Source organism: Drosophila navojoa, chromosome 4 (assembly GCF_054131105.1).
Source record: "Drosophila navojoa isolate 15081-1374.11 chromosome 4, UAZ_NAV_1.0, whole genome shotgun sequence".
In the NCBI taxonomy this organism is placed as follows: domain Eukaryota; kingdom Metazoa; phylum Arthropoda; class Insecta; order Diptera; family Drosophilidae; genus Drosophila; species Drosophila navojoa.
This window is the reverse complement of record NC_142892.1, coordinates 22,812,848-22,873,795: the sequence shown is the minus strand read 5'-3', so window position 1 is coordinate 22,873,795 and position 60,948 is coordinate 22,812,848. Positions and strand designations below refer to the sequence as shown.

Below are 60,948 nucleotides of genomic sequence, written 5' to 3'. Positions count from 1 at the left end.
CGAAATGCCTTTTAATGTTGTAGAAAATATTCATGCAGGCAAAGGCAACAACAGCAACAACAACAGTAACAGCAACAACAACAAGCTTGCTGCATTCACATAAAGAAAGGAAAAGAATCTTATAATAAATTCCACTACAGGCAACAAGATGCCAACGATGAGTGGCTCCTTGTATTCGTTTCCATATGTGCAACCGAGTCCTGCTGACTTGTGCCAGGAGTTGCCTGAAGTTGCCTCCATCTTTCTTGCTTTCTTTTGCCAAATTGTTGCATGCAAATGTTGCTAGGGGATCCGACTTTAGTGCAATACAAGTACGTAATATGTGTTGTAGTTTCATTAGGATTACAGTTGTTGCTGTTGCTGTTGTTGTTGCTGTTGCAGCTGCCTTTGCTGCCTGCTTATTGAGTTATGACGCATACGAATTGTGAGTAAAAGTATGAGATGGAAATATAAATTTGCTGCTTATAACAGTCGACAACAGTCGGCAAACAGTCCACAGCTCTATATATATGTACATATGTGTGTTAGTTAAAAAGTCTCTCTGTGTGTGTGTATGTGTGGTATTCGCATTCTTAACAAAAGCTCTGCCTTTGGCTTGGGCATGCGAACGAATCAGAATTGAAAGTTAAACCTACCCCTAGGCGGGTATTGCCTGCCATTGCAGCTGCAGCTGATCCATAAAACTATGTGCATGCAACACAACAACAACAACAGCAACACAAAAGCAATGCTTGAGTGCTACTCCTGAAGAGCAGTTGGCAGAGTGCCTCGGCAACGCAGGGCTTACATCAAATTGTGGCACAGCCGAGTGGATCGACTGACGATGTCAACTCAAGTCAGGCACTTCTGTTCCAGTTGCATTAGCCATGCAGTTCAAGATTTTAACCTCGCCAGTCGTGCTCAAGGTCAAAGATATTGTCACAAATTTGCATTACTTGGCTTAAATATGCAAAAAATAATAATTGCTGAGGCGTTCATTTAATTTATATCAATAGTGGAATATTATGAAACTAATTATTCTAGATTTCTGATACAAATAGTTGTAATTCCATTTACAGCTCAACCAATTGGTTTAAATTATGCTTTAATATAAACTCGTTTTGCGGTTGTTTAATTTTGGTCCTGGTCCAGCCTCCACATCGATTTGAGGCTTCCCTGTACAGCTACCGCTGCTTCTGCTGTTGGTGGCATGCTGAATACGGTTGTCGTTGTTGCTGCTGTTGCATTTTACATTTTTACTTCGTTAACTTGATTTCCGCTCGCAAACGAATGCAGCTATCGAAAAAGTTGACAGCTTGAAGCGGCTGAAAGGCCTCGCCACTCAGCGAGCTCAACTTTAAGTTTTAGTTTTTCTCTGCATTTATTTTTCGTTTGTGGATGGCGCTTTAAATATTTACGCTGTCTAAATATTTTTTGTGTTTGCCAAGGGGCGAGGGCGAGGGTGAGGGTGACAGCAGTCGCTTGTAAAGCGTAAAAAATATGCGAAATTCAATTTACGCCAAACAAAATCATAATCCATCTATCATTCATCAACTGCAGCGAACACTTGGCGCAAATGTCTGCGGCAAACGGAAGGAAATTCATAGATACGCGAGCTACACACACACACACACACACACACACACACACACACTCAAACTCGCGCACACACACAATTTACTGTCTGGGTATGTGTGCGCGCTCTCATGCCAGGGCTTTTCTTTATTTCTTTTTACATATTTTGTTACGCTTGTAAAGCTCAAATCCCCAGCGTATAAGCATTTCTACTTCAGCTGCTCAGTTTAGCGCCGCCTCATCCCGTATCCTACGCCTCGTACCGTACCCTCACACCCACTACCATACCCGTACCCATGCCCGCACCCGTGCCCTATTTCGGCCTCGCCGTGGCGCCTCTGTTTGCCTTTGTTGCGTGCGCAAAACCAAAAAATGACAAAATGCGTGGCCTGGCAGCTGCCTGATAAGGCGCCAGCTCTTCTAACTATTGATGGGCCTGACTGCTCCTTATAGCTGCGTCGGCTGCGCAACTTCAGCTTCAGCTCCACAGCAGAAGCGGCAACAACAGCGACTGTGGCAACGAATGGTCGCCAGCTTGGTTCCAAAACCGTGGTGGATTTCTGTCGGAGGGGTAGCGCATCCAACGCACCACGCAGCACGCACCACGCATCACGCACCACACACATACCACGCACTGCGCTTTCCATGGAGACGGTTGTGGCTTCAAAGCCTGGAAGCGTGCTGCAGTTTTTTGCTTAGCATCGCGCAGGAGAAATGCCCACCTGAGGGGGTTGCTGCCACTCGGCCAGAGAGCGCGCAGAGGCGGCAAGTGCGCCTGCGCAAAACTCAAACTCAAACTTCATGGCCGTCGCTGCCGGCAGCGCAGCACTTGACGGCCACTCGGGGGTGGCAGCTCGACTGCTTGGCTGCTTCCAGCGGCAACGACGTCGTCGTCGTCGTCCACGCTGAAAACAAATGGCAAGCAGCATTGCTGTGGGCAGTATTAGTTGGGCCTTGCGCCCGGCTGGTGCGTCCTATCCTGTCCTGGCTTGGTCCGGCTCAGGCAGCGATTGAGACTTGGTCTCGAAGCGAATTCAGTTACGGAACACTTGAAGACATTCGCTTGAAGTTTGGCGGCTTTGTGTCTGCGATGTGAATTGGTTCGAATCTCTTCTGTGGCGGCGACGTCGCTGCCGACGACGGCGTCTGCTCCATGAACGCCTGCTTCTTACGCGATTACTCCAATTCCAATCCGTGTGTGTGCGATAAGAAAGCGAAACGCGACGAGACGCCAACTGAACTCAACTGAACTGAGCGCCAAAGTGGTTTTTGGAGTCGAATTCGCAATCATTTCTTAATGCGACGCGTATCGGTTCGGTTGTGTGCGTTCTTAAGAAAGTTACTGCTGCTATCCTTAATAGTACATTAATGTCAAGAAACCAAAACTGTGATTCACCTGTGAGCCTTTACAGCATAAACAGTTTAGGAAATAGAAAAAAGTACAATTACAATTAAACAAATAATTTTCAAATTTTAGAAACCTTTCTGGTTTGAAATGAATCTAGTTGCGATCATGTTTGTTATTAAACACTTACTTCTTTATCAGGTAAGTGTATTTTGTGGTGAAAGAACAAAGTGAATAAACATTAATCCAAGCTGTCAATTACAGTTTTTCTGTACTAGTCAATAAATTATTTAAATTCTGTTGATATTTATTATTTTTAATACATAAATTATTTTCAAATCAGCTTGATAAGCAATTTTTCGATGTTTGTGCACATTTCGGTATCAAGAGCTTAAAAAGTTTATAAAACTTTCAACTTAGTGATTTTATAAAATAAAAGACCTATTTTTCTACAAAACTTAAACGAAATTTTGATATTTTATATATCTTGAAGAAAATAAAATAAATGCAAACATTTATTAATTTAAAAAATATGAAAGAGTACAACAACAAAATTTGTTTAATTATGCAATTAATATTATTATTTTCCACTAACACGATAAATCAGATCAAATTGAAATTTTTCAAAATGCTTATTTAGTATAAATAATTATCTGCTTTATAAAAAACCTTTCATTAAAAAGTGCATTCTATTTTTGAAGCTCTGAACTGCTTTTAGGTCCATATTAGACTCGATTCTTTACACAAATTTCTTTTTAAAATTGATAAATGAGCTTATATCACTTTCACAAACTTCACGCAACTCAAGCTTTTTAATTAAGTTACATTATGAGTTCATTATATGAGAAATTTTAATATTCAGTTAGTTAAGAGTTTAAGCGAAACTCAACCGCACCCATCGAAGGAACACAGCGAAATAACTTCACATCGAACACTTTCGAAAAAAAAACTGAGGAACACAACAAAAAAGCAAAACATGTTGAAGCATTTTGGCCTACATTTGAGCGGGCGAACGAGAGCAAAAAGGACTCTCGCAGCCGGTAAAATAATTGCATAAATTAAAATCTTAATTATGTGAAGCCAGCGCTCGGTGCTCCCAGCAGAGGCACAGGCAGAGCCAGAGTCAGTGGCAGCAGCAGAGGCCAAGCCTCTGAATGAGATGGCAGAACAAAGCACAAGAGAGACAGATAGAATGAGAGCTCTCTCTCGTGTGATGAGCTGTGACGTCACCAAATGAGCGCGGTACAGAATGAAAAATGAAACACGAAAATTAAACAAGAGGAGAAATTTGTTGCGGAAATGGAAGCAAAGCAAATTCATGAGAATACGCGACGGCAAAATTAATGAGCGCCGTCTGTAACAGGAGCAGCCAGGACCACAACGCAAAGCGAAGCGAAGGACGACGACGCGCGCTCATTAGGCAGCACGAAAAGCACAGAGGGCAAACGAAAAAAAAATGCGATAACGCTGCCGTCGTCCTTGGCCGTGATTTGGCTGCCGGCCTCGCTCGCTCTGCCCAGCCTCGCTCGGCGTTCATTAACATAATTTTAATTTGGGTTAGTGAGACAGTTCGTTGAACCTGGCGCTGGCAGCGGCAACAAGGATGCGCGCAGAGGCAAAGCCGGCTGCCAGAGAGCGTCAGAATTTCTCGTTTCAGCCTGGACATTTTTCGCATTCTATTATGTAGTTTTTATTTTCTCTACTGGCCGTGATTTGTTTAATTTTATGCTAATGAGCCACGGCTGGGTCACGGCTTACCCCTGGCTGTCTAACTACCCCTTTCACTTTCTATACACTCTCATTTTTTTCTTCTATTTTTTTTCGTGAGCTATTCTTATGCAAATGAGCTTTCTGTCTACCTGAGTGGAATAGGAGTCTGATTAATATATGTGCATATATGGCTCTCGGCTCGTTGTGCAGCTGCTGGCTTTGAGTTGGGTTTGCGATTTAATTGCAAAGAGTTGCAGCTAATTTGCATAAATTGTTTCGCATTTTTGGCAAACCCTATGCAAATTCAAGTGCGTTATTTGCAAATCGTGTTCTCCGAGCGACTCTGCTGTCAATTATCGATTCAGACTTTCGAGCAGTTGAGTGAGGTACTACACGTATCCGCTGGCAATTATGGACTTAGTAGCTGAGCATAGACGCACAGTTTGCCAACAAGTCCATAAGGATAGGGGGATTTATAATGGTAAATATAGCTCGTAAAAAGGGAAGTACATTGTGCTTGGGAGCTACGCAGGAAAAAATATTTATCTTTGAAAATTCGTAGTAAAGTGAAGTTTGCCGTACATAAATGTTCATATATTCTAACATTTTTCAGTTTATCTTCATATATTGTATTTTTCACTCGAATATATGAATATAATATGAATATGAGAGGAACGTGACTATAATAGATTATCAACGGCAAATAACATATACCTAGTTCTTCTTTAATTACAAGTTTGAAATCTAAATACAATTCAGCTAAAATGTAATCAAACAAATTTTTTTTTTAATCAGTACCTTAGCTTGATATTAAAATATAATAAAATGCAATCAATATATGAATACATACAATTAATTTTGTATTTATTCTGCAAATATAAGGAAAATCAATATAGTCTGATCCATATTTGTGAAATACATCTACCCTGTTTTTCTCGTTTCTCTGGTATTCCCTGATTCCCTCTTTGTGTATTGCCATCAATCTGCACTTAAGCCGTTTTAGATATGCGATGCAGAGCCATTTATGGCAGCCATAGTTCAATCTAAAACGTTTCAACCCGCTAACTAAAGGCGGAATTGCCGCCCACAAACTCCCCCTATCGACCATTTTCTTCTGGCTTTCGCAAATTTGTTGCTTACACCCGCACACACACGCAGATAAACAGATACACACACACGCACGCACGCACACGCTCACAATTTAACGTTTTTCTTGTAGAAGAGACATAAGCAAATGTTTGATGGTTGCTGTACAAATACAAACAGCAACCACACAAGCACATACGCACACGCACACTCGAAGACACACATGTCTATAGATACACACACACACATGGCGGGGGTGATTGCGTTGGCGAACAAAGCAAAAATCGACGACGACAACGACGGCAACAAAATATAAAAAGAGGAAAACTGCGACAAAAGCGTGGAGCACACATGAAAATCCGAGAGTGGTTCGTTTGAGCTGGGTGGCTGGGTGGTTGGATGGGTCTGCATTTCATATTGGCATGTGCAAAAATCCAAATATTCTATATACTTGCCACTCCCTCTCTATCGCTGAATCGCTCTATCACTCTGTCTGTCTCTGGCTGTGGCTGTCTCTATCTGGGTCTGTCCCAGCTCCTTTGCCATCTCTGTCTGCGCGACTGCTTTGTGTTAGCGTAATCCTTTTTAGCAGGCAAACGAAAAATACGACTACATATCAGAATGTAGAAAATGCCTGACAGGATTGCCAAATACTCCACTTGCCACACGCCCGCATCCTGTGCAGGATTCCGTATCTTCTTTGGGCTGTCGCGCATCTTGAAGTGAATTGAATTTATATCTATGCATACACGAGTTCCTCTCGTCTCTCCCTCCCCCTCTTACTCTCCCTCACACTCTCTCCATCTCTATGCCTGCCTGTCCTTGCAAAAGTCAAACAGCAGTTATGACTGCTCGGCTGTCTATGCTCCGACATCCAGCACGGAGAGCATTCGATATTCGGCTATCTGCATCTCTCGGTTGCTATCTGCTGCGTTTGTATTTGCATAGATTTCGTTGCTGTTTTCCTTTGTCAGGTGCGCCGCCAAAACCAATTTTCAAATATTTTCACTTCGGTTTTCTTGCCAACTGTCTGACTGCTGCTGTCAGTTGCTGTCAGGCTACTCAAAGGCGAAAGGCTGTTTACTCAAATATAGGTACACACACACACACACACACACACACACACATACACAGCCACGCACAGACACACACACACAGAAAGTCAACAATGCAATCAATTTGCTTATTAGAGAGAACGGTAGAAAGTAAAATTTTATTTTCGCAAATCCTTTAACAAGGCAGACTGGAAACAGGCTGCGCAATCCGTCGTCCTGCCGATTATGCAAATTAACAGGGTATCCTTTTTTGCATGCTGCACGCTACTCTCCTCAGTTCGATCGAGTTTTGTGCGCTCTCGCATGTGTTCGATCGCAAAAATTTGCATAAATTTTTGCTATCGTCAGTCAGCCTGTTCGACTGTCAGAGGACACCCTGGGCCACAGCTTTACTGTCACCTACGAACAAATTTTTATTAGTTTTGCACTCGACTCTGTGCGTGTTTCGCACTGCTCTCAAATATGCAAATTAGCTTCAAATTGTGTTTTGCGCTTTATTGAAAGGCAGCCAGCGAACGAGCACTCCACGAACCAATCCAAGCCAGACCAGCCCAGCCCAGCCCAGCCCAACCCCGCTTCAGGGTTTTTTTTCTGTAGGGTTGACGGCCGAGGGTTGCAGCGCCAGAGCTTGATAAGCAAATTGTGTTTGCGAAAAATTGTTATCGATTTTATTTTGAGGTTCGGGAGGAACATTTCACATTTTGCGAGTGCGTGAAGTAAAGTCAGTCCACATCAAATCGAAAGATATTTGACTGCTTTAAGGACCCGCCGTCATAAAATATATTTATAATCTGTGTAGCTGAGCATTTGGCAACTTTTAAATTGCATTCTTTGATGTTCGCCGCTGCGGCAGCCGCAGAACTCTTTGGGCGAAGAGTCTCGGCTGTAATTGGCTTTTATCTGCACGCTTTGCGTTTCATTTTGAAACTAAACACAACAATCAGTTGCTGTTGAGCAAATTTTCAATTTCCTAGTGAGCAAAGGAACTACAGCAGAAAGTTTCCATTTCTCTGGACGCCATAAAGGCACAGTCTCTGCCTCTGCCTTTGGGTTCTCCTTCACTCTCAGCTCTGCATTCGCGAATCAGCGAAATAAAATGTAAAATATTAAGCATAAAATATGTAACCCATTTCAAAGAGCGCGGCCAAGCAGCAATCAGAGGCGAGCAGGAAGGCAGACGGAGTTCGTGCAGGCACAACAAGATCCTTTGCTACTACTCCTGCTGCTGCTCCTGCTTCTGCTGTTGATGCCAAATCTAGAGGCACATTTTGGCAGATTTACTGCATATTGGCCCGGCGTCAAAAGCAGCCAAGTCTCGACAGTCTCGCCTGACCTCCCGACCCAAGCGCCATTCCCATGTCCATTGCCACGAGTTGCAAACCATTCAGTGTTCTTTATTCTTTCTTTTTGGCTCCTGCTCCTGGCAGTTGCCACTTGCCAGCTTCCAGTTGCCAGTTGGCAGCTGGCAGCTGAAAGTCAGCTACTGTCGCCCGCGAATGCGAGCGCCGTGAATTTATTTCCATCATTAGTTGCGGCACTTGAAGCCGAACATAAATGTGATTTATACAGCTCTTTGCGGCTACTGTCCAGCCATTAATATCCACGCACTGCAAATCGAAAAAATGAACAACTGCCAATGCTAGCTCTATATAGATGTATATCTATCTTGTATGTGTTTGCGTATACGCAAGACTCTTTCTTGTATATAGCTTGCGCATGCTGAATCGACGCTCCCACATCATCGAATATGCATTATTTAGACATTAGCATAATTTACTCTGCGCGCATCGCAACTTGGGAGCTCATCTCTCTCCATTTATAAGAATCCTCCCACCCAAGCAGCCCCAGCAACGCCAGCAGCGCCAGCAGCTCCGTCAGTCCCATCAAGTCTCGGCTGTCATTGGCACTGGCAGCTATTTTCGCTTTGCCATTTGCCTTGTAACAAATGGGATTCCATCATAATAATGTCTTCCTCGGCGGAGTCTACAATCTAAATACTAGTATACACTCCTATATATACATGTACATATACCACAATGTATGTGTGTCTATCTGTGCGTGTATCCTGTGACAAATACGTCGGGATTCGCAATTGCGAATATTTCAAACTCAAACTCAAACACACGATGTCAAAGTCTCTGCTTAAGCTTTAAGTGGGAGGTTTTCATTTTTTACCCAAGTTTTTTGTACAATTTGGTTGGGTTTTTCGGGGATTTGCCAGCCAGCCAGCATCGCAACGAACTCTGCCAAATTGATGACTATAGTGCGTGCTGCCATTTGCATGACAGTTGCCAAAAGCGACCACTGCAGCCAGTCCATCAATTCTGTCCCTCTGCCCTCTGTCCGTCCGTCGTTCTGTCTGTCTGTCTGTATCTAGCTGGACAAATGATTTTATATTAGATGCATGAATAAAGTGCGAATCCTAGTCGAGTGCACGGTAATTAAAACTAAAATATTAAGTATACGCCTCGTTGAGTCAACTAAATACATGCTTCGCTCGCTCTTCGAATCGCACATGCTAATTGACTCACGCCTTTGGGCTATTGTTCGGATCACGCCCACTCCTACCGCCACATCTAATTGTCAGTCACGCAAATGACGGAATTTCAATGCCACCATCAGTCGGAATCTCCGCCACAGAAAAAGTCGCAAAGCCGGTAAAGTTCTTGACCTAGAAACAATGGCAGGCAAGCAGGCAACTGATGACGACATAAACCACGGCAACCAGCAGCAGCAGCAGCAGCAGTAGCGGGGAAAACGGGGAGAGAACAAGGAAGAGAAAAAGCCATCGACGACGTCACCAAATTGCCAGCAGGAAAACCAGACGAAGGCAAAAAAAAAAAAAAAACGAACGAACCGTAGACCAGACAAAAATTTAAATTAAAACAAGGACACAAAAAATAAACACCACAGCCCGCATAAATGAGCGGCAGAGGGAGTCAGCAAGAGCGAGAGCCAAAGAGTGTGCGAAGGAGACAGAGCAAGGCATGGCCCGCAGCTGTGTGGCAACAGCAGCAGCCGAAACACTGAAACTGGGTTAATAAGCAAACGAGCCAAATGATAATGATGATGATAATGACGATGCTGACGTAGGCGGCGAGAAAGTGCATAATCAAGAAGAGCTGCTCTCCCGACTGCCGGCTGGCCTTCTCTTCGCTTGCTCCTGCTCCTGCTCCAGCTCCTGCTCTTGCTTGTGGGTGTGAAAAACGCAAACTTTACTCATTTTCATTTAGTCCTGTGGGCCGGCAAAGTTGAGAGTGCAGGCAGCCCAATGCTTGGTGTCATTGCTTCTCTCTCTATCACTATCTCGCTCTCTCAGTATCTCTCTCGGTTTCTCTGTGTGTGTGCTTGTGCAACGACTCCTTGCCGTTTTTAATTTCATTGCAAGAAAATGAACGAACAGCGCGCCAAGGACGAAGGAGCAGACTTGACTTGGCTTGCCACAGCGGCGAGTCAGCAAGATACTGCCTGGCACAGTCTGTGCGCCAAGTCAAGGCACACGCCCACCCATGCCTCGTGACCCGCGCCCCTGTGGCTGCCACAGCCCCTACGTCGAGCCACCCGCCACGCCGGCTAAATTAGCTGCAGCAGCCGCGCGACATTAAAAAGTTTGCCGGCTGCGTCGACGTCGTCGAGGTTGAGTAAAATAAAAGGAAAGCGCGAGGGAAAGCAATAGAAAAATTTGCTGCGAAAAGTGAAATTAAAATGCGGCAGGCAATGGCAAGAGCTGTTGAGGGAAAATAAAAGGAAAATCGCTGGAAAATAAAACGTTAAAATACTGAGAAATAGCAGTCGAATAAAAGGAGCAAAGCAAAGCAGGAAACATTGTAAATATGAAAACAAAAATTATTGTAAACTGATTTTATATTTTATTATTATTAGTATTAATATTATTATTATTATTTTTTTTTATTATTATTATCATTATTATTATTGTTATATATTTTGAATTCAGTGTGAAATGACAATCAATGAACTCTACTACATTATCTACTACTACATTATCTTCGCACAAATTTCAGCTGAACAATTAATCAATAATTTAATAATACACAATATTTATTTCCTTTTTGCAGCTAATTGGCTCAGACAACATGGCAAGTCGCTCGTCCAGTTGGCAGTGCCTCGATGACGCGAGCGGACAGCTTTTTCCTGGTGTCAGAGCGTCAAACTAGTTTCTATATATTAATTTGGCCAACATCAAACGTAAATTGATTAAGGCCATTAGGCAGAGTCTGCGATGGGGTGAGACGCGCTGGACAGCCGGACGCAAGGCAAAAACAAAAACGAAAATCTTTTGCACACCAAACAAATGACGACAATTAAATGTACTGTTAGCTGATGGCCAGATAATCACGATGTTTTGCAAATGGGCATAAGAAAAATAGTTATTTTAGTTCTTAGCTAACTGGATAACTGCCGCAATTATGATAGCCAAGGTTCCAGGTCCGGCCGAGCTGCCAGCGCCAATCAGCTGTAAGTAAAATAATACCTATGCAAACGATATATTAAAAGATCAAATAGCCAATTCGATAAGTGAGAGAACAGCTCTTATATGGCAATTAAAATATTCAGTCATTCGAAATAGACTAAGCCATCTGGAATCGGACTCTGTAGCGCACTCAGTGGCAGCCAATGCTCGAGTACAGTATTTATTGAAGCATGCGAAAGGGTAGCACGAAAGACACTTGGTAATTAAACAGGTTTTAAATTAACATAAAATAAAATTAAATAAATAAAAGCGCTGGGTTCGGAACTGAGTGCCAGGCTGTCAGTTAGCCAGCTTGCCAGGTTGGCTCAGCTATCCAGGTTGCTAAGTTGCCTGTAAACATGTTTCAACGCCGCGCAAAATTAGCAACTTGTAGCCGAGTGTCTCTGTCTGAGTGTGTATGCGCGTGTGCGTGTGTGTGTGTGACTGTGCAACATGTTGCCTGGCAGAATGCCGACGCTTATAGATAAATTTCTGTCAAAATTGCTGATTGACTTCATTAATAACCACGCGCCAAGACGCCAGCCGCAGTCAAAGTTTCATTCGTAGCCGCTGCCGCTGCCGCTGCCAGCTGACAACTCAACAAGGCAGCTGCTGAAAAGCAAGCAGCTCGACGCAGGGGGAGGGATGCGAGGAAAGCGTGGGCAAATTAATAGCAAACTTGTAGCTGACTGCTTGTAACCTGTTGGGAGGGTCCGCACGGTACCTGTATCTGCATCTGCATCTGCATCACCATCGAATTTAGCATCGACATCAGCATCGGCATCTGCATCAGTATCTGAATGCGGTGGCACGATTGATAAGTTGCTTGCTGCGTGGCCATGTTCAATGTCCAAATGCTGGCACAACATGTTCTGGAACTGGTCACACAAACACACGCTTACCTACACAGATCTACCCTCTACCCACCGCAGCAGCAGCCAAAGAAATCAGTGCGAAAATTTATGTTGGTCCGCTGGAATTTTAATGTGCGTTGCCTGCCAATGAGGAAGCGATTTTGCATGCACAGCATTTGGCCATCGTCGTTGCCGTTAAATGCCGTTTAATTGCGTTACAAAAACCGTTTGCTTTTAATTGGTCAACTTTTGGTACGCGACGGCTCGCGCTTTAGCTCCGTTCGAATTATAAATGCCAAGCAGATAGCTCAATAAATGTACAGATTAGTTACAGACGCAATCAATCAGCATCAAACGATCGCCGCGCCAAATTGTCGGTCGCAAAAGAGAAAAAAGCAAGAGAAGGAAAAGAGGAAGAAGAAAAAATTACAAATCTTTGACTTGATAATACACACTACACGCGAATGCGCCAAGCCTGCAGATCAATCCATTCTATTCAACAAATTATACTCACAAATTGTGAATCCCAATGACACTGGCTGAAACAGGAAAATAAAAAATATGAGATAGAGACTTTTCTTACTGGGAGAATCGTATGCATTTTTTGTTATCTTTATTATCTCTTTAGATGTGCATTGTTAGCCTCTCTGAGCTTCAAGTTTACTAAGGGATATTTCTTAATATCCATGAGAATTAAGGCAAGCTTTAGGCGGTTTCCTGTTTCCTTTGAAGCCTAGGATAACGGATCATTTCTTCGACAACACTTGTCCTTCTACAAAGCTGAATGCAATTAATACCCAAATGAAAATCGGGTTGAAGTCCGCTCATCAATCTCTTGCGTCATGCTCTTGCTACTATTGCAAGAGCTTCTCGCTTGTTCTGTTGAATTATCTGATGGTTTTTGAAGTCTTACTTTCAGTTAGTATCATTGCAGCTAACATGCATCGCGTGAGTGTGCGTGTGTATCTGTTTATGTGGGCTCGTAATTTGGTTGCCTTTTACAAAAGACATTTGACGTGACTAGCAACGGCCGGCAGCAGCAGCAATCGCCGGCGGACAACGGGCAGCCGACAGACTTTGTTGACAACGGACATGGCACATGGAAAACGGACAGCCTTCTCGTCGCTTTCAGACGCAGTCGCAGTCATTCACGTCCGACAGTTGGCAGACCGTTGATCATCATCGTATGTGCTATGCATTTTTTACGAGACACAAGATGACGCCGTAGCCGTCGCCATAGCCATAGCAATAGCCATGCTGTGACAGTGTTGAACGCCAACTGTGAGCTACATAAATTTGTTGTGCTGGCCGGCGAAAGGCAGAAATTAAAATGCGCTTATAAAGCAATAAAATTGAACATAATAATAATAACAAATAATGACCACATAATGAAATGAGATGTGCGACACGAAATCCTAGAAAGATACACATACAGATACAGATACAGATACAGATACAGATACAGATACAGATACAGATACAGATACAGATACAGATACAGATACAGATACAGATACAGATACAGATACAGATACAGATACAGATACAGATACAGATACAGATACAGATACAGATACAGATACAGATACAGATACAGATACAGATACAGATACAGATACAGATACAGATACAGATACAGATACAGATACAGATACAGATACAGATACAGATACAGATACAGATACAGATACAGATACAGATACAGATACAGATACAGATACAGATACAGATACAGATACAGATACAGATACAGATACAGATACAGATACAGATACAGATACAGATACAGATACAGATACAGATACAGATACAGATACAGATACAGATACAGATACAGATACAGATACAGATACAGATACAGATACAGATACAGATACAGATACAGATACAGATACAGATACAGATACAGATACAGATACAGATACAGATACAGATAAGATACAGATACAGATACAGATACAGATACAGATACAGATACAGATACAGATACAGATACAGATACAGATACAGATACAGATACAGATACAGATACAGATACAGATTCAGATTCAGATTCAGATACAGATACAGATACAGATGTATCTATTAGATACAATAGCTATTGTCATTTCATACGAGGTACCGAGAAAATGTATAAGCTACAAATGTATCTCAAGAATCGGAACCTAGGATCGACGTGCTGTTTAATTGGCTAGCAGGGGCTAGGCGCTATGCCAACACTGAGCTCAGCCACCAAGAAATGTTTCAGATGCAGATTGGACTGCAAGTAGAGGGCAGAGCAGTCGTATCTCACAAGTTGACTGCGCGCGCTGTCAACGGCAATTTGCCATAGCATAAAACCACACGTTTACACAGAAAGCACCTGGTATACATTCAGGTAACCGAGCGCAGCAGGTGAGCTGCCCACTCGTCATAGTCGGGCCTCGAGTTTTACGATATGCCACGCTTGGCAAATGTCTGGCGCCGGGTCGAGTGCGAATCAAGCACACTTTGTATGGCAGAGAGCAGCCTTTCTAAATGCTGATGATTTTGATCGAATCGTGTAACAGCTTTTTACGCACGTCGCTAATGCGACTCTTTCCACATAAGCACGGGTAATGGCCGACAGGTAACGAAAAGAAAAGCAAAATACAACTGCAATTAAATAATGTAAACATGAAATATTTCTCTCTTCTTTTCTAGCGGGCGGCCGACGCCGAAACCCAAACCAAAGATCAAAACGAAAACTCCATCAAAATTTCGAGGCACGTTTCGCCATCAAGGGGCGTTGCACATTTGCTGCTCGCTGGGCGTGGCTGTGCAACAGGCAGCATAACAAACTTTTGATACGTTTTCATTTAGCCAACTTAATTAATTTTTTCAGCGCTTAAAGCCCGCTCGCCGCGCCTTCGGACTTTCCGCTGTGTCTGCAATTTGGCATTTTAATTAATTCTTTCTAAGTGAAAGATCCGTCTTGCTGGCTAGCTGTCTGACTGTTCGTCGACTGTCTGTCGCTTAGTCCGTCAAAGTGAAATAGGTCGGGCTGTCAGCTAGAGCTTCACATGCGAAATTGAGTTTTCTGAAAGTCGAACGGCTCAGCCAGAATCCTGCTGTCACCGTTACAATAAGCACAAATGCGACAAACTGCTCATAAAGCAGCCAGCTGATCAGGTTGCCCATTAGGCAGCCGAAACGTCAACACTTAACGGTCAGCGATAAGAGCTCAGGATTGGCAGTTGGTCAGACATTCAGCCGGTAAGTCAGGCATTCATTGTTGTCGAAAGCTCCTCTCACATATCTTGCAGTTGTATCGCAGCGTGCATTGAGTGGATTTATGTGCGAATTTCGTTTGTTTGCCTTTTGCATGGCGCTTTGTATGCGCAAACTGTCAATCAAAGACCGTCTCTCAATGGCCGAGGACTGAGGACTGAGCACTGCCGTCTGCCTGATGCTAATCAGCGCACTGACCGCCAGTTTATGTACTGAGCGCGCAGTTGGCTACCGGCCACAAGTTATGGCGCCATTATCAGACGCTGCAGTGAGCAGCTGCAGCTCAGGATGCAGAGTGCAGAATCCAGAATGCAGAATGCAGAAGCATTTGCTGCCTCTCGTGACATGTCACACAAATGTCAGCAATTGGCAGCCAGTGCTGAAAACATATTGCAAATATCTAGCCAAGGCACAGCAAGCGACCGACCACAATTGACTCACTCCTAGACAAGAGAAACATTTGCCAAAGCCAAAAAGCCAGCAGCAGTCCCAACGGCGGCAGCAGCAAACCAAATGCAAATCTAGCTGGCTGTGTGGCTAACACTCGAACGGCGAACGAACGAACGAATGTATCTAACGCAGTGTTGTCGCCGAAGTAACTTGGCAATCAAATGCATTTATTTTGCATATAATTGAAATGATAATTTCGTGTGCAGCCAAGTGATTTCGTCGTTGCTGTTGTTGCTGCTGTGGGCGTTACTGTTGCCTTTTCAAAATGTCAACTTGTGCTGCAGTGTCAGATAAATCAATCAAGTTGATTAGTTTTTTGTGTTGCAGCGGGTAATTAGCGAGGGCCGGCTTGGGCGGGTGTGACTTGATCTATAAGTCAGTAACTGTCTCTCACACTGTCAGTCAGTCCGTCCGTCCGCCAGCCTCTTTGTCGAGCGGGTGGAAAATTATTGAGATAATTCAAGGTTAGAAATCAAAGCACTTGCAATTGCTTTAATTTAACGTGTTGACGGCCATTCGAGTTGGCAATTTGCTAAGGGCTTTGCATACAACCAGTTTGCGAATGCGCGAACAAAATTTATAATGGTCTAAAGCTCTTAAGTTTTTTCCTCCCCTTCTAATTCTGCATCAGCTTAAAAATAATGTATCCGCATTTATGGCTAATGTGCATAAGGCACGAGTGTGTAACTCTCTCATTCTCTTTCTTTCTATCATCCCTCTCATTCTCTCTCTTTTCGCACTCTTTTAGCTTAAGGCTAATGTGCAAGCATAAAATTTTAAGACCAGACCCAAAAACATACACTCAAATATACACACGTACATATGTGTATCTATATGTATGTAAGCTACTGTATCTTTGTTTATCGTGCTATTATTATTATTATTACAAATTTTTTCGAGTGCCCAGACAGTCAGACGACATTGGCGAACACTGAAGTCAAAGCTGGAGCCAATATCTGGGGAAAAAAAGTCTATAATCCGTTTATGGCTTTAATTGCAGCTTAAAATTGACAACTCAAACAGCGAGTGGGCGGAAGCGAGCGATGCTTTGCCTCGCCGGTTGGGTAAGTAGACATGTGGCCAAGTGAAACAGAGATTATAAAGATAACGAAGTCTATATACCATCAGCGAGGTATAGAGTTCCTACGTGCAAATTGCAATAGTCGTAGGAACTTAATACCGTGCTCTTGGAGGGCTGTCGACCAGCAAAACGAAATGAAGTGAACAATATAAATAACTTAAAAATTTACGTTTTCATTGTAAATATGAACAATTGTTAATTTCTAATTTTTAAAAGTATCAATTTATATGTGTAATAAAACCATATATATATATATATATATATATATATATATATATATATATATATATATATATATATATATATATATATATATATATACCATATGAATATTTCCATACCTTCAAAGGGCTCAGCAAAATCATTCAGGTTTCTTATTTCTATACCCTGAACCCATTGAAAATGGGAAATCAGGGTATAATGTTTTTGTGTAAAAGTATGTAACAGGCAGAAGGAATCATCGCAGACCCCATAAAGTATATATATTCTTGATCAGCACGACGAGCTGAGTCGATATAGCCCTGTCTCAGAAGATATAAGAGTTAGAGAGCTGAAATTTTGTGTGCATACTCGTGTATACCATACGCATATATATATATATATATATATATATATATATATATATATATATATGTACGTGGAAGTACACTTGGACGTCTCATCGAATCATTCTCTGTTTGTATATACATACATACCCATTATATACATAGCAAACAACACTCGTACACACATACATACACGTGAACTCTGCTTACTGCGCAGTTTGAGCTGGAATATAAAAGGTATCGGAATTTATTTACTCAAATTTGGTTGTTCTCGTTTTACATTCTTAATGACAATTATTATTTTGACATTGATATGTAAGTATATCTTTTAATATAAACAAGTAAGAAGACTCTAGTCGAGACTGCTCGACTAGGAGATACCCTGAACCCTCCATACTGATATTCTTATTATTCTGCACTTCTTTTATGCACGCACACATGCATTTACATGCATCCACCCTCACGCGTCCGCTCTCTGCTAACTGCGCAGTAAGCAGCGACTGCGCTTGGGCTGCGCTGCAGTGTGGACAATAGTATGAGAATTTACTTGGTGAATAACTTCTTTTGTAAACACACGATCTTAATGAAATTTTCAGGGCGTAATTATATGGTCAAAATGTGTGTACATTCCAAAGCACAAGTCTCTAGTACTTGAAATACGTTTTTTACAAATTGGGGGCGAAGGGGGCATGGTATCCAAAATCTGTTGATTACAAAATGTTTGTATTCATCATATATATATACACAGTAAATCTGAAGTCTCAATGTCTAATAGTATTCCAATGAGGCTCAAAAAACAAAATCAATTTTTTGATTATTCTCGATAAAAAAGTTATCGGATGAGTTATCGAAAAAATAAAGCAAACTCGTACTGCGTATGGTATACACGAGTATGCACAAAAAATTTCAGCTCTCTAGCTCTTATATCTTCTGAGATCTCGGCGTTCATACGGACAGACGGACGGACGGACGGACGGACAGACGGACAGGGTTATATCGATTCAGCTCATCGTGCTGATCAAGAATATATATACTTTGTGGGGTCTGCGATGATTCCTTCTGCCTGTTACATACTTTTACACAAAAACATTATACCCTGATTTCCCATTTTCAATGGGTTCAGGGTATAAAAAGAGAGGGAGCAGTAGTGCTACCTTGACCCACTGAAGATTAAGTTGATTCATTAGACAACTTAAAAAAGATGCCTGTCCAGGTATAGTTCCATCGTCAGCAGACTTCCTACAGCGTGCATATCATGACCTTTATTAGTGGGGGTTGAAAAGTTTATGAATGGGAGACCGCCCATCTGAGAAATCTTCTTCCGATTCGCTTCACAAAATACCCTGCTGAATGTATCTTTACGGCCTCTTCAACTTATATCAATATATAAAATGTATAATAATAATTCATAAAGACAAATGAATCTTAAGCTTTCATTATCTTTCCCAATTCATTCTCAGTTATCATTAGCCATCTTAATAAATTAAGTGGAAACAATCAAAATTATTGAATTGGAGTTCGATATTCAAGAAAGACTAAATATTGGCTATTTTTAATTATTAACAAAATAATATTAAATGTATTTCCCCTAAGTCCTTTTAAAGTTCCTGGAACATTCTTCCCTCCTGCGGCTGATTGATGTAGGATTCTTTTGCAGTTCATTCACCTTGTGCTGCTTCTTAAGGGCTCGCACTTAACCCTTAGATTGTGGGCAACTGAATAAGGCCCATTCAACCCCTTCGCCTTCGACCCGATGCGAGGCGAGGCGACGCGACCCTACTGCCTGTTCGAAGGAGTCCTATCGCATGCTTTTTATCTGCTGGCATTTGCATTGCGGCGCTTAATTGCACTTGGGAAGGATGTGAGATCGAAGGATGCGTGCGTTCACGCACCCGTTACATAATTGATAACGGTTCATTTGGCCGGCAATGCGGATTTGCAGTGCGTATCAACTTGATTAACGGTAAAGTAAGCCAACGGGTTCCATCCGTTAGATGCCAGCCACAAATGAGCCGTTCGATTTTGATGAGTCTTGTGGCAGTGATGCGTTAAGTTATGAATATGCACAGGGTAGCACGAGCCAGGACGTTCGAAAGGGTAGCAAGCTATGATCCTCTACAGTGGATGCAAATGTTACTGTAAACCGATCCTTTTGAAGGAACCAAATTAGATTCGAAATGTTTGTATCAAAATAATTTTATAATTTGTATATTGTTTTTTGTGTCTGTCTTACTATTATTAATAAGACGAAATGCCTTAGATGATTGCCGTCCTCTGTGACGATACATATTTTCTACCTTTCCTCCAGCAGTTCATCTCTTTTTAAGATCAGCTCAGCTCACCATATGAATATTTCCATACCTTCAAAGGGCTCAGCAAAATCATTCAGGTTTCTTATTTTTATACCCTGAACCCATTGAAAATGGGAAATCAGGGTATAATGTTTTTGTGTAAAAGTATGTAACAGGCAGAAGGAATCATCGCAGACCCCATAAAGTATATATATTCTTGATCAGCACGACGAGCTGAGTCGATATAGCTCTGTCCGTCTGTCCGTCCGTCCGTCCGTCCGTCTGTCCGTATGAACGCCGAGATCTCAGAAGATATAAGAGCTAGAGAGCAGAAATTTTGTGTGCATACTCGTGTATACCATACGCAGTACGAGTTTGCTTTTTTTCGATAACTCATCCGATAACTTTTTTATCGAGAATTATCGAAAAATTTTGATTTTTGAGCCTCATCGGAGTACTATTAGACGTGGAGATTTCAGATTTACTGTGTATATACATACATATGATGAATACAAACATTTTGTAATATTTTGGATACCACGCCCCCTTCGCCCAATTCGCAAAAAACGTATTTCAAGTACTAGAGACTTGTGCTTTAGAATGTACACACATTTTGACCATATAATTACGCCTTGAAAATTTCATTAAGATCGTGTGTTTACAAAAGAAGTTATTCACCAAGCAAATTCTCATAGTAATGCCCACACTGCAGCGCAGCCCAAGCGCAGACGCTGCTTACTTCTCAGTTGGATGCATGTGTATGTATGTATGCGTGCATAAAAAAAGTGCAGAATGATAGGAATATCAGCTTGGAGGGTTCAAGGTATCTCCTAGTCGAGCAGTCTCGACTAGAGTCTTCATACTTGTTTGAATAGAACTTTTGAGACCTTGAGCGAGTATAATCAAATTTTCATACTTACTTCCAATTAAATAAAAAACGAAATATTTTTATACAAAATTCCACATTTCGCATTAGAATTTTACTTAATCAAAATATGTTCAATACATTCCATATTTCTACCACCTGCAAGCGATGCTGAGTGATATATACCTTATGTTAAGGAAGCAAAATATTTTAATAAAATGCATAATAAACAAGCTTTTCTGCAGAAGACTTCCATCACATTTCCCAGTCCGCTTCATTTAATGGCGAATCGAATAATCTGTCATTAAAGGCTAAACAGTCTATATCTACTTTGATTCTCATTAGAACAATCCGCAATCAATAAAAGCAAACCTGGAAACCATTTAAAGTTTAATTTTAATATGATCAACATTGTCGAGCCAATACTGAATTGGTAGATATTGGACTATCCCGAATATCGAAAAAATGTACAACCAAGTGTTGGGAATCAACATATTCGCATATAGACGAAGACTTATTAGTGTTAAGTGTTTAGTTTAATTTAATTTAGTTTGGGGTTAATTTCCTTGTGTTTGTTTAAGAATTTCTATCAATTATTTTATACAGCTGTAAATTCATAAATAACGATCAAAATGAGAAATAAAAACAAATTAATATACTCTTGCAATGTCTTAAAAATTCAGAATTCATTTTTAAGAATTGAATTTAAAATGTAGAGTCGATAAAGATAAAGTCGAGAAGTAAAAGTAAATAAAATACTTAAATACGAATTTTTATGAATTTTTTTCAATTTGCCAAACTGTTTTTATTTTTGAACCACTGTCACACAGATAGAGAAGTTTCGCACCTTTTCCTAACGCGATTCAAATGGCATTTCGAAAGTATACCGCTGCCAGGACATGGCGAGCTGCACACGGTTGCCTCTAGATGGCGCTACACAGGAGTGGTAATTTATCAGCGCAGGGCAAGCAGAGCGCTTCAATCAGTGTCTAATTTCTGCTGCCATATTCCCCTTGTGGACGCGACAGGCGACTAGTTGCAAAAACGTCGCTGAGCACGAAAATCAATTAATATGCAACATGAGGTTGCAAATTCGAGGCGTTCGCTCTTTGTTGTAATGGCAATGGCCAGCATGCGACTTTCAATGTTTATTGGATTTGGCAAAACAAATATAGAATGGCAGCTCCGACAGGGCTTCAAATGAATTGGCAAATGAGAAAAGGGAAATTGGAAATGGAAATGGAAATCGATGGGAGAGCCACTGCCGCTGGATTTGCTTTGGCCCCAACTTCTGCCATCGGACAGCCACCTGCTGCGCCTTTGTCTGCTTTCCATAGTGGCCTGTGCTGGGAGGGATGGGACGGGCAGTAACAGTAATCTCGACTTGTGTCTGGGCTGCGCATCAATTATGTTAATTTGTTGCAGCAATTACGAGCAGTTTTTTCAATGGAGCTGGGCGGGGGTGCGGAGCGCGGAGGCTGTCAGCCGTCGGCTTCATAGCGAGGCGACACTAAAATGTCACTTGGCCATAATAAAGATAAATGCTTGGCTCAATAAGCATTAGAAATTAATTTGCAGCTATTAAAGTCTTATTGCTCACACTCGTATAAGCGAAGCTGCAAAATACACTCAAGGCACTGACTGCTCTAGCCTGTGCACGCACCCAAAAATCAAAGTTTTGCCTTAGTCGGGTCTCAGTGCGATGTTTTCTAAGGACCTGGGAACAGTTGGGCAGGCCCATAGAAGCGAAACATAGTAAAAAACAACGCAGCCAAATCACAGGCGAACCCCTCCGTGCGATCCCACTCAACTGCACGAAACTCACTCAAAGCGAGATAGCATGCGAAAAGTAGGCGGAGCGCACGACACACGCGTGCGAGCAGCACAGCAGCAGCTGACAGCGAGCCAACAGACGAAAACATCGCAAGACATCGCCAACGAGTCAAATGTTTGCCCCTGCGCTCTGGCTGTGCGCTCTGAGTGGAGTGAGTCAGTGAGTGAGTGAATGTTGCCCGTTGTTTGAGTGAGGCGGAGTGAGCTGTGAGCCACGGCATGGAAACCCACCCCAAGCAAACAGCGCAGATCTCAACCCTTCGGCTAACCCTTAAACGTTGACACTTTCGCGCTGACCACACGTTCCACAGAGAGCGTGAGACACTCTCTAGACCGCCACATATGTATGCATCGCTAGGCAATGCTGGAAAAGCGTCAGCGGCTAATGCCACAGTTCACAGTTACAGTCAGTGGCTGAGTTGTTTTAAGTGCGTGCGCCGTTTGTTTTTGTTTGTGCCCAACACCCTCTCAACCCCAGTCCCAGCAGCAGCACCAGCAACCGAACCCCAACCCCTGGCTTACGCACTCAACCCTTTAGTGTGTGTGCCCAAAATCGAACGAGGTTTTTGAGCGTGGCACAAACAACAACAGCAACAATAATGGGCACGCAGCTTTTGCCTTTGTCTTCTCTTCTCAAGTGCCGGTCAAAAATTGATGCGTTTTTCCGCGACGGCGGCAACAACTTTCGACTCGAACAGTTTGCCAACGTCGCTCGCGTCGAACAGAGAAACCCCAAAAAGAGTTCGCGAAAGGGTTTGCAAGCCTGTCCATAAACAAACCTGGCTAAACGGTGCTTCAACACAGTGATATGTGAGTGTGAGTGTATGTGCGTATGTGTGCGATGTATGCACAAATTCCTAACTTAAAGTGCGTAAATTGACGCAAAAGTAAAATTAATTGAGATATACAAATAACACTCAACTATTATGGCAAAAAGACAATTTAAATGGTAAGGAAAATAAATAATTGTTTTATGAATACAATATTTAAAAGCCAATATTGTCACAATTGAGGTTTTATAAAAATGCCAAATTGCCATCTGCCCATTTGGTCAATTATGATAATAATTTAATAAAATATAGAAACTTTAATCAATAAACAAAAAATATGGAACACAGAGAACAAAAATTGAACATATATTGAAGATAAATTTATTTTATGTATTTTTGGTTAATTAATACAGAAACAGAACAGAAAACAAATTTGAATTGAAATTCGTTTTTGCTTATATGTTTTGTATTTTAATTAAATTGAAATTTGTTCTTTGAAACGTGATGCTTTGTATTATTAAATTAAATTATTATTTTAATAATATGATTTTATCAAAATTAGTAATCGGTTTGAAAAACGTTTTATTATGAAATTTATGCTTCATAATTATGAGTCGTACAATGTATATATAATCATAATTATTTCATTTGTGAGAAATAAAAAAAAATAAACGTAAGATATTAATAAAAGCTTAATTCCTTCTTAATAAGTCATTAATAAAATACTTTATATATTAATAAAAACTTAATTAAATTATCGACTAATTGAATAACTCAACTACAATAACTGTATTACGAATATAATAACAAATAACAAAAAATTTGAGTAACTAAAAATTATTCAAATTAAATTGTACTTTTAAATAGTTGAATTAAAAAGGAATATAATAATGAGATTAAAAATGAAATATAAAATAATATAATATTTTTTATTACTCTCTTATATATTTTGTGCTCTTATGCTAGAAAAAAGCCAAAAACGAGATGAAAAGTAGTTTATGTATAAAAAAAATAGAAAGAATAATAAAACGAAAAAGTACTAACAAATAATGAAATTGTAAGGCTATTTCATAACTAATTTCACTTGAAAAGTAAATAGAATTAATAATGCTATTTCCATTAAATTCGAAAAAAAAAAAATATGTGTTTTTGTTTTATTTTCATATTTTGCTAATGGGTTTTCTAATGACAACAATTGAAACATTTGAAAACATTTAGTATATGTATTTTATATACAGAAAGACATTTATATATATTTGGCCGAAACAAATGAACGTCAAAGTGAAAACCGATTGTCGCTTTTAATGACATTTTAATGGGCAGCAAAATGAGCAAAATGCGCGCCGATTTGGATTGGAATTAATTAATTTAATTAAAATAGAAATATGTATGTGTTGATTTGTTATTGATGTTGCTGTTGTTGTTGCTGCTGTTCATTTCGATTTGGTAATGCGTCAGATTACTGTACATTTATCATGCGATATTAGTTTATTTTAATTGCCGGCTGTTCAGCTGAATACGAAAACTATTTAAGCGTGGCTGACCACACCCCCTCGCTGCCGCCCCTAAAGTGTTTGCTGAACGTTTAGCAACAAACATTCGATGGCCAAATATAGCGAAACTAGATTAAGCGTTAGCTGCAAGCCTAACGAGATTAATGATCGGCCCAAAAGACTGCTAAAAGCAACTAATTTGGTAGCTAAATCGAGCTCTGTTGCCATATGAATATGGCTAGCTGGCAGCCAGGCTAGCACGATGGCTAATTAAATAATCGAGCTACAGCACACATGTGACCCTTGAAGTAAACAGAGTTTGTTGTTGCTGTTGTTGTTGTAGTTTGTTTGTAGCTGCCTATGGCAATCACTTGCTAAAATGCACACAATTACATTTTCAAAATGGCGTCAAAAGTGCAATACACAAAAAACATAAAAGTATTGCAGAAGCCGCAGAAAGAAACACGACAACAACAACAGCAGCACAGCAACAGCAACAACAACAGCTTGCATTACGCCAGCAGGCTGCCCTCGGGCAAGGGGTTTGTTGGTGCGGAGGGCAAGGTGCGGGGCGCAAGGGGCAGTGGCCAGTGTGAGTTACAGGGGTGGTTATTGCAAGCGGCGCTGCACTCTCGCATCACACTCAGAGCCGCGAGCTCAGAGTGCAAAGCAACTGAGTTTAATTATATCGAGGCTAACGAGTTTTTAGATGGCGCACAGACTCAGCGAACCGTTAATAAGCATTTAATTACTCAGAGCGTGCGAGCGAGCGAGCGAGCGAGCCAACGGCGGAGAGAGAAAGAGAGAGTGAGAGCGCAACACATCAGCCAAGAGCTCAACGATATCACGATGACACTCTCCCTTGACACTCTCCCGCTGCCACTGCCACTGCCTCTGCCTCTACTACTGCTGCCGCTGCCGCTGCCGCTGCTGCTGATGTTGCTGGCGCTGCGCCAGCAGTGCTACCTTCGCGCAGACGCTTGTCTTGAAAAGGGGGCGGAGTTTTTTTTCTTTTTAGATATAAATTCTGCGCGCCACTTGACGCCCACCACCCACCCCTCGACAACGAGCGCCCTTCTGCTGCGTTGCCAGGGCAAATAAAAGTTCCATGTACATTTTTTTTCTACGTTTTCGTTCTCATTCACCTTGTTGTTGTTGCTGCCGTAGTTGTGCGCGCTCTCGCGACGCTGACGTCGCCGCCTCTGTCACCGTCGCCGTCGCCGTCGCCATCGCCTTCGCCTTTGCTCTCGCCCGCTTTGGCAAATTGTAGCCATATTGGATTTTTAGTACATTTTGTTGTTGTTCTTGTGTTTTGTTTTTGTTCTATTTGCTACATTTTTTTCTTCTCTCGCTTCGCCTGCGACTGTGACTCAAATGCCGGTGGTTTCTGTGGGTGGTTGACTGCGAGTCACCCTCGTTTTTCGGCAGGGTGGCGAGCATTTTTTCCCTTATATTTTTGTTGTTGGCTTTCTTTTTCCATTTTTTTTTTTCTTTTTGCCCATTTGCCTGATGCCGTTTCACATAAATTTTGTACATAGTGAGCGGCACGTGTATTGATGGCTGCTGCTTCTGGTATTGGTGAATGGAGAGTTTGGGTTGTTCTCTGTTGCTAGGTGAATACACGCACAAACACACACATACACTTATTCTGTGTACCTATATACGGGTGTGTGCATATAATTGTTTTTCTTTTTTTTTTATTCGTGTGAGGCGTTCAGCCAGTTGCTAGTTTGATTTAGTTGCTGCTTAGATTGGCAATGTGCGTGTGTGTGTGTGCGTGTTCTACTACGTATTAATATATGTATGTCTGTTTGGATTCACTAGATTCTCCTGCACTTGTCCATCTTCCATGTCCGTTTGTTTTTATGTTTTTCTTTTTGGCTGGGGTAGCTCTGCATATTTTATTAGAAATATTTCTTTTCACTTTTTTCATCCTCGTACGTAGATTTTGTAGGGGCTTTCCCCGCTTTTTGAGCTTTGAGTGCAACTCAAAATCGCTTCATTAGAAAAAATCGCTGGCAGCGCAGTCGACGCGCTGTCCTGCGGTTAACTTCTCAGCTGCTGCCACTGCCGCTGCCGCTGCCGCTGCCACTGCTGCTGAGGCTGCTCCATTTTTATTTTCAACACCAACAAACTGCCGTTAATTTGCATATGCATGTGTGTTTGAGTGTTTGTGAGTGTTGAGCGTTGGTGTGGCTGCGGATGTGGATGTGAATGTGGATTTTTTTGCTTCTTGTTTTTGGTGGTTTGCGCAACCACCAACAACATGCAGGGCACCATGAAGGACCAGGGCCATGGCCAATGCCACCCCCTTTTTGGACTGTGTGGTCGCTGTCGACGTCGCGACGCCGCGGATCGTGCGCCGGCCAGAAGCTCGGGCCAGGCTCCGTGGTTTATCCTGCCGGCTGGCCTTGTGCAGTATGACAACAGCAGCCGCTGTTGCCAGTTCCCAGTTGCCGCAGAGTGCGACAAATAAATCTTAGTCATAGCTGGCCACTCAGCCAGCCAGCCAGGCAGTGCCACAGTAAGCCCCCAGTAAGCCGGACCAGAATTCAGCCCGCTCAACTGACTGTTGCAGCAGCAGGCGACTATGACGGCGACGACGACGACGACGACGACGAGTTTGCAACTTGAAATTGATTTATGGCGCAAATTTTATTGTCTGGTTCGGGACTGGAACGTGGACCACTTGACAGCCTGGTGTCTCTGGTGTCTGGTGTCTGGCCAGTTTCAACTTGTTAGCCACTAACTGTAACTGTTTAAAGTGCGTATGTGTTTGTGAATTGTGCGCGTGTCCCTATGTTGTCGTTGCCGTTGCCGTTGCCGTTGTCGTTGCCGTTGTCGTTGTCGTTGTTGCTGTTGTTGTTGCTGTGGCTGTTGCTGACTCTGGCTCTGACATTGACAGAGTTTAAGGCGGCTTAGCGGTGGTGGAGGGGGGGTTGGCAACAGGAGGCAGTTTCCATTTCACAAGCATAAACAAAATGAACGCTGAGTGAGACTATGCACTGGAAATCGTTATAAATTAAATGGCGCGCGAATTCATAAATTTAACAAAACAAGTGACAACTTTCGCCAACTCAAATGACGCACACACAAGCACACACACACACAGGCACGCACGTGCACATGTGCACCCGGTCTGTGAGGGAGGCCAATGCACAAAATTGTCAACAAGTAAGTCAACAACATTTGAGCTGCATATATAGCATGTGAAGACTTCATTGAAATGAAGTTTGTTGGCTTTTTAAATATATATTTTGTATGAATAAAAAGTATATTTCAAGACAAATATCCCCTTTTCAATATTTTTATCAAAATAATCCCCTTTCGAAAAGAAATAAATTTTATAAAATTTGGCAAATTTAATTCTTGCTTATATTTTTCAAATTAATTATATGATTTTCTACGTTCTTAAATTTAAATAATATCAATTACCAACACGTACTTATATACAAATGTATGTATGTACATATATTTGGTTATTTTTATGAGACACCGCATTTATCATTTCATTTACTTTCAATTTACTTTTAATTATTTAAATACTCAATCTTAATGACTTCATCTTAATTTAGATAGGGTTTTCAATGCATATAAATTAACATTTCACTTAGTATTTATAATATAAATAATTGGCATTTATTCATTTAAAATCGCTCGGATTTTTTGGCAAACGAAAATTGATTATTCGAGTTTTTATTGTTGATTAATGTCTGGGTTTGATTAATTCATTTGATACTTGAAGCTTTTATAACTTAGCTTGATAGGTTTTCGAATCATTTCTCGCTCTGAGTTTATTAATTGCTTAATACAAAAGTTTTTCGACCTTTCGTTTAATTTCTTAATGGAAACTTTTTTTTAAATTAAATCGTTTTCAACGCCAATCCCATCGCAAAAATATCAAATTAAATTGCTTGTTTCTTTTTTTTTTCGTCTTTTAATTTGTTTTTATTTATGTGCTGGTGCCCCAACGTTGATATTCCATCAGTGGGGCTGGCCAAAACGAGGACAGCAACAGCAACAACAACAACAAGTGATGTATACTTTGGTAAAGCGCATTATAGCGCATTCTCCTTTCGTTGTCCAGCCGCTTATCAAGCACCACTTAAAATCCTCTGCCAGTCCCAGTCTCAGTCCCAATCTCTACCCGGACGAGCCAGTAACTGACTTGTCCAGTGAATCTCGTTCAGTTATTTTTGGGTGGTGCTGGTGGTCGAAAGGAAAGTATTTCATACCGAAATGGGCCTGAGCCGCTCAATGGCATGGCAATAAAATGTTTCGTCTTCCCAGAGAAGGCAAAAGCACACAAATATTATTTTTTCCGCATATAAACTGAAAGAAATAACATCAAGTGAAACGTTTATACATATATTTATGATGATGACGCCGAAGATGATGATGATAATGCTAATGGGTCTTTCTCTTTCCTTCATTCGCTCTTGCGTGCTGATGTTGATACTTTTCTGCATATCTGTATTTTAAAATTGAAATGCATATGCTTTCAGGAAAGCTGATCCCGATTTATTTCGTGTAATTATTACACATATATATGTGTGTGAGTACATGTACAGATATTTGATATATTTTATACTTAAAAATTTATTGAAAGCTTTTAATGAATAAAAAGTCATGAGTTCGTGCAGAAAATGAATATTTATAATTATTTTCTGTAAATATTTTATATTACAAAAAAAGTTATGCATTCACTGATTAAAATATAAGAGTCTAATAGGAAAACCTGAGCCAATTGAAATTCAAATTGTTATATACTCGTTTTTTTTTTTTTTTTTTTTGAGCTGTTTCATATATGATTTCATTTTCTTTCACTTTCCAGTAACTCCAGCTAAATTGATTTCATTGTGTTCAGGATTAATCAATCAAATTGTTCCCAGCCTGCACGGCTTCTCTCATTTTCATCCACTTCTTATGGATTAGTCTTTTACTCTTTTATCTTGCTGTTCTGCATTAGCATTTTTTCTAGAAATATTTTTAAGTGTATATATTATTAACAATTGCGTTAAATCTGACTAGACTTGAATATTTATTGAGATATTTTACATGTATATTAATTACAACTTCTCTGTCTAATCATTATTGTAAAATGAGAAATCTCTTAGCATGAACATAATTAGAAATTCACTTTCAAGTAACTTCAGCTAAATTGATTTCATTGTATCCAGGCTCAATCAATCAATGCGTTCCCTGTCTGCTGGACTCTGCTCCTTTTCATTTACTCCTTGTGGAGCAATCCTTTTACGCTCCTTTTACACTTGCCGTTCTGCATCAGCGAATTTTCTTCTACGTCTTTTCCATCAGCGCTCGCTGTGAGCAGCTACGCTTTTAATTTGCAGCTGATCTTTTGATTAATGCCTAAGCGACTGCTCCTTTTTGTCGATGGTTGTCTGCTTTATGCAAATGGTCGGCTCTTTAATTAGAAAGAAAAAACTGCTGATGGTCCCTGGCGAGGGCAAGGAATGAGAAAAATGCCGTTCATTTAGCTACTCCCCTCTGGAAGTTGTCGCCAAGTTTTACTCATTATGCTGGGTTTTTCTGTCGTTTTGTTTGTCATTTATAAATTGGAAAAGTTTTCTTAAGCAAATTATGCCATTTTTTGCTCTCAGGCGGCAGCCCGGCCCTGCCGAACCCTTTTCGAGCTGTGTGTACTTGGTTTTAATCGCGCAAATGCTTTTCCTTTGGCCAGCAGATTCGCTGCGCTCAAAGAATTTATCTCTAAATGCAAAGCAGCATCTAGTCGAATAGCAACTCCAACTCCGAATTCTTTACTGCTTCAACTGCGCTAAGACCCTTTCGTCCTTGCAGCACAGACACACAGTCAAACCAAATTAAAGGGGGATTATCATCATTTCATCTTGTTGGCTGGTGAATTCCCCTCCCCGGCGCTCGCTCTCTCTCTCTCTCTCTCTATATATATATATATATATATATGTATATTTCTCTCGACTCCGGCTTTTCTTCGCTCCTGTTGAACCCTTTGTGGGCACTGCTATCGCTCAGCTGACGTTTCTCAAGCGACAACTGCTTCACAGCCTGCCGGCCGGCCTGCCTGCCTGCTTGTTTGTTTCCCTTGTTCTTCTTAGTCTTTAATTTTTTGTAGTCATGTTTTTCCAACTGCGACTCAGATTTGCCTCCGATTCGGACTTGGATCCGGCATTGAGGTAGGCAAGGGTTAACATCCGCACAGAACCAGCTTCAGGTTCCCAAGCGTCGCCTTTTGCATCCGTTTCACTCGCTGGTGCATTCAACTTAATGTCTTTGATTTATTGTCGCTGCCCCTTGCCGCTGCCAAGGCAATGAAAGCGAAACAATGCCTGGGCCACGGCAGCAGTCGGCACCAGGAACCAGAAACGAGCCCTTGTTCTCGAGCCAACCAGCCAACTGTCTTCGTCTGTAAGTAGGTCTATAGGCTACCGAGGCACTTTCGGTTTCCAGCGTAGCGTGGGTTTAGCCGTCTGTGATTGCGCTTCCTTTTTGGCTTCTTGTGATGTAATAAATATGCGACCCTTTGTCTGCTGCAGATCGCTATCCCTCTCCCTCTGCCTGTCCCTGTCCCTGCCCCAGTCACAGTCACAGTCTCAGTTCTCAGTTCGTGTCCCTGTCTCTGTCTCAGTCTCAGTCTCGGCCTGCTTATTTCTTGTGGCCGTGTGGCATGTGAAAATGAGAACATGTGTTTGCTGCTGCCGAAGGGAAATGCCATAAATACATGTTGAGAATCTGTTGATTGGCAAGCAAATAAATTCTTGTCTATTTTGTGGTCAGCCAACGACAGACGGCGCCCCACAGAGATTATGTAATTCAGATGCGCTAAGAGCAGCAACAACTGAAACTGCAACTGCAACTGAGGAATCTGGGCGTGTCTCTTGTAATTAGCCAACGAAATGTGGCTAGCTCATCCACACACACAGACACACAGAACTCCATTCAGTCGAAACTATGGCTTGCGGTTAATCAGGCTGTTGCTGAAATCCTTTTTTGCTGCTTACCGAGCTAACGTAAATTCTAATGGTTGCTGGCTGCAAAACTTTGCCCCGTTGAATAAGTGTGTGGGTGTGGGTGTGTGTGTGCTGTAAATGTAGACCACAAAATTGTTGGTGTTGCTATCAGGCAACCCTCCAGCGCATACTAAGCAACAGCCGCAATGCCAACCCAAAAAGTGCAAACAAATAACCGCACAAATTGTGACAAGCGCACAGAAAGTTTTTTGTTTTGGGCGGGAACGCATACGCCCCGTTGAGTGCCACAGTCTAAAGTTATTGTTATTGTTGTTGTTGCTGTTGTTGCCGTTGTTGCTGCAGATGAGCATATGGCAATTTGATTGATGTTTGCTTCAAGTGAACATAAATTGAATATGAATGCAAGGTAAGGTGTGCTGCGTTTATTTTAAATAATACATACATAAATAATCCATTCAGCTCTAAGAGCAGCATTAATAAAATATCAATTGAGCACATTGCAGTTTCCCTTGGCTGAATTCTTAATTCGCATTCTCACATCAATCTGGAATGGAAATTCTTAATGATTTGCATGCAACTCTATCAAATAGCTGCAACACCTACCCATTTTAATTGCAGCTGTTGCTGCTTGTGTCTATGTCGGTGTCTGTCGGTGTTTGTGTCTGTGTGGGTGTCGCATACAAAAACCAACGCAAATGCAATTTCCCATTGCTGAGTGATGCGACGAGCAACGCGACGAGACTCACTCAGTCAGCTAAGGGGAGTCGACTCACTCGAGCACAGTTTTTCCCCTCTTTGCTGGGCCGTCATGCGCATGTCGAGTCGCTGACGAGGCTCTCTTACTCTGACAGTTGTTGAGCTTTGAGCGCCTGACAAATGTCACCTTCGATCAGCAGCGAGTGAAACCAGCCCGCCCCATTCCTGCTACTGCCGCTGCCGCTGCCGCTGCCGCTGCCACTGCCTCTGCCACACGTAGGTGCACTCAAGACAGAAGGAAATGTCAGTCAGGGGACAAGCCCACCAACAACAACAGCAACAGCAACAGCAACAGCAACTGTTGTCTTTCTGTATTCTAGGGCTAATCCTGAGCCGAAACACGTGCAACCACAGCAACAGCAACAACAGTTGCTGTGGTGAGTTCAGCGAGCGACAAAGCTGCAAGGCGACAAAAGTTCAGGCAACATGTTGCAGTTGCTGGTTGCCGATGTCGTTGCTTTTGCTGCAGCTGAAATGCAATGCACAAATACGCACACAAACACAGAGGGGAGCTTGTATTGGTCTCGACTCGCTTGACGACGTCAGCAGCAGCAGCAGCAGCAGCAGTCGACGGCAGCAGCAGCAGCAACAACTGCAAACTGTGCCGCCCGGCCTATAAGGCCAAAGCTGGCGTAGCTGTTGCCGTTTGACGTCGATTCCGATGCCGATTGCGATTGCGAGTCGGAGTCGCTTTTTTTAGCAAGCCGCATTCGCTTTTTGGCTTTCGTGCCGCGCGGCAGCCAAAAACCCAGAGAATTCCCTACAGAACTTTTGCACGCGCTCCCGTTTAAAGCGTATCCTAACGCGCCTCCTTAACAATATTACGTACAATTTGCTGTGCCACCATGTGCTATGTGTGTGTGCTTAACTATTAAACAATTGCGAACTGCCGACCGCGAGCAGCGAACAAAAAAGTAACAACGAAAACAGAATAAACAAAAAACTGCACAAATGCTGCAATCGTGTTGCTTGGCTATTTGCGACGGCAAAAGTTTTGTGACCCGTTTACGAAAATGTTTCGAGAGGAAATTGCATTTTGTATTTTGTGTGTCTACGGCAAACATTTTGCAAAAACTTTCAGCTGGTGAGTTTGGATTTGGCCTAAATGTGGAACAGACGCGAAATGTGTGTTCATTTATTAATCATTTAAAGTGCACAAATTGAAGAACATTGAGAAAACTCATTATAATATTAACAATTAATACTATTTTAACTATTATTATAATTAATCTAATTTATTTGCAAGTTGCCAAAATAATGTATGGCTTTTAACAAATTTGTGTACGGCTTACAGCCCATTGCAGTACTCGAGAGACTCCCAAAAGTTGTTTGTTGCTTGTCTAGCAATCAGTTTCGAACGGGCAGAATCTTGCAGCTACGTTTGGATTTGTCTTATGGCTTAGTTGTTGCACGGATAGCTTGATGCCGGGCTATTGACCACGACCCAGACCCAGACCCAGACCCAGACCCAGAGACAGAGACAGAGTCAGAGTCAGATTCAGTAAGAGTCGAGTTGCCACTAATACCAAAAAGAAACAAAAACCTGTAATCACATACACAAGTTGGGTACATGGCTCATACGAGCCATAATCGTCAACTTCCTTTTGGTCAGCGCCATGGCGCTGTTTCCTGCACGACACTGCCTTAGTAAGACAACAACAACAACAATAGTAACTAATGCTAGAGCTATCCAGCTGCAGTTGGCATCTCCTCATGCAGGCTGCTGCCGCTGCCGCTGCTGTCTAATATAATTTTGAAATAACTCAACTAAGCAGCGCTCCACGTATAGCAAGACACAATCCAGACTTGACCAAGTGGCTGGGCCAACGAAATGCCAAAACCAAGTTAGAAAACAACAAAATAATTGCAATCCCAGTTGCCAGTTGCCAGTTGCCAGTTGCCAGTTGCCGGTTGCCTGTCGCCAGTCGCCAGTCGCCAGGCGGTCGTCTCAGTCAGACAGAGCAAAGCAAAGCAAACCAAACCAACAAGACAACAGCACACACAACAGCAACATTGTGGTAAAAAAAAAAGGGATAAGCCGGAAAGCAACACGGAACCCAAATTAATACAATAATTGAAGCCAATTTAGTATAATTTTCTTCAATTTCATTGTTGTTGTTTGTTGTTGTTGTTGTTGTTGTTGTTGTTGTTACTGCTTGTTGTTGTTGCTGTTGGTTTTACTGTCTAGCCATTGACTTTGCCAACTATTATCGCATTTGTTTGGCATTCGGCCCCTCCACCGTTCCCTTCTAGACCCTGCTTCTCGTAATCCGCTCTAAAATAACTTGAACTTAATTTCCCGCGTGCCTTGTAAGCTTTTCCAAGCTCCAGCCAGACTCGGTCTCAATTGCAGAGCCCAACTACAAAAGTTTATTTACACATTTTATAGTTCTGCCTTTCTCTATCTAAGTCACTATCTCCCTCTCTCTCTCTCTCTCTCTCTCTCTCTCTCTCGCATTATCTAACTCCATGTCTGAAATTTTATTAGCCAATCTGTGGCTCTCCTTACCTAATTGCATTAAGCCAACCAGTCTAAAGTCTTGCCTTGACCAGAAAGCCGCCCAAACAAACACAAACTACAAACTTGCGCAGAGTTGTTAAATAAATGCGTATAAAATATAAATAATAAACTTGTTCTCTCAACACATTTTCCATCTAATAAAAACATATTCAAGTTGAAACATTATTTTATTCATTAAAAAGTTTATTTCATGTATAATTCGTGGTACTCATAGGAGCGTTTACCATTTTAAGACAACAAAATTTCTATATTTGAAATGGAAATGGAAATGGAAAGAAGCTTACTTTAGCTTAGGTCTGAATACAAATCAAATAAATTATAAAGAAACATATGTTTACATATTTATATGTATAAAAACTTGTTCTCGACGTATTCTCATATAATGAAAACATATTCGAGATGTATTTTGTTTTATTCGTTTGATCAAGAGATGTTTTTCTTGGATTGTACTAAAATATTTATGAATGTATTTATTGTAAAATATTTATTTTTAAATCTGAAAACATATGCAAGTAAGCATTTAATTTTTGTTAGTAAGGCCAAATTTAAAAAGGGGAAATATTGTGCCAATTCATCATTTTAGGAATTAAATTCGTCTGTGAAGGATGCAAACTAGAAGAATTATTCATAACACAAACTACAAATTCAGATGACGAATTTAACGATTATTTATATCATTGTTATTATTAAATAAATATTCACGTTACATGTTATGCATAAAAGTTTCTCAAAATATTTAATTCCTTAAAGGTAATAATTATTTTTAACTGTCTAATAATGTTATTAAAATTGTCGTTGCCAATATTATATTTAGCATTATGAAATACTTCATTATTATACGAAAATAGATGTGCCACACGTTGCTGATATCTACTTATATGTATGTATCTATCTGCAATATAAACGCAGTGCTTTTATTTTGTAGCTCATGAGCCTCTTGTCGAGATCTTGTCACATGTCCATTTCCATTCTGCAAATCCATTTGCAAACCGAATGTTAAATATTTTTGATAGAGGCTCGCAGTGGCAGAAAAATACTCGAAGTATTAATAAAAGCTGAAATTAAAAATTGTGTTTTTCTTTTTTGTTTTTTCATTGCTGATATTTTTGCATTTTACATTCTGCGAAAATTGTTTTCATTTATGTTTGAGTTTTTCTTCGCCGCTGCTGCTGCCGCCGCTGCTGCTGCTGCTGCCGTTGTAAGTTGTAATTTGAAAAACATCACCACAAACTGTCAAAATGCACTGACATTTACAAATTATTTCGCTGGCAGCAGCCGTGGGGTGCCGGTGATATGGTGGTGCAGCCAGCTGCCCCACTTGCTGGCAGCCCATTGGCAGCAGTCGGGGCCGTTTGACGCTTTGAAATGCGAAATGCGAAAAGCGAAATGCGAAATGGAAGCGGTCAACGTTAATTTGCGTCAACGGGCTAATAAAGTTTCGTGTCGCCTTTTTGCTTTTGATTTGGCATGTTTTCGGCTAACGGGCAACAAAGTTGGCTAATGCAAAATGCGGCTACTGATCAGCTGTATCTGCATCTGCATCAGTATCTGTATCAGTTTCTGCAAATTGCGAGTCTATACGGCAAATTAACCAAGGCACAAAAACTCATATGAGAAACTGACATTTCAATAGTAAAGAGCTGCTCTCGATGCCACTTACTGGGCCCGCATCCGCATCCGCATCTGCATCTCTGCATCACCCTTTGGCTCTTTATGGCATTCCGAATGCACATTAATTACTTTTGATTGAGCACCTGAGATGAAGTTGCTGCTGCTGCTGCTACAAAGTATCAATGAACCTTCGCTGCGCCGCAGGCGATGCAACCGAATAAGTGAGGATCGTTTGTCGTTGCTGCCTTCGGTGCAGTAACTTTTCTCTCTTGGTCCGACTCGCAGTTGCGCAAGGTGCAAACTGGCTGCATAGATGGGCCCTACCTGTGCCCACAGCTGCCCAGCTGCCTGGCTTATTGCTCTGCGTGCCTAGGAGTGGCCGCGCCTAATAGCTGAAGAGCACACGGCACAGCAAAGCCAGCTCTGTGGCTGTTGTTGCTGTTGTTGCCGTTGTTGTGGCAGAGGAAGAGGAAGCGGCAGAGGGTACAAAAAATGAATTATGATTTGACGGTAGGCATTTAATGGATGGCCATGGATCTTTGACTCGAACAAAATTCTCGTTTGGCGCCAACATATTGACAGCTGTACACCTTCTTGCGAGTGTGTTTGTGTGGTTTTGTGTGTGTGTGTGTGCGACGTTATTTGGCCGGACAGGTGAATGCCATTTAGTTAGAATGCCTTTTTGTCTGTCCGTCGGTCTGTCTGACTCTTTTGAGTCTCTATTTCTTTTGTATTGTCTAATTGAATTCGTTTGGCAGCGACGTGCTGTGAAAGCCAGCGATAAGGAAGTGCAGTCCGGCAGCAACACCTTGTGGCAGTACGATCTAAGCAGCCAGTGAAAAGCATTCAAAATTGGAGCATGACAGCTACTCTCCAGTGCTGTTCGAGATTATTCGGCTGTTGATGGATGGGAGTTGCTCTGTGGTTGACTTTTGATGGCTGTTGATTGCTGCGATATGCGAGGCGTGACCTCATCTCTCTTTCTCTCGCACTGAGATGTAAAAGTCAAAGATACTGTGAGACTACAAGTCAGTTCACACTCTCTATATGCATTGAGTTTAATATCCATTAGATGAAATAAGCATTGGGCTGAGGCACAACGGAGCTTAACTCTGCCAATTAGTCGAAACCTGATGCCTTGCATGTTAAATGCCTGCCTCATTGCCGAGATCCTTCACAGCCTACACACAATCCGCATTAACAGAAGGAGGAAGAGCCAGAGACAGAGACAGAGGCAGAGTCAGAGCATGGGCGTTGCTGTAGCCACAAAAACGACAACGGCAATAACAATAACAACATGTTGCGGCATTGCTATAAAAATGTTTAAAACCCTAAGCAGTTCAAAAACACATCTCGCAGCTGAATGGCTCAAAGCAGCAACGACAAGCTAACCAGCTAGCTAACAACTGGCAATGGGCAACTGGAAACGCAGCCGCCCACCGTTGGGGCCTTATAGACAATGGCAATGCATAAATTGTTGGCTCGCTCACAGATCGCAGAAGGAGACGAACTGAAAAACTCATTAGGGGCATCGCCTACGATGTATAAATGCAATAATATTGTACAAAATTACGACCTCAATAACATAAATTTCATAGACGGGTCGCACAGTGTGTGCGAGATAGAAAGAGAGAGAGAGAGAGAGAGAGAGAGAGAGAGAGAGATAGAGTTGGTGGTTGCCCACTCTTTGGCGAACTCTGCTGCTTTGTATCTATGAGATACGCATTGCGTAAAAGTTCATTATGTAAAAGGAGTTGCCGTTCTTATCGAAACTTATGGCCCAGAAATATGCGTCAAACAGGGCCATAAACATAAACTAGGCGAATTAATTGAGCTGAGGCCGCGGCAAGCTAAGCTGCAGTTCTGTGCCCCCGCGTTGCCCTTTCGAGAGCCGCTCATAAAGTGTACAAATTATGCATTTTTCTCCTTTTCGAGTCGCATGTTGCACCTGCAGCTGCAGTCGCAGTCGCCTTCGCCATCGCCGTCGCCGTTGCCGTTGCCGTTGCCGTCGTTGCCATCGCATTAGAGCCGCATTTGGCCAAAAGCGGCAATTTGAGCCAACGCTGGCTGAGCTACCTGCCCGGCCGGGTCTAATTGAGTTTTGAGAGTCGTTACACTTCATCGCAATGGGAGTAAATTAAACTGTCATTAGTTTACCCTTTGGCACTTTTGTCGCCCCGTTGCCCTCAGAGTTGCGAACCCGATCCAAACGATCTCAACATGTGAAGTGGCGCGTTTTTTCGTGTTTTCTTTCATTTATATATTTATTTTATTGTATTTTATTTTTGTTGGTGTTTTTCTTTTCCTTAGCGGCCGTAATAATTTTGTAGGTTTTACGAGTGCCGCCAAGACAATTAGGCATTTGTTGAATTGTTGTTGCACAACACCCATACACACACAGCACACCAGCACACACTCTCACACATACCCACTGCCAAGTGTGGGCATTTTGTTAGCGGCATTTGACGCTTTGATGTGCGCAACTGAAAAACGCGCGCGAGACGCGCGACTCGCGAGCCCGGATCGAATCTAACGCCTATTCAAAATTTTGTTAGCTACATGGCTCTTAGCTTTTGTTGTTGTTACTTTTTACCATGCTGAAGATTTATTTTTCCATTATAGTATGCCGACATCGAACAGCATTGTGGGTGTCGGTGCCTTGACACAAGCCATGGGGCCATGACGAGCACAAACAAAATAGATAAACAACGCTAAAAAAAAAACTTAACAGAAAGTATTGCTTTCGTATATTCTACTCAGATGACTTTCAAGTTTTAACTAAAGAAAGCAGCTTGAAAAACACAAGTGTTAAACATATTAAATTTCATTAGAGTTAATAAATGTGAAACCTATATATGTATATAAACAAACTTACTTATATATACATACGCACTTATTATATACATAGACATATCTCTATATGGATTTATATGTATATGTATGTCGCATAAGATGTTGCCTTGTTCTTGAATTCGTCTCAGTATTTTGAGGATCGGTTTTCGAGCGTTTTGCACGCGGTTTTGTTGCGTTTTTCAGCGCAGCTTTTGGCTTTTCGCGTCCATTAGGTTTTAGTTTTATTTGGGCCTGTGGCCAATGCATAAATTTGCTAACGTCGGCTGGGAGCCTATAAAACTACAAAACTGACAAACTGAGAAATTGACTGGCTCAGATCACACACAAATCCGCAGCAGTTTATTGCACCTGCCAAAAAATAATAATAAATAAAAACGGTTAAGCCGAGTGTATGTGTGTGTGTGTGTGAGTTTTTATGACTGGCTAAAAGATATAAAACCACTTTTTAATTCAAATGCGCTACAAAATGTTATGGACCATCAAATAATTTGCATAAACTGTCGAGGCACGTGTCACTGACTGCACAGCAGATTCGCTCGAATAAAAGTTGGGAAAAATTTTAACAAATTCGAATGAATGAGCAAATGGATTCAAATGTCAAGAATTTTACATAATATACAACTCTTTGTGCCATGGAGAATTATTAAATAAATCAGCGAAACGTCTGTGTAAAATAATACATATATGATACTATTTTAAGATCTGCCGAATGGAAATAAATTAAATATTTCATCTTTGAAGACAATTTAAATATAAATATTATTATATTATTAATTTAAGAATATAGAAAATATATATATTGACTAAAGTTTGATTAAAGTAGTGAAATTAAAATCCATAAAGTTGACCTATTACCTAAAATCAATTTATACAATAATTATATTGGATTAAATACTTCATCCAGGCATTTATCTGTGATTATTTTGACTAAGTTTCTCAAGCAATGTTTCACTGTTCAGTAAATTTAACTAAGAGACCTAAAAACAGACTAAATCTTAGGTACTTAAGTAAACCCTAGGATCTAAGAAAAAAGTAAAATCTTTTACATTAAACTGTCGAATGACTGTCATAAAAACACAGCTCTAAATTTAAGCTTTCATTTGCGCTTTAAGTTGAACATTTGGTAGCAAATAAATAATTTAAAGAAGCAAAAATGTTAATGAGGAAAGCTCTTCACTTTTCCCATCTTAATCTTAGGTAATCTCGAAGATCTATGTATACTTGATATATGCAAATTGATGTCAGAGAAACAGCATGTATGGCATAAACATATATTATTCAAATAGGGTATTCCATGTTCGGCATCACGGATAGAGTCGTCTCTGCTCGCTGTAGCTGTAGCTGTAGCTGAAGCTGCGGCGGATAAAACAGAAAGCAGTCTTTCGATTTTTGGCTTACCTTTGCTGTTAATGATTCACTTGCCACGCTGTTGCTGCCATTGTTGTTGTTGCTGTTAATGACTTGACAGTAAAGTGGCCTACACAATTTATGGCAAACTTGTCCGCCTACAATCAGTTTTCATTCAGTTCTATGCGAGTTGCTGTTTTGTGTTTGTTCGTCTTAATGCCTTCGTCTAGTTTGGTTTTTTAATTGAAACATTTTTGACCATATTTTCTTAATGATCCGACATGACACGGCGTCTCTTGTGAATGTGTGTGTTTGTGTGTGTGTTAGCTTTATGAATTCATAGTAATTTTAGCTAATTTAATGCAGAGCTAACTGAGGGAAGACTTCTACTGTGCTACATACACATATGTATTTCACATGCTACCTATACAGCTTTTATACATACATGCACATATACATATGTATATACTGCTCACGTATACATATGCATCATTATTATAATTTTTACATTGTGTTCTCCTCTCTGTTTATTGCAGTCGCCAGCACAAAAGCAAAAGCAACGCCAACGCCTTTGGGCCACAAGCTGCAAATGCTGGGTAAGTTTTCATTATTGCTGTCTTCATGTAGCTATTATTTTTGTCTCTTGTTGTTGTTGCTTTTGTTGGTATTGCCAGGCACTTTTATAGTCACTTGTCGTTAAAAAAGAATATGTGTTGAAAATGTTTTTTTATGACACGAAATGAGCAGGGCCATAAAATTGAGCCGAGTGAGCAATATAACGAACGATGTGCCTGGCGGCCTGTTGAATTCACTAAATGGCATTTGCATTTCATATGCAATAACTGTCGGACACTGAACTGCAATGCGAGTCTACGTACATATGTCATTAAAAAATCGACATGCCCATATGCAACATACATACGTCAGCAAATGCACGAGTTCAAATAAAAAAGTACTTAAAGTCACATTAACCTGAGGAGCTAACAAGAAGATCGAATCTAATAATTAATAATTTTACTTTAACTACCGATATCTACCCGATAGATAATAATTGCAAAATTTAGATACTTCCTCCCAACTCAAAATTTTTAAAGCTAAAGAGTATACAAGTAGATGAAAAAGAGAACTATTGCCCCATAGATAACTCCAATTCGAGATATTTAAAGCTTTATTATGCTGAAAATTCAGCAATAAAATATTTCCAACATGTTAGCTCTAGTCTTTATATTATCAGCAACAGTTGGACAACCTAAAGAGTGAGAGACTTCTTCACATGACATTCCTTATAAAGACCCACATTTGCTGAATCTTCTGCGGTGTCAATACACTCTAAAGAGCATAAGTTATTGCTCCCAAACTCTGTTGAGTAACGTTTGGGAACCGTATAATCACTTCCTAGTAGAATCTTTTATCAATACAAAAATAAAAGAAACAAAAGGGAAAAAGCGAAACTAAAAGCCCAGAGAAGTAGATAAAGATAAAGTCCAGATATAATGCCAACTAATTGAATTGATTTATGCATGTCGCGCATTTTAATGAAGTATTTTCCCGAGTTGTTTTTGGGTCCGCTGTCAATTGATTAATTTGAATTTATTTGACTGCGATATCTGTGGCCGCAGCATAATTTTCAGTTTTCGCTATATCAATTTTAATAATAGCACATTATACATAAGTTGCGACTGGGTTGTTCGATGTCTGTTTCGTGTCCACACTCGCCATTATTTATTTATTTATGCATGGCCAGTCGGCCACTCGGAGCCGTGGCCAGTTAGTAGTCGCAGTCGTTGCTAGCCGATAGTTGTTGGCCGAGCTGACAGCTAAGCAGCTCATAAGCGAAAGGGAGATCGCGAAGCTGAAGGACGAGGAGGAGCAAGAGAGAGAGAGTGCGAGAGAGAGAGAGAGATGAGGCGTCATTGATTTATGCCTGGCACTTTTTATGGCCATTTTGTTTGTAATTTATTAACAAGCTTGTTAACAACATCGTCTGGCCAATATGCAGATGCAGATGTAAAAACCTAGCAGCTCACTGTGCGCGCACAACAAGCCTGCGCCTGACCAGTTCGCAGAGGTTAAAGGCCAATACGGCAGCCAGCCAGCAGGTGGCTCCTAGCCATGTTTATAGAAAGTATTCCTCTTGCCTGCCTATTATTTCGCCAAAAAGTGTGTATTATGCACAAGCACACACACACGCATACACGCGAGCACCCGCAAGTGCTGCCTCTTAAATATTTAAACAAGCCATATGAAGTAATAAATGAAAAAACTTTGACGTTCAATTCTTCAGCTCGATCCTCCAAAGGCACATGATTTGTTTGCCCAAGCGCGCGCGGTAGCCAAGTGCTGGTGCCACCGCTCAATATTCTAAATATTTGCTAAATAATAGAAAAGACAGCGGCAATCGGCGTCCAACCCAACTGCCAAGCCAGCCAAGCGTAGACCTCGCGTAGGCCCAGCTCACAGCTCGCAGCTAATGGCAGTTGCTTTTGGCTTTTTCCTTTTGGCTTTGCCGTTTAAATAGCGGCTACTATTTGCGTACTAAAGTGTACCCAACTGACGAAGTGACGAACAGACAGACTGGGATCCCAGCTCAATGAATGCTTGTCAAATAGCCACACACACACGCACACACTCTTACACTCACTTTGGGGCACGTCAATTGAAGTCGTCGGCGTTGTCGTCATCATCAGCGGACAGTTGGTGCCGTACAGCTGACAGAGAGACAGCTCCGAGAGTTTACTTTGTGTGCGTGTGTGTATGTGTGTGTTGGTCACAGACACTTGAATGCCTTTTGTTTGCCGTGAGCCATTGATATGAGCTTCGAGAATGCCAATGAGGCGTTCGGCCAAGCGCTGGGCCTCTTAGTAGTGGCACAACTAATCATAATTGCGGCCTGGCCAACTGATTTATCTGTGCAACAATCTAATTTCAATTGTAAACCAAACCAGAATCTAGCCCGAACTCCATCAACCTGATCTCAGTCCGCGATCGTCGAGCTGTGTCAGCGGCAGCGCCAGGTTGTCAACTTAATTTACAGCTAACATGTGAGCTACAAGTTCGCGGTGATTGAGCAAGCGATAAAAAGTATTAATTTCATAGCTCTATGCAATTAACATAAATTGGACAAACGGCCGCGCGGACAGTCAGGCGGATAGAGGCGGTTAGACGTACTGGCCAACACTATAAATATGCAAATAGTTCAGATTGCAAACGGCCCATGCATGCCCCGATCCGCACAGATATCGCCGATATCGCCGATGCTATACGATGATATACGGTTTTTTGCGACTAGAAGAGCTGACAAATGTGCTGACGTGTCTGATTAAATGGCAGGTCGAGCACTTGCCGGACTCATATAGCGCGGCTGATGCGAGTCCCGAATCAGCATCGTCTTTCAATTAACATAATTGGAGATGAGATTCAAATGCCAGCCAAGCCATAGAATAAACTAAAGGTTATCATCGCGGAGAGCAATAATAAGTCAAAACAATAATTCGAAATGCAAAATTATCATGAAAAGGCTTCCCCTGCTAAATATACAGCAGTATTTTAAATGCCATATCGAAAACAGACGCCAGCTGAGTCGGAAAACAAATCAGATCTCGAGTCTCTGCCTTCCATACATTTGCATAACAATGCAGGGCATGCAACGCACTCGCCAAAAGGAACAACAATCGATAAGCAGCTTCAATAAATCGTGCAAGTACAATAAAAGTAAATTAAATGCTTTGCTTGCTTCGCTCCTGTCGGGTTGTGTCTCAATTTGCCACACCGGCAAAAGGCGGCCAACGAATGGTTCCAGTGCCAGTGCCAAGCCAGTGCCAGTCGAAGTTCCAGTTCCACTTTCAGCTGGTGGTGGCTGGTGCAGCCAGCCTGTGGCCTGTGGCCAGATCTGATGACGTGCCGCAATATGCGTAAGTCAACTGCGCAAATGTGGCACAAAAGACAACAACAGCGAGTGGCAGCGCTTCACGCAACTACGGAGAAGGCGACAAAAAAATAAAACCAAATAAACAGGATTACTAATCTTGAATAAGACGACAATTTAATGCTCTTTAGTATACATTTGCAATCTATTCGTAATAAAATATATTACTTACTCCAGTTAATAGCATATCATACAAAATTATTCAAAATTATTATATATATTTTGTATCTGCAATATCAACAAAAATCAACTGAAATATAGATAATAGATATTTTGGAATTAAATGAATTATGATTATATGATTCTTCACTTATTTGTTTCTTCTGTGTTTCTGTGATGATCTGTATCATCTATGATTCTGTAGCTTAATCTATGATTCTATGATTATTGGCATCTTCTATGTTTTTTATGAATTAAATGAATTGCATATATACATATATGTGCATGTATACATTTGCTCTTTACAACATCTAGACTGCGAGCTGTCAACAGATGTCAGATATTATTATCTCCCCCAATGATACATAAATATATTTCTTGACAAATGAAGACAACTCTGTGTTAGTTAGGGCATCATCATTTGGGCAAAGAAGAAAACAAAAATTGATGGCAGCTTTCCACATGGAGCCGGTCAAGCAGCCTCGAGGGTTACCCTTACTCGGGCGTAAATTAAATGCAAATGTTTTGCCTGGCTGGCTTGTTGTTGCTGCTGCTGCTGCTGCTGCTGCTGCTGCTGTTTGGCTGCTTATCAATAATCTATTGGCCAAAAACGTTGAGCAGATAAGAGGCGGCCTTTCTCTTGTTAGCCGCGTCCTCCGCCTATTAAGCCATAAAACGCATGCAAATGAAGGCGTTGAAATGCGCATGCAACACGACGTCGCAGCCAGATACGGAGCTCAGTGCGGTTCGGTTCGGTTCGGGCCGTGTCTGGCCAAGCCCTAAATGTGAAGAGGCGTTTCGCGCCTGCTTAAAGGGCGCAACAACTAACGCGCTTCAGTTTCAGAGATGAGCGCGAGTGAAGGGGCAGCTGTCCGCACTGAAGGCAGCGATGCCAGCTTTGCTGGGGGTAAGTCGCACTCGCAATCGCAGTGGCTGCGGCTGCGACTGAGGCAGCACCTAAAACGAGCACCGGCTGACTGGCAATTAATTATGGCTCAGTGTTGGCTGGGCCACTGGCTGGCATATGTTTATTTACTTAATTTACTTAATGACACACATACAGAGCAGAGCTCTGAGCGGGGAAGAGCTCAGCGAAAAGATGGGCACGAGTCGGCGCACATTTGGGTGAGGTCATCGTTGTTCTTCTATAAGTCATGTATGAGTGCATGTGTGTGTGTGTGGGTCTAATAAATAACATTATTAATTACCAGTGCAATTAACTATAAGTACACCAACGCACACACACACACACACACACACACACACACGATACTGGGAAGTTGACGCCTCGATTCGATATGGGTTTCAGTGTCTACAGCTACATAGATACAGTATCTTATAGATACACACACTCGCCATGCTGCACTCTGTGACCCAATTTGAATTTTTCATCAGTTTCTCGCAGTTATTAAGGCGAATTTTGTTTTTCCATCACTTGTTAGGCATTCAGAGCTTTTTTTTCTCGCTTTTAATGGTTCATTTCGTCTTATATTGAGTGATATATGAATGCATTAATCTTAGTTTATGTTTATTGCCATATGTTATGGCCGTGTGCGTGTGTGTGTGTTTGTATGGCTATCGAATTGTATGCAAAACGTGCAACATGAGACCTTATTAAAACAACAATTTATGTGAGCTATATACGATTTTATGACTCTTTCATAAAATGCTCTTGCATTTGCAGGTTCCCATGCGATGCATGCCTTTATAAGACCATTTATAAGAGATACGCGCGCATGATCCTAATGCACATCGCATTAAAATTAAGTGTGCAACTCTATCTATATGGACACCATAAAATGCTGCCGAGCATTAACATCGAGAGAGTTCAGTCGTAAAACGAGACAGTCTGAAATTGAGCCAAGTATTATCATTCAATACAAATCAAAATCAAGTGTTCCCCATTTGATCTTACTAATTATATAAACATGTTTCTCACAAGATTCTCTTTGGCTTTCTCTTTGCTGCCAGCTGCTGAGGCTGCCTCTAAAAACTTTGCTTCATTAATCTTGAGAGTTCTCTCTTGTTGCTTGTTATGCTAAAAATATTGAAACTGTCAAGTGCATAATCATCTTGCCAAAAAGAAACACTAGCCAAAATTACAGGGCAACTAAAAATGTTTAAAGCGCTTAACCCGATATGCAAGCAAGTTTCTCACCCACTCTCACCCTCTCTCGCTCTCTCTCTCTCTCAGTCTTTCTCCTTCTCTAACTCGCTCGTCTGCTCAAACTTTGTTGACTTGTCAGTCCGCCTGGCCGTCTTGCCGTCCGGCCGACGTCTGCTGCTGGCTGTGTCACAACGCTTAATCTTTATTAATTACAGTGGAATAATAAGGCAACAACAGCAGCAGGAACAGCAGCAGCCGCAGAGAGATAGATGGGAGCTAGCTAGCTGCTCGTGGGCATGGCGCATAGTTTGGCAGCCAGACAGGCAAGGAGCAACCCCAACCCAGGCACGGCAACTGATTAATGCGCCAGCCGAAGAGCCAGCAAGCAAATATGCCACATGCAACACCAACAGCAGCAGCAGCAGCAGCAGCAGCAACAACTTTGATGGTTAGGAATTTAAGCAGCGCAAAGGGTTTTTGGTTTGGTTTTTAGGTTTCTAGTTTTGGTTCTACCTTTCGGGCTTTGGCCTAGCTTTAGCCTGCGCTCTGGCTCTGGCTCTGGCTCTTGCAAGTTCGTTGTAGTTGCGCTCTCTGCATGGCGGCGCATTCATCAACGTCGGCATCCACAAATGCCGGCCACATGCAAAACAAGACGCGCTCCCAGCTCTACACGCTGCCAAATGCACAGCCAAGCCCAGCCAGTCAGCCATAGACTGGAATGGAGATGGAATTGGGAATGGGAATGGGAATGGGAATGGGAATTGTAATGGGCATAGGGCTGAAGAGCATATAAAAGGCGGTAAGGCTAAATTAGATAGTAGAGCGCAGCATAGTACCTATAAAAACCATTTGATCCTTTGTGCGCACCGGCACCGCCTATCTCCCTCTCTGTCGCTCGTGTCGCTTTGTGCGTCTGTCGACCTTTTTCCTGCTGCGAACGTCGCCTAATTACGCCTCTATTTTGGGCTAATCAGCAGCCGTGTTGACCCCGACTCCAGTTGAAGCGGCTAAGAGACAAGGGTCAGCTGTGCGTCATGTAAATGAAGTTGCTTTTGGACTATGGAGAGGTGGAGGCAGACACAGAGCGAACACGAGTTGTAGCAGCAGCTGTGCCTCACTCACTTCATAAATGCTCTTCCAATAGACAGCTCGGCTGTCAATCAGTTTTGGGTGCTGTGCAAATATTTGTCGATTTCTGCGGCCGTTTGGCTATTTGCACTTTGGCTAAATGCAAGCCGTGATGCAACCGCGTTGAGCCCGTGACAGAGACAGCAATTAAATATGCGCATAACTGTTAATAATCATTGAATCAATATGCTGACAATTTTCTCACGCAGCCGCATATTCAAATGAGATCCGAGCTGCGCCGTCATCCCGGCCAGGACTCGTACAATGACATCAACTCGAGGGTTCGGCGCTCGAGCGAAGAAAGTCAACGAGCGAGCTTACAGGGGTTCGATTTGTGTCGGTGCACGGAATTTTAACTAAGACCCATCCAGCAGCCAAGAAAAGGGTTGCTGGATCTGGGCCCAGCCAAAGGATTTGTAATTTGAATTTTAAATAGCAGCCGCCGCCGCGGCAACAGCAGCAGCAGCAGCAGCAGCAGCAGCAAAAGTCGTTGCTGCCCCGTTTATGGCTGTAAATTGTATTTACTGCTGAATTAATTTCAACTTGTATTTTCATTTCTTTTCCATTTTCTGTGCATCGATTTGAAAACGAAATCGCAGCCGCAGGACCGCGCAGAACTCTTTCATTCTCTGCTGTTTGCTTAGGTTTCTCTATTAAAAGCGAACCCTTTTTTCCTTTTACTTGAAGATTTTTTTCTCTCATTCTTTTATGCGTTTTCTTAAAAGTTTTTGACAGACGCAGTCATATGTAAAAATGATAAAAAAAAAAAGGAGTAGAAAGATGAAAAAGGGTGTGGCTGTAAGGAACGGCAGTAGCAGCTGCGTCCTAGCTCGGATTTCAGTTAATATTCTGTATTTCGTAAGGCAGACGTTTCTAACTGTCATGAAAACGTTTAAGCTAGCGTCTGGCTATTTGCGGTCCTGTCAAAAGAATCAATTTATGCTTTGAAGGATTGTCCGCATGCAGACAACGCCCAAGTCCTGCTGCACGCAATGCTCCTCCTGCTGCGCCTCCTCCCGGCCGGCGTTGATTGCTGGCAATGCGAAATACTCAATTGCAGCAATAATATTGCAACTGACATCGATATGTGCCATTTGATTTGCATAATTCTAGCAGACAGAGCGCCGTGCCACTGCAGGGGCAGGATACGGAACCCTACCATGCAGCTTTGCTGAGCCAAGCCCAACAGCCGAATTGCAATATATTGACAGCCAGTACACGGCAAGCGTCCTTTGCGCACACACACGCTCACACACAGAGAGTGAAAGAGAAATAGAGAGTGAGACCGAGAGAGAGGGTCCTGTAGCCGCTTAAGCCGCGCCCCTTCACTGCTGTCTGTTTGCATTTTTGCAAATTCATCGATAATTGGCAATTTGAAAGGGCAACATCAACAACAGGAGACAAATGGCAAACAGTAGACAAAGACTTGAGCCCGGGGTTGCATTTGACTCCTTTGACTTTGGCACATTGCCCTCTGTCCCCGCTCCCGCCTCTCCTGTCACATGTCTGGTTACCCTCGGCGCGAAAACCATTTCGGTTTATGTCAAGGGCGCCCTGCATTTTGGCAGCAACAAAATAAAACCTTTCATAATGCCAAGCCGATAATAGCCTAATGACATTTTAATTGCGCACAACAAGTTAATTAATTTGATTGTGTTTATTTTTGTGCCGGCAGTCAAAACCGATTCCAATCAATGCCAAATTTGGCAAACAACTTGTTGACTTGCTGGTTCGATGGCCAGCACAGTTGCCAAAAATGTGGTTTTGTTATGCCACATTGAATCATCTGCACGGTGGCATCAATTATCGTCTGCCAGTCGAGCTGGCTGGCTGACTGGCTGGCATTTAATGGCCAGACAAAAGAACTGGACAAATTATCGGCTGATGCATAGACGAAGCGCCGCGAGACAAGCAGCGAAGATTAAAGACCGTAGCATTAAGCCAAAAATAACTCTGGCCTTAACACCATGCAGATCATAAATCTCTTTCAAGCACACAACGGACACACATTGGACCCGATATTAAAAGCCTTTCAGCTGCACTGAGAATCTACTTGAGAAACAATTAAGCTTTCTCAAAACAATATTGAGACTTCACAAAATCTTATAGCTGTGGCCGTTGCTATGGCTGTTGGCTTTGTCTGTACGAAACTGTAAAAGCCGTTCCCAAACTTTATCACAGCATACAAATTAATAGCCCACGTCTGGTTTGCTAATGAAATCGATTTGTCTAACATTTCATGGATGCTTAAAAGCCAGACAGAAACAAAAATATCCATTTGAATAAAATATTAAATAATAATTTTCGAAATTCTTCTAGTTTAACGAAATTCCGTTTCTTTGCTTTGATTTCAGTTGACTGGCTCTCTACTCTGGCATTTGGCGTGAAGGTAAGCACAACTACAACTTGGTAACTTGCCAAAGTAACAAAAACAAAAACAAAAGTACAACAACAAAATATAAAAGGGCCCCAAGTGGCCAAGTGGCAATAACAATGAGAACAAATACATTGCAACTTTTACTTGGGCTCTGGGGCAGCTCGGCCGCCCCGTCTTGCAGAGTCGAGTCTATGTCTCGGCGAAACTCTTTCAAGTTTTTTTGACAGCTGCTGTCAAATGTTGAAAGCCAGCCAGCCCCATACGCCATACGCCTTACGATGTATGCCATACGCCATATAGAAATCCAAAACAAGCCGGAGTCAGCCATGGCCTAAAGTGCCCCAAAGTCCCTCATCCGTCGCATATCAGCGAACATCTCTATACATACATAGAGACAGTCAGACAGACATACATACATACAATCGTACATATGTATGCATATACATATGTACATAAGGCCACATTCTTATAGACTTGCCTCGCGCTTCAACTCTCTAAGCAAAGTTTTTAAAGATTAAAAACAAAAACAACAACAAAGAGAGAAGGAGACAGAAAGAGAGCGAAAGACAGAAAAAAAACGTAAAACAATAAAAAGCATTTTATAGTTTTCATGCACGAAGTCCACGAAATGAAAAATTCAACAATTTAAACTGACATTTAAATTGATAGTTCAAGAGATGCACACGACAGATACCACATAGAGAGAGAGCGAGAACAAGAGCCAGAGAGAGAGAGAGAGAGAGAGAGAGAGGGAACTGAAAAGCATATATGATGTTATATGGAGGCGTGGCAGTTGGGGCCGACACACAAATAGCCACAGATGCATGTATGTATGTATATGTGAAAATGTATTTATGTATGTGCATGCTGCACTGGGTAACGTACTACAACTTTTTGTTGTTGTTGTTGTATTTGCGGCTGCTGCGGTTGATGATGCTCACGTCATTGCTGATGCCGCTGCTGATGCTGATGCTGATGTGTCTGCCTCTCCTTCTTCTTGTTCTTCATTCTGCAGCAGCACTCAAAAACATCAAATATATATGTATTTAAACTAGAATTGCAGTTGATACCAAATAATCGACAGACACAAAAAGGAGTTACTGGTAAATGGGAACAAAAGGCAGATGAGCTTTTATTAATTCAAATATATTACGATCCACTGTTTATCTTTAGAGCTGCAAAAGCCATCGACAGTGGCTCCGCTTGATGATTTTTCGCGAATGTCAACATCATCGTGTCGATGTAATATATTAAAACTATTTCAACTATAGCCTAGAAGAGTTTTAACTGCATTTAGTTCAACGGGAGTTCGGATACATTATTATCCATCTGTCGCTGCACTCATCGATGGCTTATGGCCTCCCTTCCGTTCTCTTTTTCTCGTAAAAGAATTTGGTTCAAAAAGAGCTAGCATATCGCATAGTTACTTTCAGGGTAATTCTAAGTCTAAGCCCCGAAATGCGCAAAGTCTATAAATCAGTGCTGGTTGGCCACCACATGCCTATACGCATACATACAGGCATGCATACATGTGTATGCATGTGCGGAGCGAGTTAGCAAACATATTATCCAATACGTTGCGCACATAAATATTTCTGAAATCCACATTGCATTTGGCCAACTAGCATAAGCGAAAGCGAAATAAATATTGCAAGCTAAGCTAAGAGGGAAAACGATTTGGCAATTTTCGTGTCTATATCTGTATGCAGTATCTGTAGCTGTATCTATAGCCATATCTGTATCTGTATCTGTATATGTATCTGTATATGCCGCTGCTGACAGGCAGGCAAAGTCTCAACATTGTTGTCAAGCATTGTGCCGTGCGTGCGCGCTATCAGCTACCCAGTTGCAGATGCCGAGATATGAGACTACATCACAGTTCAGTCTCTCCCTCTCTCTCTATCTCTCTCTCTCTGTCTCTCTCTCTCTCTCTCTCTCTCTCTCTCTCTCTTTCCACTAATCTTATAATTAGCATTCTTGGCAGATAACAAGAAATGCAACTGCAACAACAACAACGACACTCTGCCCGCTTGCACTACAAATAACAAACAGTTTGCAATTGCGAGTGGCTGAAGTCGAAACGAGTCGAGTTGAGTCGAGGCAAGGCAAGGCGAGTGGAGTCGCCTCTTAATCGGATTGCATGATAACTGCACATTAATTAAAAAAAATCAACTTATACTTTTATGAAACGAAACAGTGCTAATTGAATTATTGCTGCCAAGCACTCGGTTCGCTCGCTTTCATTTCGTTTCGTTTCGTTTTCATTTTGTTTACTTGTGTTACAGACAACAGCTTATTTAATTGCCAACTCTTTTCGACACACACACTCTCTCGCTCTCTCACGCTCTCTCTCTCTCTCTTTCTCTCTCTCGCTCAGTCTGTCCCTTCGATCCCAAATGGGAATTCCGCACCCGCAGCGACATATTGCTTACGCTTCCAGGAAAACATAAAAATGCCAGAGACTCCAAAGGAAACTGTGAAAGTGAGACAGAACTTAGGATATATGCCGCCTTCTAACGGTAACCGGCTAAGGCCTGCTCAAACCAGACCAGACCCCCAGTCCAAGTTCAATTTGTTGTTGTAGCTGTTTTGTTTTTGCTTTTTTGGCAATCCATAAACCAGCAAAACGCACAAAAACAATAGCAACAACAACAGCAAGAAATGTCAAGCTCGGTTTTCAATTGCAACAGCGTCGCTCGTATGTTCTTGTTGTTTTTTGTTTTGGGCTGTAATCCGAGAGCAGCCGCAACAGCAACAGCAATAGCAACAACAACAATTTAAAGAGGTAGCCAGATAACCCAGCCATTGTCGTTTTTATTTTTGTATTTTTTGGGGCTGAGTTTGGGTTCTCAGTCTGGGCCTGGGTCTGGGTTTTTGGAACTGCGGGCTTAGTCACTTGGTACTCTTTGCTCGTTACTTCGTTACTTGGCCTGCTGCTTGCTCCCTTCATGGCCCAGCATATTAGTTTTCAAGTTGTACATTCACATTGTTCATTATGATGAGCCACCGAACACGAAAGCAACAACAACAGCAACAGCAACAACCACAACAACAAGCTGAAACGGCTGCAAAAGACAAGCCCAAAAATTGACAATGGACGTCGACGCTCAAGTATCTGCAAGTGCACGCAATGTACTTTGTTTTGTATCTTCTATAAGCATGCAACGGGCAATGTGGACAGTAGTCGTAATACAGCAACAACAGCGGCAGGACCAGCAGCAGCAGTGCTGGGCAAGGGCTAACCGAGTGCCAAGGGCAGCAGCAGGGGCGTGGCTGTTGAGGGCGGTCTGAATTAGGGCGTTGTAGACATTTCAACAGCATGTCGCTTCATTTAAGTTTTTTGCATCAATGCACTCGTGACAATTTGTCATCAAAAAAGAGAACAACCAGAGAGAAGAAATGCAATATGTGGACCCCACGAAACAACATACATTTGTTGAATTAATAAAAGACGTCAAACAGTGTGTGGGCAGCCCGAATCAGAAAGCAAATGATGTGACTGCAGCCACACATTATGTTCAGTTAACTAACCAACTATCAAACAAAGGCAAAGAGCAGTCCAGACAGAGGCAGAAAGAGAGAGAGAGAGAGAGAGAGACGAGCTCTAGAAGCGATTTCCATATTAATTTCGCAGCAGCAGCAGGGTACAATGTCTTTGGCCCAAATATAAGCTTTAAGCCATTAGCTTTTTATGGCCTTCTGCAGCCATTGAGTAGCCTAATGAAAGCAAAATTGCATGAATATAAAACCCATCTTTGGCATTAGCCGGCCAACTGTGTGCGGTCATTCCCGACAGAGACGACCCCTCGCTGCGAGCTTTCGATGCGTAGAGAAATTAGACTTCACTAAGTATTAGTAGAATATTTTGTACTCTTTCCAGGTGAACTTGATAAAGTAATTTTGGCTAGATAATTTAGAGAAACTTTGTATGAGATATAGTCTAATATATCATATAGTCCAAGACAGACTCAAGTCTTCCGAGATCTCTGGATGAGTTTAGCATATTGCTCTTATATACTGTATCCACCACACAAATGCTCACAATTATAGTATGCTCTCAGTAAGAGTATTACCAAACCATATAAACAAATTAAAGACAATAACAGCGCCAAGAATCAGCTAAATGTCAGCGAGGCCCACTTAAACTTAAACTTATGCATATTAATATAATTCATTTTTAAATACATATTTAAATTCACACAAACAGCGGACGAGCGGACGATGGGACGGAAAGCCAGCTAAACAGCAGCAAAACATACTATATATGTATATTAAATGTCAAGATTTTACGATGCACAATGCGAGCGGTGCGCATGGACAGGGGCATGGTGGTGTGGGCGGTGGTGGCGCAGTGAAGGTGGATTTTTATTACCAATAATTTTAAAATTTGTTGCGACGAGTGCAGGCAGGCAACACTCGTGATAAATATAACCACAGATCGAAATACCTATAAACAATATACATATATGTATATGTATGTATGCATGTGTGTGCATATATATGGATTTTGTTGTATTTATAGGGTATGCTCGCGCGATCGCTGAGTGAGCAAGTGAATTGATTGTAAGCCCACCCGCTCGACCAAACGAGCGACGCGATTATTTACGGTTTATTTTCAACGCATCCGAAATAAATATGCGAGTTAAAAAAACACACACACACTCACGCGGAACATGAATTCCTTTTTATTTTTAAGTTGTTTTTTTTTTTTTACATAAATATTGCACACTTATTTTAATACAAAACACGCGGGCTTTGAACGCGCATCAGTCCCAAAATAGCCGAAGAGACAGCGAGAGAGAGAGAGAGAGAGAGAGAGATAGAGAGAGAGAAGAAAGCAAAACACACGACTGCAACGATTGTGCGAAGTGTCAAGGGAACGGGGGAAATGGGGGAGCGGGGCATGGGAGCTACGGAACGGGGTAAAAGTGTCAAGCGACGATATAGCGAGAGTATTTTTGAAATTTTGGCAGGTGGAACCACGACACGACAAGTGCCCCAAGTCGGCAGCGGCCCCAACTGCATTTCATATTTCAATATTTTCTCGCTCGTTTCGTTTATTTGTTTTTTTTTTTTTTATTTTTTTTTTCCTCTTTAATTTTTTTTTATTTATTAATAGAAGCGCGCTACGCGCTGACGGTGAAAATGGGCAGAGCATGCACAGAAAACGCGCTGAAAATTAATTTCCACATAATTTTTATGAGGCAATTACTCATCGACACTCTTCAAAGTGTATAACCCAGAGCTGCGGCTATGATAATATTAGCCACACGGAATATCCTTTCGCCTTTAGTTAGACACTTTCTATGCAGATTTTTACTCATATGAAACAGAGTGTATAATTTGTTGAAGATCTTAGCAATGACTGCTCAGAGTCAACTTCGATCTGTCTACTGCAGATATGAACTTTGTTTTGAAACTATGTATTTGTTTTTAGCAGATTAGTTCATACAACTTTGGCTCTGCCCCGTAGTCTTACTTTCGTACCTTCAACTTATACTTCTCGTACCGCAAATAAAATTTTTATTTCAACAAAAGTTATTTAAAAAAAAAAAATACGATATAACAGTGCAAAATTTAATTCAAATAGTTTCTTATTGCGAACAGATAAGATTTCAGGAGAACATCAATTGGAAAAGGCCTTGGATAAAAAGCTTTTTCTTATCTATTGATAAAATCTTTTCTAAAAATTGTGCTTGAATTTGTTAAAATCTCAGTTTATAGTAAAAGCTTGTGAATAAAAGTATGAATGAATACGAATTAGAAGTAATATAAATATATAAAAGAAGTAAACCAATATGTTAGTAAAGTCCCAATTAGGAAAGTCTTTGAGATATGTATATCTTTTTCTTGTCCTCTTGCAAAAAACTTTTAGTAAACTTGTGTTTACATTTCATCTGACATCATAGTAAAAACTTGCGAATTAATGAAATATTACACTTTTATTAGATTGTCAATATATTTATATATTTACTGATTATGCTTGCATTATTTTTGTCCACCTTAAAGGATGATTGGCATTAATTTTGTAGACAGCTAACTAATTAGATTACATTGGCGCCAACTTCCATGGACACGTAATACCCCTCATAAGAGTGGCGAACGAACAACTGTTTCAATTTCATTTTCAGTTTCCTTTTCTGTTTCTGTTTCAGCTGTATTCAGGGGGCATTCATATGCCCATTACTGACTACATAATTACGCAGACACGCCCCACTAAATATCTGAAGGAATAATATGCCATAAACTGCACACTCTATGATCATGCGACGTGCATTGTGGGAAATGTGTTGTAATTATTTGGAAATGCTTTCTAGCGATAATTGCGGGTGCCACACATACGACGAGTATGCATATTTATTCCGCCTCCTCCTCATCCTCTTGTTCTACTTCTGCGTTTTCTACCTTACTTTTTTTGTCGAGTTCCATATTTTTTCGTCGTTTTTAGTTTTCAGGTTCGTTTGTTCTTCAGCTGGTGTTTTTGTCAAATTATACAACATTTATCATCAATTATCGAAGCGTTGTTGTTGCACAGAAATGTTTTCTACTATGAGCTATGTGACGCACGCGAGACTAGACCGTGTGTGAGTATGAGTGTGCGTGTGGATTAGAGTGTGTGTGTGTGTGTGTGTGTGGCGACATCGTGTCATGAAATTGAATAAGCAAATGACGTGCTGAATGCCAGTTGAAACAGTTCTCAACTTTTATAAACGCTCGTTTTTCCAACGTGTGGCATTCACCTCAACCGGGAAACCGCAGAACGCAGTTTAAATGAGAATCGCACGAACTCTCTGACTCTCTCTTTGTATATATGTATGTATACAATTGTTCATGACATTTCATGCCAAAATGAACAAAAATTGTCAATTGTAAAATAAGAAGTAAAAAGACTGCATAAATAGAAGGAAAAACGCACATCAAACACCCCTTTTGCAGCTAGGGCAATGCCAACTAGCAGTACTTGCGTACGCTTCTCTATACAGATATAGATATATGTATGTATGTATGTAGATAGATACATGTGCGCATGCATGCATACATACATGTGTGCATGTGTGCATGTGTGTGTTGCGCTCTACATGTGCACAGCGCACATGCTAAACGAATGTTGACAAACAATTATTATTTTATTATTATTTGTTTGTCTGTCTGCGCCCTGCCCCTGGGCCCCCTCCGCGAGCCCCTAGCCAAACGCCCTAGGCTCTCAGTACTATCTAGCCCAGCTAGCCGTCTGCCTGACAGTTGGCATGACTTTCTTTCAGCGTCAGTTGTCGTCAGGCTGTCTGTCTGTCTCATATGATCTCCCTCTCTCTCTCTCTCTCTCTCTCTCTCTTTCTCTCTCGCTTTGCTGTTAACTCTTCTATCTGGGTTTGTTTGCTTATTTGTCTAACTGCTTTTGTAATACGATTCGTTGTTATATTTGTACTGTTGATTATTTTGTGTTATTATTATTTGTATTATTGTTTGAACAAATTTTCACATGCAATAAACCCACACACTCTCTCTACCTCTCTCTCTCTCTCTCACTGCGGCTGCTAGGTGAGACTTGCACATTTCAATATCTAAAATTAGCGTATATCAACAACATTCGAGCAAGCCGTAACATAATATTAAAAATAAAAGAGATAGTAAATACAAATAAACAAACTTTTGACAGTTGGAAATCAACACATAAAAACCGCTACAGTTTTGGTGCTGTTGCTGTTGCCGTTGTTGTTGTTGTTGTTGTTAAATTGTGTGCACAATTTTAATAAAGTTCTCAACTTTCTGTGAGCTGTGGCGAAATGACAGTCATTTGCAGTTGACATACACAGTTTGAGTGACAGACAGACAGGCAGACAGACAGGCAGAAGGAAAAGCAGTCTGGCTGGAAAAGTTAACTGTGAGTGAGACGGGCGAGGGTGGGGGCTGAACTTGAGGGAGATGGAGGAGTCAGCGTTTGGCCGCACCTGAATGAATATGAATGCAACATGTTGTTGGCTTTCTTGTGAATCTTGTGTGAGTCCAACACATTTCAACAAGTTTCAGAGAACATAATCTTACAAATTGATTCTATGGGCCGGCACACAGTTTTCCAGCTCGAGCGTGTCTAATAACTTAATTCGTTTCGTGGAAACGCGTTTGATATCATACAAGCGTTTTCTTCGAGATAGACAAACTTTGGGCGTATCTAAACACAAAAATCTAAAGCTTAATGGCTCATTAAAAAATGAAAGAGAAATAAGCAAAGAGAGAGGGAAGAGAGGCAAAGAAAATCAGATAGCAAATGGGACACTCACGCACACGGAATCACTCTCTGTGTTTTGGATTACATATTTATTGTTGTTGCTGCTGTAGTTGTTGGTAATATGTGTATGAAAATGAAAATGAAAATTCTTTATATCGCGGCAGTCGAGTGAGACGCAGCTCGAGGCTGCTAATTATGCATGCCACATATGCAGCGGCAGCGAGGTATCTCTAGCCCCTTCGCACAGCAGCAACAGCAGCAACAGCAGCAACAGGCTGCCAATTGGCTTATGCAATGCAATGAAAACTAGCATACAAAATAGAAAGGAATTATAATAATAATAATAATGCATCAGCTAAATAATGAAAAATAGAAATAACAACAGCTACAGCAACGCAGTCGGCCTACCAAATGAGCCACTGAGCATTCGCATCGTGTGAATTTCAATTAACTACGCGCCGATTGCAACGTGCAACGTGCAACTGTTGCTGCCGTTGCTGGTGCTGCTGTTACTGCTGCTGCAACAGTTAGATGGCAGTCATGAGCTTACTGCTAATTAAATGCAGCATATGCTGCTAATTAAATTTATGTGCCCGTCACAGCACAGCTCTGATTATCAAAAATTATTTATGCAAAATCTGACAGGAAATAGCTGCAAGCAACCGACAGGCAGCCAACGTGGCAACATGGCAACACAGCCATGTGGCAATGTGGCAACTGCCAACTGGCGATGCATGGCTGATAAAGATAAAGCCGCAAAAGTAACCAACAAAGCGCGCTCGCTCTCCACTTGCTAACCAAAATCCCACTTTGGCTAATTCATTTGTACAACACATTGCCGTTGCCTGCATTTTTAATTATGCTGCCAGCAACTAGTCAATTGTTGTTGTTTGCTTGACTATAATTAAGGCGCGCTCAGTGGCCTCAGCACAGCTTAATCAGTCTCTATATTTAGTTAGTAGCTAAGCGCACTCAGCTTAACACTATTTACGGTAGCAGCAACCAATGCAAATATGTATTATAACTCTTTTATTTACTACTTTTAAGAGAGTTTTCCGCCTCCCCAACCCAAAATCGGTTGTCCAAACATGTTTGGCATTTCGTTTTTGTTGCGCATATATTTTAAATACGAATATTCCTGCTGAAAAATAGCTACAAACTGGGAAACGAATTTTCAGAATTATAAAATTCTCATATTCAGATTAAAGCAATGATAAATCAATATAATTTCAAAATAGAGTTAATAACAATGAAAAATGAGAAATACCTTAAAAACTACGAAAATTAAAAAATTCAATTTTTATTTGCATTAAATAAAATAAATATTTTATATAACAAAAACTTCTGCAATAGATTTTGAACGCTCGTATGAGCTTATAAACAATAAAGTCAATATTTAAGCAAATATTCAGAAATTCAATAGAAAAGATAGAATTTCCGACTTTTACCATCTGTAAATTAGTTAATTTTCGGTTAAAATTTATATCAATTCTTTTATCACATTTATGCAATTTTTCAAATAAACATATTTTATCTTTATGTCTAACTTTTTTACTATGGTTTGCCAAGGATCTATTGTATAAAGCCTATTAGGAGTTCATTTCGCATTTTCAAAAATTCTGCTTGGACAATTTAAAGCAGCAAACTCTCCCTATTTCTCTACATAGGTTCTCTGCCTTTTTTCTGCACTCTCAATATGTAAGATGTATGTTTATTTATTTTTTTCAAAATAAAATTCATTTCATTGAGTTTTAGCACTGCATCACACGTTTCAAGCGCATTTTTTATGAATGACAAATCCCACACAAAACAAATACACGAATAGATAAACACATTTAGGCCTAGGCATGGCAGAGAACAGAAGAAGAGGAAGACGAAAAGTCAAAGCTAAAACTCATGTTTCATATATGTATAAATGCTTGTACATGTGTAAGTTTGTATATTATACATATCTATATATAAATATATATCTATGTATTGTGCCAAGGCGACGAACGATGTGACTCAGCAACAATTGCTGGTACGAAAGAGGGAATCGGTTTCAAAAAATTCCACTGCTGATGTCTTCATACATATACAAATATATACAAGTATAAATAAATACATATATTTACAAGTGCAGCGTATGTATGTGTTTAATTCATTAAATTAAAATTAATATTTCTTTACGCGCAATTTTACAGCGCGCCTGAAATGTGGCGTTAGCTGCTGCTCTGGCCAAAAGTATTGGCAACCAAGCATAAATTAAAATATATTACAAGCAACAACAACATGCAGAATGGAGCAGTACAAAAGTTGCTGTTGCCATTTAAAA

At 41.3% G+C, this 60,948-nt stretch overlaps 3 long non-coding RNA genes across 3 annotated transcripts; all 3 read left to right on the top strand.

Moving 5' to 3' along the window:
• The first annotated feature begins 3,011 nt into the window (after positions 1-3,011).
• On the top strand, positions 3,012-11,120 carry LOC149091517 (uncharacterized). Its single transcript, XR_016196712.1, has 2 exons — positions 3,012-3,100; positions 10,827-11,120. It is a non-coding gene; the product is annotated as an uncharacterized LOC149091517 (long non-coding RNA).
• A 21,725-nt stretch (positions 11,121-32,845) lies between these two features.
• Positions 32,846-46,633, top strand: LOC149091515 (uncharacterized). The gene is made up of 3 exons (XR_016196667.1): positions 32,846-33,463; positions 41,248-41,307; positions 46,480-46,633. It is a non-coding gene; the product is annotated as an uncharacterized LOC149091515 (long non-coding RNA).
• On the top strand, positions 37,736-39,209 carry LOC149091516 (uncharacterized). Its single transcript, XR_016196716.1, has 2 exons — positions 37,736-38,113; positions 38,149-39,209. It is a non-coding gene; the product is annotated as an uncharacterized LOC149091516 (long non-coding RNA).
• Positions 46,634-60,948: the final 14,315 nt, after the last annotated feature.